This window comes from Haliotis asinina, chromosome 3 (genome assembly GCF_037392515.1).
Source record: "Haliotis asinina isolate JCU_RB_2024 chromosome 3, JCU_Hal_asi_v2, whole genome shotgun sequence".
Classification (NCBI taxonomy): Eukaryota; Metazoa; Mollusca; class Gastropoda; order Lepetellida; family Haliotidae; genus Haliotis; species Haliotis asinina.
Window position 1 is genome coordinate 2,874,429 of NC_090282.1, and position 72,089 is coordinate 2,946,517.

The following is a 72,089-nucleotide window of genomic DNA, read 5'->3' on the forward strand; positions in this document are numbered from 1 at the left end:
TGTGTCATCACATCAACTATCCGAATACACTCTTTTACCACATGCACTGTCTGCATGCATCGTGACATACACTATCATAATGCATTGTGTCATCACATCAACTATCCGAATACACTCTTTTACCACACGCACTGTCTGCATGCATCGTGACATACACTATCATAATGCATTGTGTCATCACATCAACTATCCGAATACACTCTTTTACCACACGCACTGTCTGCATGCATCGTGACATACACTATCATAATGCATTGTGTCATCACATCAACTATCCGAATACACTCTTTTACCACATGCACTGTCTGCATGCATCGTGACATACACTATCATAATGCATTGTGTCATCACATCAACTATCCGAATACACTCTTTTACCACATGCACTGTCTGCATGCATCGTGACATACACTATCATAATGCATTGTGTCATCACATCAACTATCCGAATACACTCCTTTACCACATGCACTGTCTGCATGCATCGTGACATACACTATCATAATGCATTGTGTCATCACATCAACTATCATCATGCATTGTATCGTCACGGCCTTTACTCATCCCTCATCATTTAATACACTCTGAGACATTACAGTGACAAGCCCAGGTGCCACCTTCACTTGAATATTGTTTTATCTCAGGTATTAGTATATTCTGGGATATTGGTTTCAAGTGCCATTTTCCACTTGTTGCGCCTGGCACTGCCCTCCCCTTACCTAAGCGCTTCGTGGTTTTCAAACAAACTGTAGATCAATTCAATAATTTTACGCCTCCGAACAGTTTGCATTAAAGCGATAAAATCAGCAAGTAAAGAATACACGAAGGACCTTGAGGTTTTGTTATATTAGCAATATTTGTATCTTACTTTTGACACTGTGTGTTGAAGGGGGCGTACACGTGCTCAGTTGGCATTTCTTTAGACAGCGGAGAGTTTACATCTATCACGATGTGTTGGCGATGCAGTTAATTGGGCTTTTGCAGTTCTAAACAAAAGTCATGCTGTAATTCACATGTCTAATTTAGTAGTTTGACAGAGCACGCTGAGATATGGCATCCAGATACGGAGATGCCCTGGCCACGGCAAGAGGGAATCGTATGCACATACACGATATGATGAATTCATCATCTAGACTGGCAGCAAGGGCAGCTCCTTGTTGTAGAGGAATGGAACCACTTTGTAGACGTTGATGGTTGAACCGTGCAAATGAATTATCGGTGAAACATGTAGGAGCATTATGTCTTTCGTAAACGGTGACAGAATTGCAGAGGTCAATAGTAACAACTGTTGACAAAACTGTATAACCAAAATTATAATCTTAAAATGGTAAAGTATGAAGACGATGAGGTAACACGATAATATAACAGTCCTCTCTTCGGTTTTAACATGCTACATAATTTAACATGCATCAGACTAGCTCTCCCATGAGGTGGAGAAAATGGGAGTCACGTCTTAAATTTCATTGTCCTTAAAGAGCAACAGTCTTCAGCTTCACAGTTTAATTTTGTGTTGGTATCTAAAATCAACTGTTACTTAAAGGAATAGATGCTGGAGACATATAGTTATTGTTACTATTCCCTGTGCGCGGTTTGCTGGTGTGATTGATCTGTCTGAAGGGTGTAATCTTCACACCAGCCCTAGTTCCCTGTGTCCGCCCCCGGTAACCGAGGCCAGCAGCAGACTACTGCAGTAAATATGCAGCACGGTTACTGTAAGTGTTCACGTCAACTCTGTCTGATATGTGTTAACACCCCCGGAACTAAATGCGCTGTAGACATGCACCAAGCGCTTGTGGACGTATTCAGGTGCTTTGAAAACACAATAAAACAGAGATACCACAACTCCTATATACTTGCTCTGTGCTGCTGTTTGATTGTGTTTGTGTTTGATTTAGAAACATGCATGGTGGCGATGTACAAACCGGTGATTGACATCACAGTCATCGATCTGCGTCACTGTGAAATAGAGGCATTCAATAACCGGATCACAGAGCCAGACCACCTGAGTCGCCTCGTACGGAATATTTTCTGAGTTTTTAAGGAATTCTAACAGATCTCCACTGAGTCGTCACCTTCAAGGCCCCTCTCTGAACTTGCCTCCCAAAGCTCTTCCCCGACTCCTGGGTCAGCCCCTTCCAGACACCAATTTCAACCGTCCTCCCCCAACCCTGCTCTGCAGTGCCTGGGTCAGTCCCTTCCAGACACGGACAGACCCTCCTCCTCAACCCCTTCCCCGACTCATTGGTCAGCTGGCATTCTGGAAGTTGGGGGTATAGTGAAGTCAAGACTTCATCGATGATTAACTTTATTTTGACAATGGCGAAGTTTCGGTATATATTCTCATCTCCATGGTCAGCCGTTCCAGACACCACCCTCAACCCTCGTCTCCCATCCCCTTCCCCGACTCCTGGATCAACCGTTCCAGACACCACCCTCAGCCCTCCTTCCCCAACCGTGACCCAACTCCTGGATCAACCCCTACAAGATGCCATTCTTCGCATGCACGTAATACCACCTACACAACTGGTTGCTGGTAATTGTTTTAAGTCTTTGTTCCTAAATCCAAATCTCTGGAACTCTTATTACATGACATGTTCGACATATGATGACTAGTATACCCCTAAACATTCCAACATTGATGTGACTGTACATTGTTTTACTCAGGACACGCAAGTGAGAGACTCTCAGCGACCAAGACATTCCTCTTGTTCTCTGTCAAGAACTTAATGGTTGGAAAGTTCTCCGCCTGCGGATATTAAGCTAGCCTGGATGGCCCTTGTACAGGCTAAACGCAAACCCGCATGTTCACACTCAACAGCTACCTATTTAATCTGAGAATATGCCCGGTTTCTCCCCAACAGATAAGGTATCACAAGACAATTGATAGATCTATTTTTCTAGACATTCCAATTTCCGGGGCCCCCCATCAAGAAGTATGAATGTCAAAAAGGCTCTATGAATAAGCAAATAGAACGGGGGCTTTTTTTATTTGACCAGGAGTTTCTACTCAATACCACTGACCGCCCTCTGCGTTAAGTCGAATCGATCTTTGGTTTCGGGGTCAATTCAACTGGTTTATTCCGTCATTTGAATATATGTGACTTGTCCCAAGTAGGATCGACAACAATATACATTAGGCAGGCAGGTTCCTGCAACCATTATCAATTACCATTGTGATAAACGGCTTTTGACAACCCTCTTCCATATTTGAAGACGACATATTGATAAATGTACTGAAATGACCCAAATGACTTTGAAATAGTCTAGTGTGGAGCTTGGATACAGACCCATGTACATACTGAGATCCTGGACCTCTATGCCTCCTCATCCATCAACAAGGGGAATGCCGTCTCCGCTGAGAGTCACATCTAGGGAGTCGGTTGTAGGCCTCACCTCGTTAACTTATATTGCTTATTATCCAAGTGAGATTCCCTTTACAGATACCACATCACCTGCAACTCGGCTTCAATTCATGTCATTCTGGAAATCAACGTCATTCAGTGTCCTGAAACATTCTGCATGCTCCACGTTTTCATGACCCAGGACAGTGTTCAACGGGTGTGACAGGAGAATATTCATAAAATGATTCTTATGAAACAATAATGTATCTGACAAAATCATAAGCGGTTCATGTCAAAACAGATAACAGCATACATGGACTTTATTTGTTACCGATGCGTTAGGTTCGATGGGGTAGCCTAGTGGTTACAGCGTTCGCTCATCTCGCTGAAGACCCGGGTTCGATTTCCCACATGGGTACTATGTGTGAAACCCATTTCCTGTTTCTCCGGCGGTGATGTTGCTGGAATATTTCTAAATGCGGCGTCAAACCTAAATTCACTACTCACCCACTCACTGATGCGTCAACTCAGGAAATGTCTTCCGTGTGTACTGTTACACTTCCTGTCTGAGCGCCCCCATCTTTATAAAACTGCCCTTTCATAGTGTCCCCACCGTTATAGAACTGCCCTTTCATAGTGTCCCCACCGTTATAGAACTGCCCTTTCATAGTGTCCCCACCGTTATAGAACTGCCCTTTCATAGTGTCCCCACCGTTATAGAACTGCACATATACAAAACATTGCTAGCAGCGGCTTACTCCCTCACTTACTGAGAGCGTATTGCAGTAGACCTTTCTCCTGATGATAGTCCTAGTGTGAAAATACTGTTTGTGTAAAAACATTTCTCCCCTTGCCAGGACCTCAATTCTTCTTCCCTCACATTAAGCACACTGCTTCGTATTCAGCAGCGAGACAGTCGAGGAACCAGCACGTGGAAACGCTACGTCAAATGCATCGGGACTATATTTAAATGGATTTTTTCTATAAATCTCCGTGGCATTACGTTTTTTAAGTATTCAAGAGTCTCGACTGTGTGTGTTTATTTTTGGAGAATGATACTCCCGGCGAAAGCCCATTTTCCCCCTTGCGTTGTGGTATTTGGAGCGAGAAGAATGCGATAGTGCATTCGAGACTTGGCGTATATTCCTTGCTCGTTCCACGCGATACGTTAATTGCGTAAAGAGTCTTCACAAACAGTGGGTAGCAGATTGAGAGAGGATCCATTCCTCATTGCCGGAGATCTAGATAAGTACACCCAAGGTTCCTAGACGATCTGTGATAAAGTTCGGTAAACCGCAGTGAAAGGATGCGCCGGAGATCGATATGGGACGTGAAGCACCGTGATCCCGTAGGTTTGCGAATGGGCGGGGCATTTGGGAACTTCTAACCACCAAACTTGTTTCATCATTTAACACTTGTTTTCCAAGGTTTTTACACAGCTTTCAGGGTAGGGCTGAAATATAGTGTTTGTTAAACCCCAATGAAAGACGAACACGTGGCAATTTCCACAGCGTCATCTGTACAACAACATAGTCATAGATAGGCATGCGATGTTCCACAGACACTAGCCTCACGGGCAGATTCACCCGTGCTTCAAGGACTCAGAAGAATATTTTCAATTGATTTTCTCAAAAAGTTGATCTTCCCGTCATCGACATTTTCTGGAATGTTGCACATAGACAAGTAAATGTCTTGTAGCTAGACGGTGTTCACAAAATGGGCTTCAGTGACATCAGCTATTTTGTCTTATACCGAAAGACGCCGACAGAGGTCCGAAATACAGTCTTGATAGCAGACAGACAAATCTCAGAGGGCAGATGCTTACGTTGGGCCAAACGTTCACTTACATTCCAAAATGCTCTGCTTTTCAATATAAAATGGACATAACTTAGAACACGTCCTGTACATGTAGGTAATATGTGGAAGTAAGCGTAACAGTGGGAACATCTTGACGTGCATCTTTGCGTCCCCTGGCACAAGAGGAACCCATGATGGCAGCATCCAATCAGCGATTCGTCTTGTTTCTAGGTTTGTCTGCCCCCAAATCGTCCTGGGTTTCCCAAAGGTTTGGGTACATCCGTTAAAAAGGCTTAATGACTGCATTTAACACTCGCGATCGAAGACGTTGAGGTAAGACTGCACTGCATCCATGCTTAAACAACATTACGGTGACCTGTAGAATGGAAGTGGCACGTAGTATCAGGATCTGCCATGACACTGGAGACGACTACTCCCAGCCAGCCACGTTACATAGCCAGCCGTGCTGTGTATACATTCACTCTCCTGTCGCTGTCGTACTGCACTATTCTTCCTTTCTATACATTCACTCTCATGTCGCTGTTGTACTGTACTATTCTTCCTGTCTGTACATTCACTCTCCTGTCGCTGTTGTACTGAACTATTCTTCCTGTCTATACATTCACTCTACTCTCGCTGTCGTACTGTACTATTCTTCCTGTCTGTACATTCACTCTCATGTCGTTGTTGTACTGTACTATTCTTCCTGTCTATACATTCACTCTCCTCTCGCTGTCGTACTGCACTATTCTTCCTGTCTATACATTCACTCTCCTGTCGTTGTTGTACTGAACTATTCTTCCTGTCTATACATTCACTCTCCTGTCGTTGTTGTACTGCACTATTCTTCCTGTCTATACATTCACTCTCCTGTCGTTGTTGTACTGCACTATTCTTCCTGTCTATACATTCACTCTCATGTCGCTGTTGTACTGTACTATTCTTCCTGTCTACACATTCACTCTCCTCTCGCTGTCGTACTGAACTATTCTTCCTGTCTATACATTCACTCTCCTGTCGTTGTTGTACTGCACTATTCTTCCTGTCTATACATTCACTCTCCTCTCGCTGTCGTACTGCACTATTCTTCCTGTCTATACATTCACTCTCCTGTCGTTGTTGTACTGAACTATTCTTCCTGTCTATACATTCACTCTCCTCTCGCTGTCGTACTGCACTATTCTTCCTGTCGGTACATTCACTCTCCTGTCGTTGTTGTACTGTACTATTCTTCCTGTCTATACATTCACTCTCATGTCGTTGTTGTACTGTACTATTCTTCCTGTCTATACATTCACTCTCCTGTCGTTGTTGTACTGTACTATTCTTCCTGTCTATACATTCACTCTCCTGTCGCTGTTGTACTGAACTATTCTTCCTGTCTATACATTCACTCCCATGTCGCTGTTGTACTGTACTATTCTTCCTGTCTGTGCATTCACCTTGCTGTCGCTGTCGTACTGTACTATTCTTCCTGTCTATGCATTTCCTCAACTGTAGTCGTTATACTGTACTATTCTTCATGTCTATACATTCACTCTCCTGTCGCTGTTGTACTGTACTATTCTTCCTGTCTATACATTCACTCTCCTGTCGCTGTTGTACTGAACTATTCTTCATGTCTATACATTCACCTTGCTGTCGCTGTCGTACTGTACTATTCTTCCTGACTATGTATTCACTCTACTGTAGCTGTTATACTGAACTATTCTTCCTGACCATGTATTCACTCTATTGTAGCTGTTATACTGAACTATTCTTCCTGACTATGTATTCACTCTACTGTAGCTGTTATACTGAACTATTTTTCCTGACTAAGTATTCACTCTACTGTAGCTGTTATACTGAACTATTCTTCCTGACTATGTATTCACTCTATTGTAGCTGTTATACTGAACTATTCTTCCTGACTATGTATTCACTCTACTGTAGCTGTTATACTGAACTATTCTTCCTGACTATGTATTCACTCTACTGTAGCTGTTATACTGAACTATTCTTCCTGACTATGTATTCACTCTACTGTAGCTGTTATACTGAACTATTCTTCCTGACTATGTATTCACTCTATTGTAGCTGTTATACTGAACTATTTTTCCTGACTATGTATTCACTCTACTGTAGCTGTTATACTGAACTATTCTTCCTGACTATGTATTCACTCTACTGTAGCTGTTATACTGAACTATTCTTCCTGACTATGTATTCACTCTATTGTAGCTGTTATACTGAACTATTCTTCCTGACTATGTATTCACTCTACTGTAGCTGTTATACTGAACTATTCTTCCATTCAGTATATTAGACGTACTGAAGTTGTCTATGATGTATTACTGCCAACACAAAGTGTATCTGTGGACCGTTCACCACACAGTCTGCAGCATTCCAGAAAGTTGCTCAAACATCACAGTTGGATTTGAACCCAGGAGCTTCTGATCTCCACCGTGTCTACGTACCAATAACGGTACCCACGTCATCAACTAGACAGGGAATCAGATCCATGATGCAAACGGTCTCAGAGACGGACCTCAGGGTTTTAGCCAAGTAGTTTGACTTTCACACAAAAAAACACAGATAAGAAAAATTACTTCAACAAGTGATTTGAACACTTTCTTCTCGTTTATCGCCCTTACACAAGGCGCAGGAGCAGACATCATCAATTCAAAGGAACCGACTCTTAAATCTTGTGTTTCTTAATGGGAACAGGGAGGCGAGAATCACCACTAGTTTTTCAGAATTTGAGATTAAGGCGGCTGGGGGAAAATCGCTTTGGCAATAAAATACAGGCGAGCGGTCGCAGAAAACACAAACTAATGGCACATGCTTTGATTGTCACGGAGACCTATGTTTGTAAAGGCATTTTGCAATGACTGCTTTATGTGACTATCGGCAATTAGTTAACTTCTGGTCTGAATGGAAATGTTATGCTGAAGAACTAGTGTGGTTCCATGCTTCATATTTACACCACCGCTTCCAAACATAGCCAGAACACCGCCATTGACGGCAGACATGGACCAGTTGCTGAAGAATGTTAGTTATGAAGTTTTCTGAAATCTAGTCTGGGTTTGTGTATCCATGGCGCTTTCTGTACTCATACCTTTTCCTGGCACCGACGGTTCACTGACTCCTCCCTCGACTGAAACAAAGCGACTGTTATTTCACTTGTACCCCCGCATAACAGTGTTTATTACAGGCCACGACAAGAGCGGCTGTCGGCGAGTGTGTAGGTTTGAGAGACAGCCACAAAGCTGCTCTACAATAACAACATTTCATGAAAAAAATTAAATGAGAAGAGCATTCTTTACTACCGCGTTGACAAACAAGTTGGCACGTGAGCATCGTTAGCATTGCCTCAGCTTTCAGTCCGATCACTGAAAACGGACGCTCAGTGCACGAGAAGTGATTACTCAACACCGCGGCGGCATTACTTGCAAACAGAATAAACATTTGTTTATCTACTATCCTTGCACCTCCATAACATGACAGTTCTCAAATATTTCCTTTGGTTAATTAACGATGTCGGTTTCGTCTTTTGACGACGTCATGCTAAGTGAAACAGTATTACTTTTGGCATCTCGTTAAATCCTACAATTGTTTCAAACCGTCTAATTCTGATAATGAACACAACAAATGACTATCAAAAATCCTGATTCATTTCCAATTATCCAATATCGGCAGGTAAATCAGCATCATTCTCTCCTATAACAATCGTCCTTGCATTCTGAAATCAATCGCGTTAGGAACTAAGTAGAAAATAAATATTATTCCAGCGCGTATGACCGCCTAATATCTGTGTAAATGTTGATGACACACTGGTCTAGCAGCAGGGAGTCCAAAGATTCATGTGTGACTCACCTGTGCTTAGCAATGCTGATTAGAGTGTGATCATACAGGTAGGACTCCACAGGTGAGTCACAAAAACGGTACAGGTGAATCAAGGAAGTGAACAATGACATTGGCATGTGATCGATACTGCTTTTACCGCAAAGAACAATTACAATATTGAAGCGATCGATCTGCAAAACACATTATCAGGAGCGAGGAAAGTGTCGCGATACCAGCTTTTTGATGAATCATACGATGGACAGAAAATATTTGCAGTAATATCTGTAAAGCGATATGACGCTTTTGTCTATCGATTATTAACAACGAGTCTATTTAACTCCTCGCGCCATGTCTCTTTAAACGAGAACAAAGTGTTGATTCATGTCAACAGCACGCATACATCTGTGACAGTAATTTACAGTAATACCTTGGACATATAATACAAACTAGCCCCCCCCCCCCCCCCCCCCCCCCCCCTCCATATTATTGGCGAAATATTGTTTGTAGTGTTAAATCCAACAGTCAAATTAACTTTATGTCAAAACATCGTATTGAAGGTCCACGACTTATATCGAAAAATCAAAAATATGCCACATGGTATTCAGATTGTCCACCTTATCAGAGGCTCATAGATCAGCCTGAAGTTTCTGCTATGGTTAAGAGTCTACGGTTTATGAGGTAATGAAGCATGAAAAAGACGTATCCAAGTTATGTGTATGGAGTTAGCCTGAACATACCTACACCTCTACAGGAACAGCAGCCATCAGAAGGTGTCATTCACGATAAATAAGATGTATATAGCATCTGTATCACACCAGACACCCAGGTTGCACTCCCAGGAGAGCCTATCTGCATAAATATAACGCTATTTCAAGACAGCTTTATCATTCCACCAAGTTGTTTACTGCACACAGATAGTGTGTTGTGGAAATGCCAGTTTAAGACACGTCGTTTTTCTCAACGTCTTTATTTTAAACAACGTCGCAGATAATATGACACTGTTTCCAGTGGTAGAATAATATGATATAACGATGTACTGATTATCGAACAGATCACGACAGAACTAGCCGGCTCATGAACCACATACTCTCCTCATACACTGCTATACATCTCTTCATATAGACAAACCTATCCCCACAAATACAGCTCGTACCGCCACACATCTATTCATGTTCACAAACCTATTCCCACAAACATACGTCGTACACCATCATACACCTGTTCATGTTGACTAACCTACTCTCTTAAACTTTCATCGTACACCGCTACACATATACTAGTATTCACGTTGTCAAACCTGTAACCACAAACACCCCGCGTTCACGGTCATACATCTATTCATGTTGACAAACCTATCCCCACAATCAACCCTTGTACCCCTCCAAGCGACTAGTACTGGGCGTGTCTTATAGGAGTGCTGTTTGCCATGGCGACATCACTTCCAGCTCAATGCAAGTAATGGTGCTAGGAACAAGCCGGCCACTTATTTATGAGTTGAAGATGTCGTGATCAGAACGTCAAACAAATTTCGATACGCGGTGATGAGGTCCATGTCATCGATGCTGGCCTTTTAGATTGATAGACTTGCCGACCTGCCCAAGAATGTTGAGTCATCACTCCGACACACTTCATATGTAGAACTATTTCAACAAATTCTTTACCTGATTTTTCAGAGGAAATATTTATAGTTGAACGGATTCCTTCCTCCTCTTATTTGATCAGCGCAATGGAATTAATTGGTTTGTTGATATGTCACAGTATTATAAAGCTAGTATTTGATGAAAAAATATGCGAGATATTTCCAAAGTGTGACTGTTTGATGTGTGTGTGTATATATATTTGAGTTTGTGAGTGAGTGTGTTCTAAAATGTTCCACAAGTATCAGAGTAGGGAACACCAGGAACTGGCTTCAGACATTGTAGGCATGTGGGGAATCGAACCTGGGCCTTCGACGTGACGAGCAGGCGTTTTACCCATTGAGCTACCCCACTTCCACGTCTATCTGTGATGAACTATGAGATGTAACAAATTGTTGTCACAGTGCATATTAGTGGAGTTTAATGGGGTTTAGTATATCTTAGTCAATGTGTATATTAGTGTCGATTTTGAGGTGTAACAAATTCTTGGCAATGTGTATTAGTGAAGGTCTTGAGATAGAATATATTGCAGCCATTGCGTAAATCAGTGACGATCTTGAAGTATACCATATTGTTAGCATTGTTTATATCAGTGAGAAACTAGAGGTGTAATGCATTGTTTGTATTGGGTACATCAGTGATGATTTGGGGGTTCAGGACATCGTAATCAATGTGTATATCAATGGAGATTTTGAGGTAAAATATGTTGTTGGCATTTTTAAACAGGAAGATCTAAAGGTGCAAATACATCGTTGGAATTGTGTATATCAGTGATGGTCTTGGGGTTTAATACATCGTGATCAGTGCGTATATATATATGTGTGTGTGTGTGTATATGTATATATATTGTTGGAACTGTGTGTATTATTGAAGATCTACAGGTGTAGTATATTGTTGACATCATGCATATTATTGAAGATCTTGAGGTCTAACATATTGTTCTAACTGGGAAGATCTTGAGGTGTAATATATTGTTGGCACTGTGCATATCAGTGAAGATCTTGAGGTGTAATATATTGTTGGCACTGTGTATATCAGTGAAGATCTTGCGGTGTAATATATTGTTGGCACTGTGTATATCAGTAAGGATCTAGAGGTGTAAAATATAGTTGGCACTGTATACATCAGTGAAGATCTGCGGGTTGAAATATGCAGCTGGCACGTGTCTATTGCAAAAATATGACGACGAAACAGTAGGTGGTTTTCTCTCTTGAATGCAAAAAACAAGCCAATATCATGTTATGAGATCTTCAGTGAAATACAACGTTCACAGTAAGGTCATTTGAAGGCTTTAGACGCAACAAATGCTCAGCCGGGTTGAAATATTTCCTATTTGTCTTAGGGGCTGTACCTCGGAATGCCAGCTATACAGATAGTTGAGAGGAACATTTATTTTCGAAAGCTTAAAAAGCAAAACTCCCATGAGAAAGTAACACCGTGTTTTCATGTTCTACCTGACGTGAAGAAAGACATTTCACTCTAGCTGAAAGCTGGAAAAAACCTGACTGTAGAAATTAAAATAAGATTACTTCCGTGAAACATCGGAAATGAAAAAAATCGAAGGAAGCGAAAAAGTATAACTGAAAGTGACATGTACATTCTTCTTCTGAGAAGACTATTTTTTAGAAAATGATGTTACAATTACAAGCAGGTGTGTTCCTGTTGGACACCAGTTTAACCAAGTCATTGTTAGTGGTTACATGATAGAGAACAATGCCTTCAAACAGCCTCCTCTCCGTAACAATGTACATTAACAATATCAATTGTATTGCACAGATTTTAATCAGATTTTGCTGCATTTCCAATCACCACTTTTCAAATTCAAAGTAAAAACCTCAGAGAAAACCTTATTGATCTTACGAATAAAATCCCGATTTCAAGATCTCATTTTGCCAATCTTGTCAGTTTGATTTTCTTTCGACGTACAAAACAGCCGAGGGGCATGATGTCGAATTGTTCAGAGGAATTAAAATTTACCGAGATTTCTCGTTTCTCTATGCGGGAAAACATCCACAGGCGAACTAACGGGCTTCTAAACGCTGAAAGCAAAGTTTAAATGTTCTCCTTTCTCATGGAGTATGGTGATGGTGGCGACGTTCTATGCCGTCCCGGTAAGAGTGATGTGAGACCTCGGCAACCTTGAACCATTCAGTTGACCCCAGAGTCATATACTGGTCCCGGTGGTATTAAACGTCAGCTGATGAGGCTGTTTAGAGCGATGGAACATCCAATAACTGTTTAAAGTTGCAAATAATAGTAACCTGGTTCCTGATGTACATAGCCACTTTATATTCATTCATCAAACTGTGAGTGTCATGCATTATATATTAAACCCACTGTAGATGTAGAGCTCCTTCATTGCTAGATTGAAGAAATGCGTATGTCATGGATGATAGGGATTCACAAGTGGTTCCAGAATCTTGCTGAGATAGATTGTCGTGCATTGTGGGCTCGGGTGTTGGTCGAACTCTCCTCAACATCATAGAGAAGATGCTGCTTGTGGTTTTCACTGTACCATAATTACGATGTTGCTGATATGTTCATTACACAATACATTGTGTGTTGCTGCTGGTTTCACTCCACCATGCTGAAGACTGATGTAATGTTATTTACATAGAGATTGAGATACCTTATATTTTCACATCAAACTGAAGACGATGTGTTTTTTCACCATTTTTCGCCATAGTTGGCCATAGTGGTTCATGATGTTGTTTCCACACTACATATTGCTATTGGTTTTGCTGGTACGTTTAGCATAATTATGGGTTTGATACGTCTAAGACTGGATGCTATATTTATTTTCACAATACTTGTGTATGTGTCAAAACAATACTAACAGAATACCAACGCGTTTCATATTCGTTGCAGGTGTTAACAAAAACGATTGCTTCAGTATTTATATTTATTTTAAGATCTCATGTAACATAACAGTTTCTAATACTTTAATATCATTTTATTGTCCTTGACATCACAGGTGGTACTTTTGGATCATCCCTTTGATGCACTGAAATTACGTGTCATTATAAATGTATATGTCCCAATCTCTGTTTGTTGAAATCCTGCTCCATACATTTGCTGTGTGATACTGGAGAAAGCAATGGCTGTGTTGCAGTGCATTAGATCTCTGATCATGATACCACTGGGAATAGGTTTTCACGAGTCAGCGGGCAGATGTTCTGCGACATTGATTCATTGGCCACGAATATGTGATCGATTTTCAAAACGATCTCTTTAAGCTATTTGAAACGATTGAGTGAATATGCTGGTGAAGAGAGAGTGGTTTCCACGAAGCACACTGCCATGTGCAACAGATGTCAGGACGGTACGCTGGGCGTGCCTGGAGTTTCACACCATGGGTATCACAAGGAGGTTGTGATTAATAAAAAGATGTGGTTTCCTATCATGATATATGCTGTGTGGTGTTTGTATGCTATCATGATATATGCTGTGTGGTGTTTGTATGCTATCATGATATCTGATGTGTGTTTGTTATCGTGATAACTCCTGTGTGATGAGTGTTTGCTATCGTATCTGTTGTGTGTTTTTTTGGTTGTCACCATGAAATCCGCTGTATGGTGTTTGTTATTATGAAATCCCTTGAGTGTTTGTTATCATGTGATCTGTTGTGTGGTGTTTGTTTTGTTGTCACGAGGTGTGTTGTGTGGTGTTTGTTTCTTATCATCAGATCTTCTATGTGTTGCTTGTTTGTTATCATGGTATATGCAGCGTGTTATTTCTTCAACTGATGTGACACTAGTGCCGTGATATAATAATGATATTTTGTGAGTGTTGTGTGCCATCTAGATACTCCATGGAATGTTCAGTGTCCATATCAAAGACTGTTACTCCGTGGACTGTTCAGCCTGCACACTGAAAAATACTACTCCATGGAATGTTCAGCGTGCACACTGAAAGTTACTACTCCATGGAATGTTCAGCGTGTACACTGAAAACTGCTACTCCATGGAATGTTCAGTGTGCACACTGAAAACTACTACTCCATGGAATGTTCAGTGTACACACTGAAAACTGCTACTCCATGGAATGTTCAGTGTACACACTGAAAACTGCTACTCCATGGAATGTTCAGTGTACACACTGAAAACTGCTACTCCATGGAATAAACGGAGTAAACTACTTCTGTATGGATTGTTCAGCATTCTAACACCAGGTGTCAGTATTCCTACTGTGAAGGTAATCGAGAAGATATCTGATGTATGCACTGTGGTCATATCGCCAGAAGACTGTGTAGCTCTTATGTAACAATCAGACGTGATCTGTGTGCACGACAGATGGAGTATTGAAGAAGACTGCACTATATCAAAGTGCATGACTGTAGAGAACCAGGACAATGAAGGACCAGCTGCTTGTCCATATACTAACAGTGTTCTAGTGTTTCAGTCGCAAACATGGCTGTCTAAACAATTGGCTTACCATGCTAATAACATCATGGGCACAGGTTGACATGCCTGAGAGGAGGAAAATAATACTTTATTCTATTGTGATTATTAATCAGAAGGTAGTGCTCTTATAGCAAGTGAGGCGTGTTATTTAAGGGACTGCTTCTATTTACAGGTAATACTCCTACTTACAACAGACAGTTCTCTTACAGCATTTGCTGTACCTCCTTACACGACACAGGCAGTGTTCCTACTTGCAGGAGGAAATGTTCCTACTCACAGCAGGCAGTGTTCTTACTTACAGAAGGTAATGTTACTACTTACAGCAGACAGTGTTGTTACTTCCAGCCGCGAGCACTCCTCCTTACAGCAGGTTGTGTTACTACTTTCGGCACGTAGTGCTCCTACGTACAGCAGACAGTCCTATTTAACAGCCCTTACATACAGAAACTCCTGAGCATAAATCTAGAAGAGAACACACTCAAGTATCGAATGACTTGGTAAACGTAGATTGTTTGGATTGCTAAAATTTAACATTGTCATTATATTCATCTTCGTATTGTATTTTATTTGTTTTGAGATACATATGTATACATGTTTACAAGATTAATGTTTCTGACATTAAATGTAACAAGTCAGTCTGAGTAGTACTGTAATCCGTTGATTTTGATTGCTGCATGTTGCTGGTTCGACTGCATGAATCTTTTCAAGGTTTTGGCCACTGTGATGTAACATACGCTAACCGTTGTCAGGTAGATACAGTGTCTGTCCACACAGCGGGGAGCCGATTGCTCAATGTTCCACCGTGTCAAAGAGACCTGTCGCTCTGCCAGTCCAACCAACCATGGATATGAAAACCTCCTCCCTTTCTTCTAATATTTGTTTTTAAAACCACGTGACCATAACATGCAGTTGGATTTCACATGATATAGATATTATCATCAATGCCTGGGGTGACTTCCAATATGTAATGTAAAGGTTAACACCGAAACTAAATAATTATGTAAATTATGAATTCCGTTAATGACCACATAGGTCATCAGTTGGTCACAATGGGTGACAATCACTAGCATTACTGTCAGTGTACTCGCGAATGTTCAGAATTTTGTCACGGTCGAATGTTTTGAAACAGGCCTGTCTCCTTTGTTGAATCCACAATAGTGCTGTCAGGAATCCAATATCTTCAGATAGGTATGAAGTCCTCACATGGCAGATAGGCAAGACACACGTCATGTTGTAAAGGGCACAGAATCCTTCTTTTACAATACAGCACGCTGTATATTGCATGTCGGAAACTTCTCCAACGATAAAGACTGTCATATTCAGATGGGACAACCATGGGAGGATATCTCGAAATGTGTCTAAATCTGTCTACGACAGCATCAGGTATTTCTTATGGGAGTTCAGCATATATTTCTGACAGCCACGTACATTACATACATATGACACTTTTCAGCTGGTCATAAACGTGTATATACGGAACCAAAAGACTGTTGTATCCATTATAAACGTAGTTGACTACATCATCAAATGTGTCCCAGTGTACATCCAACTAAACAAAACAACCTCTTAAACAGACTAGATACATTCGAATTTTTCAAAACTCTGAATTTGCTTATGTTGAGCAATATTTAATCAGTTCTAGGCGTGTTGTTGTCTGCATTTACAGTATTGAGAACACGAAACGTATTGTAAAATACATCTCAGAAGTCTAGTGCTTATTACCGTAGTAACACCTAGGCGTTCAAGCCGTTAGCAAATTAAATGTTTGTATGGTGAGCAATTAAACATATCCATTCTCAGCTGCCAGTTGTCATTTTATTGATAATTGTAAGAAATGGTGTAGACCTTCTCGGTGTTCAGTAATATAACTTCAGGGAGGAATGACATCTCTGTGATTTCATTGGCTATTGTCACAAATGGTACAGACCTTCTCGGTGTTCAGTAGTTTGACTTCCGGGAGGAATGACATCTCTGTCATTTCATTGGCTATCGTCACAAATGGTACAGACCTTCTCGGTGTTCAGTAGTGTGAATTCAGGGAGGAATGACATCTCTGTCATTTCACTGACAACTGTCACAAATGGTATATACCTTATAGGTGTTCAGTATGATAATATATGTTGTCCTTACTTGTTGATTTAACAAGTTACGTGGCTCAGATGTTGCGTTTGCGCGCGAGAGTGTGTGTGTATGTGTGTGTGTGTATGTGTGTGTGTGTGTGTGTGTGTTTGAGAGTGAGCGTGCTTGCGTGTACGTGTGCGTGTGTATTCGTGTGCAAGTGAATCTCAGATGTCAGCTATTCAATCCGTCTTAACGATATTTCACTGTCCTAATTTCTATACTTAAGACCTAACCCCACAAGTCCGTGAATACACAAGCAAAGCACGACTTGAGCACCACCATTAAAGCAACATGTTTAGAAAAGCATTTTATCGCTTTATACAAAGATCGACTGGAACCATCATTCTCATAACTCAAGTTTCCACAGGCCACAGAAACACGCTCTCTGAGGCGTAACAGTGCAACATTGCCTTAGGAAAACATGACATCACGAGTCCGCAGGCTGTTTCAATGTTAATTCCCTCTGTGCAAACCCCGGAAGGTCTCAGTCAACCCGGGGTTGATTTCTTGGCAATACATAAAGTTATTAGCAGCAAGGTTTCGCCTGGAGTCACAAAGTAGACTAATTACAAAATGCAGTTTTGTTTCCATGCTTCCAAATGAACACCTTTTTCTTCGGTCTTAACCCAAAAAATCCTTGTTGCCGATTATTCTGCATTTGCAGGGTAAATAACACATAGATGAATATGTGTTTACTTTAAAAGATTTACAAAATAGGTTCCCATACTCTTTGGGGTTTAAAGTAAACGGTAACTCATTGAATTACTGACATCTGTTTCATGTTGGTTTTTTCAAATTTAGATATCAGGACCGGATAAAACATCGGATAAATAAAATCATCGGACTTAAAAAATGCAGAATAGCTCCTGTTCGTTCAGAGGTATATTTTAGAATGAAGTCCCCTACTTTCGTTTTGGCTTTGGCAAGCGGAACATCGGAACCATTTGAAGGGACAATTATCATTTGCATATTATTTCACTTCAAATGGAAATCGTGTGGTGACCTTTATCTAATTGATTTTAAATTTAACATCTGAACACTGTCTTTACATTGTCGCATGTATGTTATTGTGTGAGGGTACTCTTGACATATCTCATCATAAGGCAAAACGTATACATGTGAGGTATATGTAGGAGTTTGCAGAAGGTCACTCAACCAGATTAGTGTTCAACAATATGTCCACGCAGTCACATATGACAATGCAGTCACTGTTGGTTCTACACTTTGGGTCAGCGGCTGTGACATCTTCGTGACATCAATGGAAGGTGACTAGCGTTATAACGTATTACGGTGTCACTCAGAAGATTTTCTAGGATAAAGTGCAGGCATATCTTTGGCATTACTGTTTTGGTGAAGTATCACAGATGCATCATCTAAGTCGGCTCTTATACTACTTGCCAGCTTTCTGCTGCTTGTAACTGCTACTGTAACAGTGACACCTATTTGTCATATAACAATAAGATTGAACAGTTGTAGAGAGTGGAGTTCACCTTGTGTTCTTGTGTCTCGGAGTCTGACAGAAGTTATAGATGTTGTACAGACACGAAACGTGTGAAAGCTGTCTCTAGGTCTGACTCTTGTCCAACACACAGAATACTGTCAAGTCAAGTACGGCCAAGTACACCCCAGTCATCCATATTCCAGGCGACAATCCATTGTTTCAATCTAGTCATAGGGTGCTTCCATATGTTTATAGTCTGCCAGATTCCCATGCGCAACACTAAGAGTATTTCTCACTTGTGTTATATCATAATGGAAATAGCAAGGAATCATATGCATGTTCTATGTTTTCCGAGTGTATCCTAACTGTGGAAGAAAAACAGAAACGTTCATGACATAGTATGATAGGTACGGTGTTGATTATCTGTGGCCAGTGAGAAATGCACTTTTACACACATGTAGACATGAACCTACTGACAGCACAGGGACATTCAGAAACTGAATTTTAGGGATCAAAAAGGAAAAGGGTACAGCAGGAGGACGTTTGACGTTTCACAATCAGAGCTTATTATAATCAAACTCATATATAATGACGTTCACAAACTTTGCTAAAATTGTCTTATATAGTGTTACGGTTAATGCACTGCCGTGAGAAAAGGTATTAGAAATTCTCTTCGAACCAGCAAAATATAACACTGACAAGTCTAAAATATTCAATGATATACTGAGCAAACAATGAGCAAGTTACAAGTGAGCGGGTGAGTGAGTTTAGTTTTACGTCGCACTTAGCAATATTCCAGCTATATGGCGACGGTCTGTAAATAATCGGGTCTGGACCAGATAATCCAGTGATCAACAACATGAGCATCGATCTGCGCAATGGGGAACCGATGACATGTGTCAACCAAGTCAGCTAGTCTGACCACCCGATCCCGTTAGTCGCCTCTTACGACAAGCATAGTCACCTTTTATGGCAAGCATGGGTTGCTGAAGGCCTATTCTACCCCGGGACCTTCACGGGTCCGAGCAAGTTACAATACACCGAATTCTAGTACAATAGAATAGCGTCACAAGACTAAGATAATGAGTCACAAATATCAAATATTAACTCAACAGAATCTTGGCAGTTACAGCAGTTTACTGTGAGAGCGGTCAATCTTGAATGCAAGTCTGTTGATGTTGACAGACGAGGCAGACAGATGTATCCACTGAAAGTCCGTGTGTGTCCATTAACACAACAAGCAGCCTATCTATCTATCTATCTATCTATCTATATCTATCTATCTATCTATATATATATATATATATATATATATTTGTGTGTGTGTGTGTGTGTGTGTGTGTGTGTAATGAGACATATATACTCTATCAGTACTCTCTCAGAATATTCCATATCGTGTTGACCACCAGTCAAAACAGTTAAGATCACCTCAAGAAATACAACCCCGAGGCGCTAACTGAAATGGCGTGCCGTTAATATTTTGTTGCTATTGAACTTATATGATGCGACATGTGACCCATAATAGTTATCACCTAGCCCTCATAACAGTAGCAAAAACACACCATAATGTAGTTCCTTCGTTGAAATGGCAATGAATTAGTGAAATGAATGTATAGATGTGTGTGTGTCTGTGCATGTGTCTGTGGTCGTTTATGCCTATTTTTATACATTTCTTGGTTGCGTTTGATTGTTTCATTAAGACGCAGATAGAATACCTCTGAGATGTATGTATTGTAAAGTTGCCACATGTTCATGTCGATGCACGATCCTACAAGTCAGCACAAGCCACTCAGTGTTGTAAACGTAGCCAAGATGCATGCACACAGACCACAGCTACTCTCGTTGATCTTGATGACCACTCACACCTTCGTCCTCAAATTCTGAAGAAGCTTTTCGTCCAGCATATACTGCTGGAGGACAAAACATGCACATTCTACTCTGTTTGGAACAATATTTGTGGCGGACCTCAGGAACCACATAACACAATGTAGGTACATATATTATGTAATTGTTCAGTTTACAGCCATGTCATGTAGCTTGTAGATTCTTGGTTCTGAAACAATAGAGGGGCACAGCACGGAGAGATATCGGCAAAGTCAACTGCAGGGGAATAATGACATTTCTCTCCACCAGGTCACACAGTGAAACAACCTAAACGTTCCATTCCGCACAGTCAGACGCTTCCCCATTTATAAAGTGATATCCATACTGCCTATTTCGTGAAATTTGAAAACAACGATTATGCTGTTATTCACCTTCAGTATTACATGGCATGCATTATTAGATTCCATATTGTGTCTAAAACACGAAATAGATACACTTTACATATAAATTGAATTCATATTTTTCAAGTTATGAATGGCTACAACTTCTGATGGGCGTATTCAGCTAGATATATTCTGAGGTACAAAGATTACCTCCATGGAAACGGGAGAGCACTCACGTATGAATACAGTTTCAATTGCACGCATGTTATGGAGCACCTATGTGAGATCAGAATAAACTGTTAAATGTACATTCACCAATTAGGGGAAATTTAAAATATATCATTCCTAAATTCAATGCATATGTGTAACATTGTATTAAAAAAAATGAAAGGAGGGTTATGTGTATCCTCCACCAGAACAGCATGAAGAACGTGGGCGAACTGTGACAACATTTCACTGCTTGGCGGTCAGTACGTGAACGACCCTTTTCCTTTTTGATCCCTCAAATTCAGTTCACGTGATCATGATGTGGAACTGGAACATGTTAAGTGAGATCATTGATGTTGCTCCTGGCTAACACGGTCAGTCGTTACTTCGAAACGTGCTGAGAGGTCAAGTAAGTAACTTAGATTCTTAATTGATTGGCCAGATGGGGGTAAATACGATGTCATCTCAAACCTTTCAAACATTACGAAGAGCCAGTTGGCGTCATTGACTCACATGATCCAACTCAAACCATCTCAAAGGATCAAACTCAAACACATTCATATCACCACTTGCTACTATATCGCAGCTGGAGTATTAACCCTTGTGTCCCCCTTGTAGTCAGGATTTCCATTAGATCAAAAATAAGTCCAACGTTCTAGGTTCCTTGACAGTCAAATATGACTTACTTCCTGAAAGGGATTGTGATCAGATAGCTCTGGCAGTTGTGTCCCTCAACAATCCACTATTTCCAAATGGCTTACAACTAAGTGACTTTGTATTTAGTAAGAGCATGGCTGTTGTTCTATTCGTATACAAAAGGAAAGAGCTATTGGATGTCTTTACAATTTTGCATTTCTACTGAAAGTAGACAGTACTGGAGTAGTATTGAAAGTACTGGGGTAGACAATTGTTTCAGGGTGTAAAATGTCAGCTTGTCTCTTCTGACACTGAAATATATTTACCTGCTTATGCTTCTGGTGAGTGTTAATCATGCTGTGAACACTGGTTTAATATAGTACTCTCTATTTGTGATCGAATAAAAGGGCGGACAAAAGTTCTACACAGAAGCTTAAATGAAGGATTTATTACATATGTGTTGACTTAATGAACCAGTTCCACAGATAATTTGAAACAAATTCGATGTGTCGCGTTGGGCCCTTAAACACTACAGAAGCATAGAAGACAGAGGGTTCGAATCCAGTTTGGCCTTGAAGTGTTTGTTTGCCAACATCACATTGAGACCTGTCTCACTGCAGTCTTCTCAGGTCAATGATCAGACGTCTCACGTCAATGTTCAGGCTTCTCACTTCAATGGTCAGGCTTAGCAAGTCAAGGTTCAGGCTTCCCACGTCAAGATTCAGGCTTCTGACATCAGTGTTTAGGCTTCTCACGTCAATGTTCGGCTTCTCAAGACATGTTCTGATATACCTGAATACTGTTCAAAGAATCACATTTCCACATCTTTCTTTGCTTTGCATTTCTCTCGTCATCATATCGTACATCCAATCAAAATATTGCGCGCTGTTCCGCGATTCACAAAGGTAATGTGTCATTGTCTTGAGTTGCACAGTCCATAAGTATAAATTGACAACAACAGATATTTTGTCGATAGCTGAACCGCATGAACAAAACATCAAAAAGATGCAGAAACCTGACGTACACAAAGCCACTCTGGAAAATGTCATGAAATGATGTGCATAGATTAACTTTATGCGCACAATGTAATAAGTATGGTATACCATATCCTTTCAGGGATATGCGTTGAATCCCTTGTGAATGGAGGCAATATTGCTGATTCCAAGAGAATATTTCTTGTGCCGAGAAATGCTTAGACATAACTTCACTAAAGTTGGAACATACTGCACCCATATTTTCTCCGATTAACTCAGGTGATCTAACGGAAGCACATCACGCCACTTTGATATCTTTCATGCATAAACAAGGCTTAATACAGTTATACATTTGCCACAAGTGATACACTCTTCAAGTATAATACATGGCATTCAACATTTACATAAACATGGGAGTGCCATTTTAGGGGGATCAGTATAAACTGTTTGACGAGGAAATGGGAATATAATTCAATATTAGTTAATAATTTCCAATGAGGCAAGCTATAACACACTGTGGCATTGTCTCTCCTCATGCAACTAGCCAATCACAAGATGAGTAGAGCATGATTTTTCTCTCCGTTTTCCAATGACATTCTCACATTGCATAAAACCAACGTTACATCAACGAGTAATGTAATTAATGTAACATCCCCGATGTGATGTGAATCCATGACCTTCCTGGGTAAATGACAACGTATAACTTGAACAACTTGGTTGGCAGCACATAAAACTGAGCATCTTAAACGGAGGTAAGTTCGTTTTTGTTTGTCACGGAAATTTGAGCTATTGAAATAGACATATTACAGATATGAACAGGCTCATGAATACTTGATTGCCTATTTTGTTACATAATGAAATAGATTAGTGTCAGTCAGCGCCGCAGCCGAGTGGTACTACCACAAGCAGCTTAAATCAACCGTAATTTGAATAGAATATTTTAAACTAACGCTATAAATTCTGTGCGTGATTTGAAATTTGAAAGCCCTGCGTAACGAGTTTAATCTAATTCAATGAATGTTACTCAGATGCCTTTCCCATTTCAGGTTCTGTTTGAAACGTTTAATTATTAGATTATTGCTTTTGGCCTATAAATACCCTGGATCCACCTTAGCTAGTTAAGCCGCTGTGTCCCTGTGACCCGACTCTGCGGATTGTGTACTCCACCATTGAGCGGGATTGGGCGTGCGTAATACCGGAGGACGCTCCGTGTGAAGAACGGGTCCCTTTTTGAAATATTTGTTGAAAATCGATCAAGTTTAGTTCCATTTCATACGGTTAAGTACAGAAATCTTGCAACTATCCCTTCAGTTTCCAGATAACCTTGAAAGAACAAATTACGCCACAGGCTCATTCAAATTCTCTAATGTCGCGACTCGAAGAAAACATTGTTATTTTTCTACGTTTATGAAATAGATGATTGTAGCACCCGATGCAGAGAACTCGATTGAGTGAGAATGTTTTTGCCAGTGGCTGATATTAACTTTATTACTCTTTCTGCAAACAGTATTATGTTACTGGTGGTCGGAGGACCTCGGCGATACGCGGAATAGTTATTTACGTTTCCCGAAGGATGTCCACGAACAAATTAGTTTCATATCATCAAATTATAAATCAGTATCACTTGATGTTTTACCATGTTTGATGTTTATGTAAAGCCAATGTCATTAAGAGTCTGTCCTCTGTCAGTGTCACCCGGGTCGCACCAAGTTTAATGTTGAATCAATATCACAATGGTGTGTTCGATATGTGGAGTGTGTCAAGGAGTTTATGTCATATGTAGTATGTGTTAAGGCAGTATACATGTCACGAGGGATTTGTGCCATGTGTGGTGTTGTGACGGTATCAGTACATCTCCGCCAAACGTGTGGGGATGTATCTCAAGAGAAAACGGGATGACGATCTATCTCTTGAGTATGTTCGCAAAAAAACATTGTATCGTCTTAAGAAAAGGTTTTGGCAGTACTGAGCAGACGAACGCTGTGTGGTGTGGTAGACAAGGTCTGTTGCATCAACACTGCCCAAACATTAAGGCACCACAAAGCCGCCAGACAGCACAAAACCAACTGCACTTAAAGCTTCAGGACAAAGGTTTCAAAAATGAAACGTTTGCCAATGGAGGTTTACTAACACAAAGCTGTGGATGGACAATATGACCAACACAGAACGTAGCATCCCGCGGGGTGCCAGATATGATCCATCTCTAGGAGATCTGTATGGTTATGCCCACCTGTCACAAATACTTCAGGACTAGGTAAAATGGAGATGAGGGAACTCGGCCCACACATGAATGTTCGCCTCAGGTATACCTGGAATCTTATTCGGGACAATAATGATCAAATTACAATTACACACCAGATGCCACCCGGACCTGAGAGTCTGTTTCACATTTACATCCAAGCAGCTGGATTCAGAGGCGGATACCTTAAACTTTTATGTAGGGAATTTTCAGAACAGACATTATTATCCACAGCGATGGCTAAACAAGTATGTAATATATTAAACGACTATGGACATGTTTCTTCCTCACATTGTCAACTGACATCCGACATCTGCCCCGGCATCTCAAACACGCACATTTGGATTGGACATAAGATCAGGGCAATTGGACACATTAGCCCTGGGTTGGATTCTGTCTAGACGTCACAGATAGCCTTGCCCATGTGTGTAGACAAATGTAGAGATTTCAGGTTTCCTAAATGGCCGAACGTGACGTCTAACTAGGCTGCTGAATCATCAACTATGGGACAAGTGGATCTGGAGGAACCGACCATCATGTCCATCAGCGGGCACCAAGAAACATGTGCACAACAGATATGACATTCTGGATGCGTTGGGACGCACGTTGTTGGCGCAGTCGGGCTAGGCTTCGTTCCCATGGAGCACAACGCACCACCTCATTGGTGAAAGGTCGTTGATGGCCACTTACAGCAAGGGACCATTCTCCACTCGGGGTGGCCAACATGGCCACCCGACGTCTACCCTATCGAACTCATCGGAAACGAGCTGCAGATTGCCACTCATTCTCTCAACACTAACTTGGCAATATTATTTTTGAATTTTTATTATGTTTGGAGGTATTGAGCCCGCTAGGTCACAAATACGCTTCATTTCTCTTATGTACTGGAGCAAATACAACTCGTCTGCATAGTGTTGCCTAATGCTCAGGTGTTTCGTTTACCGAAACATGTCTTCACTAAATATTCTCGCTCGTTATTTCCAGAAATCGACTCTCTGTGAGCTCGACGCACACGTCTCTATATCGTGCGCAGGTTTCTGGGAATGTGCTCCCTTTGGTGACGATTCGTGCCCGGTGAGTTAGGGCGTGGTCGTATTGAGACAATAAAGGGTGTCAGTATGTTGTCCCTATAGTACTCTCAGCAGACCCTTCATTGCTCACCAAGACTTGAGGTGCTATTTGACGAATGTAGGAATCACGAATCATGAACTACACACTATAATGCACGGATGCGAAACATGTCTCAAACTGTCAGATTATCGTCACTTACCCCCCAGTGAACTAGGAAGAGAGTAATAACAGAACAATCAGCAAACTCCAATGCGAATGGCAACATTTAAACCTTTAACATCTTTTCATTTGAAAAAAACATGAGAAAATATAAAAATGTTTCCCCACCTAGGGGAATATTCATATACTGACATACATTGAAATTGTTGTTAGGAATGTCTAACAAAGCTTTATGAAGTAATGGTATGTATCACACGAAAATATAGTGATGTGAGTGATGTGAGGGTTCCGAATAAAACCATATGCAGACCTGGGTTCCAAACCGTTTCGTGCTTCTGGCATAGGTAAAGTGGGTACAGTTCATGAAAACACAACCCTGGCAGATTCCTTCGACCAGTTTGGGTGCATGGTTTTTATGACATGCTCATGCATAGCCAGATTTTGGATGTATAGAAGGCACTATGGTTCAACCGTTTCACTAGTCACGGCAGTGAACAAGCTATCGTGATGTTGTTGGTGGGAACATCACAAAGGGAAGTTGTCCGCCACTTTGGAGTGAATCCATCCACCATCCACCATCCACCATCCACCATCCAAAATCCAAAATCGTCATTAACAAAATGGAAGCGTCCGTGACAGCCCCGACCAAGCCAAAGTGACGGTGTACAATAAGTCAAAGTAACAATTCACACTGTAAACGCAACAAAAAGTACACACCACATTAACATACTGGTTATGTTACCTACAAACCTTCCATTGCGATGTCATATTGTTATTCATCAACTTTAAGGCTTTGCAGCATGTCAGTGCAGATGGAAGATGAAGTGACATTAACAAAATAGTTTTAAGATGAGCAGATACTAGTATGTGATATTACTGTCTACAGTTGTAGACTATCTTGATTAAATTTGGTAAATGCAATCCAGTCCTGTTATCGGTTAAAACATCACCATAACTGAATGACATATTGCATCCTAAAACCCCCGAGGTAGCACTAAACATTTCCCACTTAAGGCTCATTCTAACGGTAATGATGCATAAAAAACAGGTCGCGTTCAATGTTCCATGTGTACGTGTACGTGTACTGTCGGAACATTCGGTCTGCTCATATGCAGATACATTTCCGCTGCTATTATAATACCTTGAAAATACAACACGAACCAGACCATACCGGACAATACGCAAGAGGTGGATTCAAGCAAAGCTAAATCGTGCCTGATTGTGGGAAATCACATCCCATTCAGCCACCAGACCTGCTCTACATTTCACCATCTTTTTGGGTCTAGGTTCTACACCATGTCGCCTACACTTACGTTTGTTCTAATACGTTTTCAATATCAGTGAGATTAGTCTTTCATCAATGCAGTGGTTTATCGGTATTTGGTGATTTCTAAAATAGAAGGTACATTAGGTATTATATCGTAGACGGTAGTTTGTCTCTTTCCAGAAAATAGGTCACGACGTTTGAAATGAATATTTCAGTCATGTATATATAAAAGAATTTTTAATGCTGTGATAAAATGAAATAAATGTGATGCTGTGCTAAATGTTGAATTATTGAAACTAATCAAAATATAAATCCCATACTGAATCAAAACAGTTTTATTTGTGGCAGATTTTGGCTGTGTTTCACCGAACAACATGGCAGCAACAGAGCGTCTATTAATATCTTCAGGAAAGGTGGATCAGACGAAAACCTTGAGTTGTCCCAGGCAAATGTTTAGCAAATTTTTACCATCCCCCAAACAGTTCTCATTTTGGCATAAAGGGTTAAATAGCTTTGAAAGTAAATGAAACCCTGAAAACTAGTGATAACAGCCACGAAGTGTGCAGTAGCGACTGACTGATGAAGTCTTTTGAATAGAATACGTAGCATAAACAATCAGCTCAAATAGTTATGTATTCATGAACGGGTGTGTCTGTGAAACGGTATTCATGAACGGGTGTGTCTGTGAAACGGTATTCATGAACGGGTGTGTCTGTGAAACGGTATTCATGAACGGGTGTGTCTGTGAAACGGTATTCATGAACGGGTGTGTCTGTGAAATGGTATTCATGAACGGGTGTGTCTGTGAAATGGTATTCATGAACGGGTGTGTCTGTGAAATGGTATTCATGAACGGGTGTGTCTGTGAAATGGTATTCATGAACGGGTGTGTCTGTGAAATGGTTTTCATGAACGGGTGTGTCTGTGAAATGGTATTCATGAACGGGTGTGTCTGTGAAATGGTTTTCATGAACGGGTGTGTCTGTGAAATGGTATTCATGACATACACATAAGTGTGGCTTGGTAATTTTTGTCCATGTAACTGCTCTTTTTGTATCATGGATATGATTGTTTTTGACAGGTCCACCTATATGGGGGAAAGTACGTATAAGATTGATATGAATGAACCTCATTCGGGTGTACTTCAAAACCCAGGAAGCCAAAATCGACAAAGAGGTGCCAAAGGCACTCTCAGTACATTTTATCTGCATCCCGTTGGAGACGTCTCACACTCACACAGTGGGGTCACAGTTGAACACACTACTCGGATTTATTGAATGGCTTTTAAGAGTGGCTATAAATGTAAATGTAGCAATGGGTACTGAACTATATTTTTAATGACCGAACTACTTTTGTCCTTTTGTTTTGAACACGAGACATTTTTCACTGATACCTACTGTCATCATTGCATATCTGTGGAGAGTAATGTCCACCGGTATAGCGGTGCCTGTTCCTGTGGATGCTAGTGTCCACCAATATAGTGGTTCCTATTCCTGTTTATTGCAGTGTCCACCAATAAAGTGGTGCCTATTCCTGAGGAGAGTAATATCCACCAGCATAGCGGTGCCTATTCCTGTGGAGGTTTTTGTCCACCAGCATAGCGGTGCCTGGTCCTGTGAATGCTCATGTCCACCAATGCAGTGATGTCCAGCGGCACTTCCTTTCTGTTTATCATACAGTCTCAAAATATATTCAGCATCATTTATCGATACTTTGTATTACCCTAACAGCTTGAATGTTCAGATTTAAGTATTAAATTCAATTAGCATACCACGCCATGACAAGTACATCAGTACTCGGTAGGATGAGAAACTAGGGAAGGAAGAGAAAATGGGCAATATTTTAAGCGTAAGTTATTTTCAACAGGACATAGTGTGAGGGGAAATAAGAAGAGAATTGCGTTCCTAATGAGCCCTGTCCCCAGGCCATGTGACACGGCCCAGACACCCCACGCCGTACAGAGACGCAATTAGACCCTATACACGGCTTTCCTTTTTACCTCCAACGGATTTAAATTAAAAACCGCTTTAAAATAAACTCGTTTTGTGGTGATCGCCGTTTTAGAAACTGATTAACTGAAATTGAAAACGTTTCCATATCTGAAGTAAATCGTTTGAATATCCGGATTTTGGCTACGGTCTATATACCTGGACCGCAATGGTAGGGCCAGGATATCAGGTTAAGCTGCAGTTTGTCGTCTCTAGTGATAGGAAGCCGTGGAGCTTTGCATCTTCTAGAAATAAATCTGAGAGATTGCAGAGATGTTTTAATCAAATGTGATGATTTGAAAACTTTAACTATGATACGCTCGATGCCTTTAACATACATAGTTGTCTGCCAATTAAACCTCAACGATGCAATACGAATGTTAAAAGGAGCCATGTGTAAAAGCAATGTTTTTAAGTGCATCTAATACGAACGACCAGATTGTATGTTTAAAGGCCTTTGATCGCATGGATATACCAGTATGGGTGTGATGTTTTGACGCGTGATGAACATGAAATGTTACTATTATTGTCCGTCAATTAACGAACAAGATTATCAGGATGTATATTATATTTGACGAAACAGCTGTTGTGTTTAAGGGGACGGGGGAAAATAATCTCAACTCCGGTACATAAATCTACTGAGAACATAACGAATAAACACTTCTTATTACATTATTTTTTTCTAAATAAGACCTGGCCTGGGATTTTGGCATCACTTGAGCCAATGTACTGCGGGAGGAGCTGTGAAATTAGTGGACTATATGTAGTGCAAGAGTTGTGAAATTAATGGAGTGAATTTACTGCGGGGGCTGTGAAATTAGTGGACTAAATGTATTGCGGGGGGCTGTGATATCAGTGGAGAAAAAGTACTGCCGGGGGGCTGTGAAATCAGTGGAACAAATGTACTGCGGGGGCTGTGAAATTAGTGGACTAGATATAGTGCAAGAGCTGTGAAATTAGTGGACTAAATATTGTGCAAGAGCTGTGAAATTAGTGGACTAAATATAGTGCAAGAGCTGTGGAATTAGTGGACTAAATATAGTGCAAGAGCTGTGAAATCAGTGGACTAAAAGTAATTCGGGGGATGTGAAATCAGTTTGCACCAGCATACACTTAGTATTACGATATGTAGGGACGGTTAGGTAGTCATGTGGTGAAAGCCGTACCTCATCTCGCCGAGGACCCGGGTTCAACTTCCCACAAAGGCACAATATGTGAAGCCCATAAGGGCAGTATGGGGTCCCCCGCCGTGATATTGCTGGAATATTGCTGAAAGCGGCATAAAACCATACTGACTTACTCACTACAAAATATTCACTAGTAATCGTCACTAAGTGTTATAAACTATGATGAACTGAATATCCAAAAGCACTGAGTGTTTGTACGCGCGGAGGAATCACTGTGCTAGATTGTGATGCTGCTGGTAGAACTGTATTTTAAGGAATATTGATTTACATAGACAACCAGCACTGACGTCATGTTGACCATTCTTCTTACCTGTCCTTATCAGTAATGATAAACGCCAAGGATTTAAGCACAAGGGGCAATTCTTTAGCAAACATGCTTTAAAAGAAGGACATTGTGTATATTATATTGAGATATTGATATTCCTTGTGACATCCACGAGGACGTATGAAACAAGCATCTTCTGACGATGGAGCCTGCTTCTGTCGGTTCGCATCCACGAGGACGTATGAAACAAGCATCTTTGACGATGGAGCCTGCTTCTGTCGGTTCGCATTGCACTTTCCTACAGTCAACATGCCCTTTCTGTCGAGCAATGTTCCAATAACTCTTACCTTTGGTCAGTCTATTTCATAATGTCGAGATGTACTTGAGCATGCTCTTTCTTCAAAGATTTCAAAGACTCTCACTCCACTCTTGCTCCGAAACTGTTTGATCAGGATTACACCATCCATGGGATTAGTCAAAGTTTAATAATGTGTTATAGGATGGAAATGTCTCACACCAGTCAGAAGCCTGTCGGCAGATACAATTCCATGTTAAGGCTTGTACTGTTTTTTCAGGTGTAAATTCCTAGAATTCGGTAGGGAGGGGATGTCACCTCGATATGGAATGAAGAATACTTTGAAAGCTTTCGCGGTTAGTAATATTTTCTTTTACTCTTCCATTGCCATTTTATTTCTTTTGTTGGGGAAGGGAGAACGCTACACGGACAGTCATTAGATACTGACACATAGAGACAGGTTAGTGGGCAGTTACTCGTACGTACATCATATACATGTACTTCCGTCACCGGCTGACTCCCTGGCACCGTCAACAACGTCGTCAATGGTACCAGGTTTTGATCATAGATGAGTCGAAGTTGACAAGGTTGAACTCACTGCTGCGTCTTGCAAGAAGGACGATGGGGAGAGGAAAGTGTTGGGAGGCATCAGTTACCATCAACGGACAAGGCGTGAAGTCGCTCCCCTGTTTGTCGCCCCGTCCTACCTACAGCTCCTTCCGCAGAACAACGACTGCCCAGACACCCCTCGGGTTCCCGGACTTCTCGGAAAACAAGAATTTCAGTAATCTCTCTTGGGTGTCTCTTTCACCCGACGTGTCTGGGACGAAATCGGACGAGGAATTACGGAAAACGACAAGGGACAGCACGCGGACTGGAGGCATCAGTGGTATGATAATAGAACAAGATCATTCAACCCTTCCACCTGAGACTTGACCACTCAATAAGGCGTCCATATCACACGTGGCAGTGTTGCAGCTCGGACCATTACAGGGGCCATTACAGGGACATGACAGGGGGTGGCAGGGGTCATGACAGGGGTGATTACAGGGACATGGCATGGGCATGAAAGGTGACATGACAGGGGTCATCACAGGGGTCATGACAGGGGTGATTACAGGGACATGGCATGGGCATGAAAGGTGACATGACAGGGGTCATCACAGGGGACATGACAGGGGTCATTACAAGGGGCATTACAGGGGCATTATTTTAACGTTTATGTTCATATACGTAGTGGACCATGCTTGAGTTTCCTCTCATACAATGTAATTATGAATTACACAAGTTAATATATTTTATTTAATAAACACGCGAAACCCAAGTTTGTAATTTATTAATACAATATTCAAGCCATAACGTTTGTTAAGCAACATCCACATCCACATGGATGAGTTCTAATTAAGTAAAGCTAACTTAAAGTTAAAAGGTACCATCTGATATTATCCCGTTTGCAATTGCTTCATAAGAGCATAGACTGGTTTAAATAGTGCGTTGAACTCGTTCCGGTCATGTGACTGGCACTTTGATCAGAAGTGATGATTCAGCACGATGTTTGTTGTCGCATGTGTGAAAGACATTCAACATTCTTGAACACTGACGTCCCCATCTAGCTGTCTACATTCCTGCTGTAACCTAGAAATCAACATTCTTGAGCACTGACGTCCCCATCTAACTGTCTACATTCCTGCTATAACCTAGGAATCAACATTCTTGAACACTGACATCCCCATCTAGCTGTCTACATTCCTGCTGTAACCTAGAAATCAACATTCTTGAACACTGACGTCCCCATCTAGCTGTCTACATTCCTGCTATAACCTAGAAATCAACATTCTTGAACACTGACGTCCCCATCTAGCTGTCTACATTCCTGCTGTAACCTAGGAATCAACATTCTTGAACACTGACGTCCCCATCTAGCTGTCTACATTCCTGCTGTAACCTAGGAATCAACATTCTTGAACACTGACGTCCCCATCTAGCTGTCTACATTCCTGCTGTAACATAGGAATCAACATTCTTGAACACTGACGTCCCCATCTAGCTGTCTACATTCCTGCTGTAACCTAGAAATCAACATTCTTGAACACTGACGTCCCCATCTAGCTGTCTACATTCCTGCTGTAACATAGGAATCAACATTCTTGAACACTGACATCCCCATCTAACTGTCTACATTCCTGCTGTAACCTAGGAATCAACATTCTTGAACACTGACATCCCCATCTAGCTGTCTACATTCCTGCTGTAACCTAGGAATCAACATTCTTGAAAACTGACATCCCAATCTAGCTGTCTACATTCCTGTCGCAACATGGGAATCAACATGGAATCCTGTAACAACAGCTTTTCCTGACGTACAGAACGTTTATATCATGTCTCCATGTAAAGACAAAAGACAAGATATAACATTTAGATAATACATCTTAACACAGACAGCACCCAATAGCTAGACTTTCTAAGTGTGGAGATGTTTCTTCTTTGCATAGGGAAAACATTCAGCAGCAAGGATCACACATTTGGGATTTGATGACGTGAATGGGACATGAAATTCATGAATGCTGGTAATATTATAGTCTGCACGATAAAGACAAATGTTTCAGTGTTGACGTGTGCGCGATGTATAATTCTCGATCATGTTCTTTTTCCTGAAACTGAGAACTGCGTAATTGTTCATTGCTTGAAAATTTCAATCAATAATTTACACAGATCACAGATATGTAACTGGCACTGAGTTTATCGAAAACAATAACATTGCTACAGGCCTTTTGTGGTCCACTACTGTTATACATTGAAAACACTTGGTTTAAAATACTCTGAAAATTGCAACAGTAAAACGGCTGGTTTATTCGCTTACCCTGAGATATGTACATACGTTACAATGTATCGTGTTGAGTTACAACTACAAGAATGTGCGTGGTCACAAGCCAATGAAAGGCAACCATCAACCTTGCATATTTTTCCGAAACACAAAGTAGCAATGACAACAGTAATGTTTTCATGGGCGATTTCATTGATATGTGAGGAGTATTGCTGCTTGTATATTTTGAATTTGAGATAAATACTTTATCGTGCATGATTATAAAGTTCAAGTAGATCATATACTCGACTGTCAATGACGTTCGGAACTGACCCTGATTTGTGTATGGGAGGAACATTCGCAACAGTAGGCAGCGAGAACTGATGTTTTCATAGTCACTACGGAGCAAGGTTATATTCTAATGCTACAACAGGAACCTAAATACGGTTAGGCAGCCCAGACTACACATTTGCACCCTTGCTTACTACAGTCGGACAAGCGACTATAGACTTCAATCCTAGATATTTTAAGAAGGCGGTAGGAACTTGGGGACATTAGGAGAATCTCCCCTCTCCCTTGACTTGACAGACTGTCCTAAAGCCGATCTTCCCTCTCCTTTGGGTTGACACACTGTCCTAAAGCTGATCTCACCTCTCCTTTGGGTTGACACGCTGTCCTAAAGCTGATCTCTTCCTCCCTTGGGTTGACATGCTGTCCTAAAGCCGATCTTCCCTCTCCTTTTGGTTGGTACGCTGTCATAGAGTTGATCTTCCCTCCCCTTGATAACATGTTTCATCATGCATACGAGCTCAGGTCAGCTCAACACGATCAAGCATTGCAAACTCACCACAGCGCAATGTTTGTTTTATCAAGTTTACGAGTTCCTCACATCTAACCACAAGTTTCAGGAAGCATGCTAGCTCGTTCTAGTGCAACAAACAAGTTTCAGAGCATACGAGCTTACAACAGTTCGACATGAATTCCATCAAACATGCGGATTTATAACAGAAGTGTTTTCCCACAACAATATACTCAGAAAAGCAAATTGTTGACGTGACTACTTATGTAGTGCTACTGTAGAAGCCTCGCCGACGTGTGGGCAATATGGAGCATGCCGCCCTTGTGATTAGCCCACTATAACTTTTTTAGATATCCAGCTTCTGTCGTTTTTTCGACATTTTTCTCCATACCTTAGTCAATGATTCTGTCTGTCATTCGGGACGTGTACAACCTGCAGAAAACGACATGATTGCTAGTTTGAGCAAGGAACGAGGTTTTAATTCAATTAAAGTCTGCACTTGTCACATCTCACACAACACGTACCGTTACGGGTTTTATCTTAATTCTTGCAGCGCCGAGGAAAGAAATTAAAACTTTTCTTATGGATGCTTCGAGTGAAAATTGAATTTGCTAAAGTGGCAAGAGCACACAGCACTTAGAACAGACTCTTTTAATTCCAATTTACATACTGTCCGTACGCGTGTTCCTTCTAACTGCTCAGGAACTCTCCCTAAAAGATTGTAGGTGACACCGGGTGTCTCCTGTACTCGGGGATGGGGGTGGGTGGGGCCTGGGGAGGAGGCAAAACGAGGATTGCCTCGTTGTTGGACACGAACTGAATGAACGGAAGCAGTCTGGGATGCGCCATTATGGCAGTAAGCGTGTGCCCATTGTGATCACGAGCCAGTGAGTTCTGAGTTATATCACTAGGTGGGAGGGGAGCCTGAAGTGAGGAAAGTTTTGTGTGTTCACAACTTTTACCCCATGATTTGTGTTTTATAACCCGGAAACAAACGCAGGACCGTTATCGTACCTAGTGAATCGCCTGTCTGTAGCCCCTCGTATTCGTCGGGGAGACTGTACAAGCCGTTTCATTCAGAAGCAGTAGCATTGTGTCAAATTGCTTCCATAGTACTTCGCAATTCCGATTTTCGACTGTGTCACTTCAAATAGCAACAACTGAAATCTTAAGTAACAAAGACAAAACAATTGTGAACGTTACGAAAAGACCGCAGGTCCTCATGCTCCTGGTTTCATTGCGTAACATTTGTTTTCCAGGGTGAATCATTCTTTCGCAGCAGGGTAGTGTTCAGTAAAACAATATTGTTAATATTACATCGCTTTGTTTCTGTTAAGATTACGTCATCCGCGGCGGTGTGCACGTCGCTGTGTGTAGACGGTTATCTGCAATCATCTTGAGTAATCAGAGTAATCAGGCATCCCTGGGAAATGTCTTCAAAAATTGTAAACGGTATAAGGTAACAAGCGTATGCTTCCATCATCTCACTTGACATTAAGATCAGCGCTTCTGTGAAGATCGAAGTTGGATCGTCGTCCTGCGGAGGATTCCTGCAGGGAGTTGAAGTACTGTAAGTCCCCAGGAACCCCATTAACTTCTTATACATACTTCGTCGCCGTCACTATATGGCTGAGATATGCCTGTGTGACGTTAAAGTTTAATTCACTACCTTGGGTATCCGCTGAAGCTGAAATATTTTATCACTGATGTATTGGCATTACCATTGCTGTTAGGGTTCATACTCACTCTAAGTAAACTAAGCCTCATTACTTTTCGTCATACACCTACTGAGTCTAACAAAACCTTATGGGCGGTCGCGTCAGGTCACCTTTGAGACTGACCAATCAGAACGGCTTACCAAATAGCGAAAGTGGACATTCGCACTTTTTATCTCAAGATGGTTCGTACCCGAACGATTCCGAATGCTATTTCGCGCACGTTCGCTTCCGGATGATGCACACGGCGTACGTTACAACCATGACAACGGTGAGTTAACAGTCGCTTAAAATAGTGTTTCTGGCAATATTCAAGGATGTCATCTTGTGGAAAGATGTCAACATGTAACCATGTCAACAGAAACCCCAAAGTGTATATACTGCAGGTCAAATAACTGTGTTATATGTGGATTTTTGTTTGTGGAGAGATCTGTGTCAGTGACCTGAATATTTTCTAAGTCCCTCCGACCCCTAAATTGTAGCCGTTGTCTAATTGGATAAATCTCTTTAACCGTCTCGCGTGCGACTGGACGGTCATAGGTTGCTCAAAGGTTACATGACGCGACCTTCTACTAGGGTGTGTTAGACTCAGTGGTTGAATGCAACGAATAACACTGAGACCAAGTTTACTTAAACTGGGTTCACACTGTCGTTGTCACTCATTGGTAACCTTAGGCTTGCTTAAAATCACTTCTATCCAGGATGTACTCGGAGTAGATACAGTTGGAACATGTACGTGTAGCCTATTGTCTAAAGAACACACAAGAACCAAATGTCTGGCGATAACATGCATTGCCACAAAACCATAGATTACGAGCAAATTATTCTGCTTTAGAATCTTTGTAGTTTAGTTTCTTGAAATAGATTTTAGAAGCATCATCACCTGATAAGATGTGTCTGTTAAGAATAATTTCTGTCAGTGACTGCTGTAGTGTGAGGGAATGCATTTACCTCAACGACAGGACTTCAAAATGTCCGATTAGATGAAAGTGATTAAGCGTTAGTCATCATTGATCAGCAGGCTCAACATTCCGATGTGATAATAAAGATGTGATTAACAGACACTGAAGCAAACTGATAGGCTGGTGTGGCCCACTATGCCCGGATCCTATCGACAACGTGTACCACGGCCACGGGCATGCTGGCAGCATCTGGGACACGTTCTAGCATATGGTAAACAGAAGGATATTTTGATCTATCTGAATGACCAGAAATAACGTTGTTGTACTTGCACTAAAAACACTTTATGTGCATCAATGCATACACCATTTAGAGTATCCGGACTCGTCCAAAAGATTCTGCAAGTCAAAATTTGTTGTTGGCAGACTTACAAGGGTGAGTTTAGAGGTCATGTGAACGACTTCACCATTAGTGATACTTATCACGCGGACGTCTGCACAGTATTGCTCACAGTATTGCTCACAGTATTACCAAAGTGCATCGACAGTATGACCTTCGATGATGCAGTTGATAAAACCTTTGAAAATCGCTGAAATGCACATAACTACGAACATTTAAATATATATATTTTCTTTGTTTTCCATATTTGCTACTGGGCTGTAGTGAAGACATCGAGTGATGTGATGACTGTTCAGCAGATACAACAGTGATTCAGAGGCAGCCATCAGCTTGTATACCGGTATGTCACGAGGCAGTTATTGCCTCTCTGATGACAACGAAGTCTGCGTTATGTCAAAAATAACAAAGGCACGTCAATTTTTATTATACAAGATGCTTGATCATATCTGATTAACACGGTTATCAAACCTCGTCATCATCCTGCCACTACACCTCACGCATTGAGTAATTGTGATATATGAATTGTAAAACGCCAATGCCAATGCCAGTGACTAACCTTTCCGTTGGTGGTAAATGGCATAACATATGACTGAATGAGGGATGATCAGTGATTCGCCAAGCGGGTATGCTTGTCGAGCCCTAGCACTCACACGTGTACCTAAAGGGTGTGTGTATAAGCCTTAAGACCTCACACAGCAGTATGTCTGCCAGGCGACGACAGGAGTCTTCATGGGTGGCTGGCGATGTCATACTGATAAAAGACGCCACATTGCAGCTGTTGTAGAAATGGCAGAACAATGTGATGAAGAATGTAAAGCTGGTGTCAAGTTTTTGTTTACGATGACCACTGACTTCTCTCCTGCTCACACATTCAATCACATAACAAATCACCCTTCATTAGGTCCGACCTCTTCAATGCAACATGTCGTCGTTCTTTCAAGCTTCGGAGGTCAACACACGCTGGCTTCCATCATCTCTGAACTCAGGCCGCCGCCGCCGCCGCCGCCGCCGCCGCCGCCGCCGCCGTAGTCGCCGCCACCGCCGCCTATGCACAGCCAATGTCAGTCATTCACTGTCCCAGGTAAATTATGAGGTCGCGTTCGCCTAACGCTAACTGGTCCTTACACAACTAAACACACTGTGGATGAAGATAACTTAGAGCAACATCTGTATTCCCAAACATAATACAGGAGCAGGGAAGTGTACACGTACTGGCTGGAATTATCTGCACAATTACCCCCGCCTGTTGCTGATTTAACGAAACAAACTAAATCATGATACTTAATTAGCTATTACCGTCGATCGTGTTTTTGTTGTTTTTTGGGGGTTTTTTTTGGTTTTTTTTTGGTTTTTTGTTGTTGTTTTTTGTTGTTGTTTTTGTTTTTGTTTATATATGTATAACGCGACAAAAGGGAATCCTAGCAGTATACATACGAGACGTAGATGTTTTTTTCGCAACTAACTGTAACAGTTTTTTTCTTTTAGAGTAGATTGATCCGGAATGAAACAATTAATGACTTTAATGGGTTTTTTTAACTTACTGTTATATAGCCGATGGGACATCCCCCGACTGCGTTAAAAAAGTTTATAGGGTTTATAACTTAAACTATAAATTAGTATAATTTTTCTTTTATGTAACATGTCGATGGGAATGCTGTTCTTCGTTGTTGCCCTTTTGAAATATAACACAGCTGTAACTGACCGGAACTGCGCACACGTGAAACTGATGTATTGCATTGGAGATAACTGTTACGCGGCGATAGCTGTTCGCTGGACACTATATATTATTATTTCAAACGTTTTCAGTGATATACATGACAGTGTCATTAAAAGTTTTAATTAAAAGATTGTATTCAGTTGTTATTTTTGCATACATTCTGACAGATAATCCACTCATCCTTCAGGACAAGTGAGGAGATTACGTACAAACATAATACAAACGAAATATTACCAGTGCCAACGTCAGCTCATTATGTTATTTTAATGATATCTTATTTTAGAACAGTTACGGTATTCACAATGCCGATTACCGTGTTTCCTTGACGATAGGACATACAACAGCTTTTTTGCAAACCATTCACAGTAGGAGTGTTTCATGCATGAACAGACATATATTCTCGTATTGTTAACAATACTGAAACGTTATTGCCGACTCTGAACATGAGAGTTCAAGGAACAGGTATTCACGGTATCAGTATTATTCAACATATATTAGACATGACGAGTCAAATGGTATTTGGGTAACTATCCAGGACACCTACATAAACTTGTAAGAATAATTCAGATGCAGATGACGTAGCGCATCATATGATTTCTTGAGTTCCCCGAGTCGCTGGCTACTTTCTGTCTTCTCACCAGACATCCAAGATCATTCGACTCTTGTGATGTCATTTTCAGAAATCGAAAAGAAACGTACGATATTCACTGGATGAAGTCACTCTTGGTCTCCCTGTTTTTTGACCTGTCTTTTGTCTGGGCGGCTTGTCAGCAACGTTATTTACGTCAGGATAGTTGCAGCCAAACGTTCCATCTAAGCTCGCAAGGGTGACTCCAAACTGTACCCGAGTTCGCGCTTTGCCAATCATGGCATTTCAGTGTGTGTTTTGTATGTGTCTACCATGTTATATACGTGTAATTCATATTTCTTCTTTCACTGTTAGATTCGGCCTTCCAAGTTGTTTCATCAGTTTTACACACAATAACACGAGGACGTGAATCACTTTCTGCATAGAACATTTATGTGTTTTTGCAGTGATTTAGTTCAAATTGTGTTTTTGCAGTGATTTAGTTCACATTGATTTCTTTTGAAGTTTCACTTTTATTGTGGTACAAGATCCATTTGCCGTTGGTGTATTAGGTTATCTTTTGGACCTCACACATTTATCTGTTCGGTTCACAGTCTAATAAATTTCGCATTCAGGTCTTCCTGGTCTCTAAAACGTGTAGTTAAGATTCTGTTCACTACTCAAGATGTGACGGAATTAGGCCACTTGAATTCAACATGGACTGATGTATTTGATGACAAGTATGTGTGCACTCTGAAAAAATCTATCAACCTCCTGATATGAATTCTCGGTGCAGATCTCATCAAAATTCTAAAATTGCGAAAGGCACAAACACATTTCTTGTCAAATCAAAATTATTATAAAAATGTTGTGTTATTTCCAATGTGTTTTGTTAACATGGAAAGTATTACTGGTGAAAACAGGGCGATAATTGCCTTGAGTGGTTAGCACGCTGATCAGTGGATGAAACTCCTGCGGATATTCCTGAACTCTTTGAACTACTAAAAACTAATTAAATCGATATCTCACAGGTAAAAACATTTCAAAGGGATAGAGAAGATCTTGTGTCCAAAGATGCATGAAAACAAACCTTTCCATCGTTCATATTCTTAGCTTAGTCCAATATATTCGAATGTGTTTTGATAAGCCACTTGTAGTATTTGTCCTTTTGATAGCTACAATTTCAGACGAATGCGAATTAAGTAAGACTGTTCTCACTTTTATTTTAAGATTCATTGAAATATGGTTGACGATAACACCGCGGCGTCATGTCTTTTTCGCAAAAACACTTATTACTTGTTAGTTTATGTTTGTTGAATAGTTGGAACAAAACTAGCTTGTAATTTGAACCTGTCTGGGTACCACTACACGAGTGGTATGTGAGAAGAATGGTGTGTGAGAAGAGTGGTATGTGAGAAGAGTGGTATGCAATAAGAATGGTATGTGAGAAAAGTGGTATGTGAGAAGAGTGGTATGTGAGAACAATGGTATGTGAGAAGTGTGGTATGTGAGAAAAGTGGTATGTGAGAAGAGTGGTATGTGAGAACAATGGTATGTGAGAAGAGTGGTATGTGAGCAGAATGGTATGTGAGAAGTGTGGTATGTGAGCAGAATGGTATGTGAGAAGAGTGGTATGTGAGAACAGTGGCATGTGAGAAGAGTGGTATGTGAGAAGAATGGTATGTGAGAAGAATTTTATATGAGAAGAATTTTATATGAGAAGAGCGGTATGTCAGAAGAGCAGTATGTGAGAAGAGTGGTACGTGAGAAGAATTTTATATGAGAAGAGTGGTATGTGAGAAGACTAGTATGTGAGAAGAATAGTATGTGCGAAAAGTGGTATGTGAGAAGAATGATATGTGAGAAAAGTGGTATGTGAGAAGAGTGGTATGTGAGAAGAATGGTATGTGAGAAAAGTGGTGTGTGAGAAGAAAGGTATGTGAGAAGAGTGATATGTAAGAAGAATGGTATGTGAGAAGAGTGGTATGTGAGAAGAATGATATGTGACGCAGCATGTGTGGAAGACCGGTGTAAACCCAACCATTGTGACTGGGACATCAAAGCTTGACCAACAGGTATAATGAATCTAAGCACTGACTTATCCTCATCTTATACATTGGGTCCAAAGCTCTCTTAAGTTGACTTCCAAGCCCATCACATTTCTAGACTGTTCTTAATGTACTTGTATACTGTGAACATTTTCTTTACCCTTAATGACACATTTAACACTGAACCTCTGTAAATGAACACTTGTGAAATCTGTTCTATGGCAATACCTCCCTCATTTGTGCACACAGATGCTGCAGACTGTAGACTACAGCTTGCTCATACGGCATGTTTTCATATTTATGTACATGCTAGCATCATGTATTTGCTAGGGGTAGCATCACACATGTTGCTATTCCTGCTCGGATGTACATTTTGGAGGAAACTGATTTTAGCAATTTTCCCCTAATTACAAACGGGGGACAACATAGACAGGCTTCACACATCGTGCCTATGAAGGGAATCCAACCCTGGTATTCGCAGCGAACGCGCTAAGTGTTAGGTTACTCTGCGGGGCAGGATACACACACATTTTAGATTGAAACACGCCTGATGTGTTTTGAAAATTGATGTAGTCAAAAGACTAGCTAGATACATTTAAGTTTATATTGGAACATGACTTTGGAAACAACGCTCTCCTAGTACACGTAGCCATAGGAACTAAGGTCAGTTATCTTCAGGGGTTACAGTTTGTTATGAATTTGACCAGTGTAATGATATTATACTCAAGAGCTAAAAAGTACCGTTCAAAATATAAGGCAATAAAAGTCCGTATCATTTTCAGAATTTGGCCTTCGGTTTGAAGGAGTGTCAAGGTCAAATCACCACGTCAAGTCTTGACTCTGCGACCAGGAACATAGCTATCGAAAGAATGCATGCTGGAGATGACCTATCTTCTGTTGCCATGCGTCTGAATGCTAGTCTGAGCTATCATGGCTTGCAGCTCGTTGCAACCAAAGGGGTATAACGAATGACCATACCCGTAAGGCAGAGTTCGTGTTACCATCGCCACCCAAGATCGATACATCCGGGTACTACAGTTGCGCGATTGTACTGTCACGGGTGAGAGCACAGCAGCCAGGGTGCTTGGACCTCAGAGGATATCCGGTCAAACTGTGCGGAACAGGTTGAAAGAGACTGGTCTGAGAGCCAGGAAACCGACGTCGGGGTCGTGTTACGTCGTCATGGTCGCCCTCAACGGTTCCATTATCTAAAAGTATCCACTTGGTTGTATAGACATTACCTTCTTGTAAATATCATGCACTAAAGTCTATTTGAGGACGAGTTATATGTTTCAAAATACAATATTTTTGCAACAGATTTCTCGTCTGTGTGCTGCTCGTTTTGGCTAGTATAGTATGCGGCAGAGACAGTTTGGGTGATCCTGGCACAGTCAGGCTGGTGAGGAGGCCCATCATCAGCTCAGGGCCCTAGTCCCCTCTACACGCATCCAAAGACAGCGAATGGGACTTCTCCCAGGAAACGCTGCCTAGTCTGACCCAACCCAGGACCTAGGGAATATATAGACTCCCCAACACTGCACCTTTCTGCATTACCCCGCAGGGCTGTGTTCCCGGTGGAGAACCCGGGCAATCTCCTGATCTGTCCCAAGAGATCAGGAGTTACCAAACCAACGGCACCAAGAACAGTGTGGAGTCTGACGACAGTGTACTTGGGATGTAAGCAAGACATTTCAAAGGCGAGGTCGGCGAATTTAGCATGCTTTTCCTGAATCTTGCCATTCGCATTGCTGTCAAAAGGACAGAAAATAAATTCGTTGCCTTTGTCAAAAAGGACATCAGGTTTGTTGGCTGGAATTCTTCTCAGGTTGTATATTGGCCATTTCATAGAAATTTGAAAGCATCATTTTCCCTGACGCCATGATGGATCTCGGACTCAAATCCACAGGCATGGCGGAGACGGTAGTAAAAGCAGCGAGTCATACCATCATGTCGCTTAAGATATGCTGTTTGAGCCCTGGAAGAGCGCCCACTGACAATGCGTTGGACTGTCTCTGTAAATTTACTACAAAGTCGGCATTTCTTGTTAATATTTTGTTTTATGATCACATTCTGGCGATTTCGAGTGGGAAGTAACTGTTCCTGAGCAGCGAAAATGACTTAATCCAGGCAAGGAGTCAGGTGGATTGTTATGTTGTTCCACACAGTGCATGTACACACGATACAATTTATTGCATTATCAATCTCAACTCCCTGGGAAACATACAACTCTTGCAGTCACTACGAGCACAGAGTTGATGTGGCTTTTCCACCCCTGCAAAGTACCCATTCACAGCTGTGTTGGCTGGGACACATCGTCACATTAATTTGTCCAAGGTGTACTGCAGGTTTTACTGCAGATGTATGCGCGTATTCACGTGGCCACCAACTGGTGATATACAAACGGATTCATGGGTTCTTTTAAGTGCACAGGGTTGTGTACTGTGCATAAGGGGTTTAGACAACACGATTTGCACACAAAGACGACTCCGTGGTTTTACAGACGGTCACAGGTGGGCTCGATCCCGACACCTCAAGACCACTGGATTACTAGCCTGGCGCTTAGACAGTTCGCCCACCAAGTCCCGAATCGCCATATTATACAGACGAAATGAAACCATAAGCACATTCAGAGTTTCCCAAAGCGTACCCGAACATATTTGTGCCTCAGCATGATCTGATGGCTTCCGGTCAAAGTGAAAAAACTCATCACCAGCTCAAATTCTTTAACAGACTGATCACTATACCTCCATCAGCTCTATCACGCCGTTTTCTTCACTTTCAGACTTCTTCTATACCTCCAGAAAGCTGACTCCGACATTGGATTCTGTCCCATAGTTGTCTCCCTTCTTCAGCTCTACAATCTCGGACACTACCTTATTGGTTTCACTAAAGGCCCAGCTATACCAAGCAAACAATCGTGGAAAAAACTCATCACAGAACGAGTAATCCACAATTACTCAACAATGGAAATAGCGTATAAGCGCGGACGATGATTTCAAACGATTCAGGTCTCTTCACATTAAGCCATCGTCATGCCTCCCATGGGAAGAGACAGCACGTCAAGGCCTTCACCATGCCTCCCATGGGAAGAGACAGCACGTCAAGGCCTTCACCATGCCTCCCATGGGAAGAGACAGCACGTCAAGGCCTTCACCATGCCTCCCATGGGAAGAGACAGCACGTCAAGGCCTTCACCATGCCTCCCATGGGTCCTGGCCAGGAAGAGACCGCATGTCAAGGCCACTTTCTAGCTCAGATGTGGATCGCAATCCCACAGTCCAGTAAAACGATCTGTATCCTGTGCAAGCTCCTGTACACGGACCTACTCCATCATGTCTCCAGCGAATGCTCAGCACTATACGCCATCTATGGCCAATTCTGGAACAACACGCTGGATGTTCTCCCCCTCAAGCTACATGTACATCTCCACGAGTGTGACGACGAGACGTTCCTGCAGTTGCTCATGGGTCGTCCACAAAGCGTATGCACTGATGCAGAGGTGTTCCTTCACTTCCACAAACTGTCAGCTAGTTTCCTCATGTCTGCAATATCCGCGTACCAGCGACTTATCACCATACAAAGGGTAACCAGCATCTGACACTCAAGCCACTCCAATTCAGCATACATGCTAGCTTACCACTATCAAAATTTCAGTAAATTAACACCTCTTGCCTTCCTTGTACATACTCGCACCTGATGTAATCAATATCTAATCTTCTATCGAAGGAGGAAATAAATATGATAATAATGACACTGGTGTTAGAGCGGTGTTGGAAATGCCCACACTTACATATCAACTCGGGGAGGGCCTCGTCAGTGCATCCAGGTGCATCGACTGCTCTCCCCGCTGAGAATCACGTACATTGTATCCTCCAACACGAACGTGGGTGACCATTAAAACACGATGCTGTACGTTTTAATTGATTATGTGTTAAAGGGGCTGGAGGTCTTTGATCTTCACATCTTAACAAGACATGTTTAATTGGTATAGACAAAAAAGCAACTTTATGTTCATTTACATTTTGGTCCGATCGTCTGACTCCATCGATCGATGGCATGCAACAAAAACGATGCTGTAACCGTTAATTACGTGTTTTATCAGCTATGACAGGCAGCCCTTGTACTCTGTTTATCAATGTCGTGGATGTCAGATGTACTACACACGATACATGGATGCTCCACACACGTCTAGCGTTGCATCAACTGCAAATTCTATATTTAACATCACATTCTAGAAACGCTCCTACCTCATTTTTATCGTTATGAAAAAAGCTCCCTCTGCAATCAAAAGATGAAATTGTTACGATGGCGTTCCTAATTCGACGTCATTTTAAATACATTCATTTTGTGGCGTCTGCTTCCAACGAAACAAAGCGTAAGTGCAGGTAATTAGGCTGTCAAACCCAATCACCGTTCTGATCAATCCGCGGATCTGTCGGTAGCAAAGTTCCTAAAAACCCGCGCTATACCGTCAACATTACTGGTACAGAAGAATTTGTGGGATATTAGTTATACACCGACTGCTAGGAGGATGTGGATCTGAGACAGAAAGGACTTTTTTACATGGATTGACTTGTCAAGGAACCAGACCAATAATGGACTCAATTTTTCAGGAACTGATTTGTTTTCATTCAAACAGTTACTGTCGTCCTGTGGATACTCTCAGAGTTTGATGCCCACAACCACATCTGCGACCTGGACCTCGTTTGGTGCAATATACAGTCCGCTTGATAAAGGAAAACCTGAATAATAAGCATCTGATAAAAATCCGAGAAATTGGTTTGATCATTTTTGAAAAGCATTTATGTTCAAACGCGGGTTATTCTACGAGAAGCTGGAGGGAAATTATGTGTCAATAGGCATCTTTTGATCGTTAATATAAACCAACGCACGTGACTCAGCCCACATTGATTAATGAATAGCTGTAAACTGATCACTATAGGCATGTGATTCAGCCTGTGTTCACGGAGATGGACAACACGGCATTGGCCGACTGGACTGTTTCCAAACTCTTCACAAGACTCATCGGAGGACGCCAACGTGACTCAAGCGTGGATCTATGTAACCAGCAACTCATCGTTAATCCAACTGAATATATACTCCCCATCAAACATTTAGACCCACTTAATGTACTCACTATACGTTATGTGTGTAGATATATATCGTTACATTAAAGATGAATTTGTCCACTAACTTGTGGAAACCGACTGCAAACCTTATGCAGATGAACTGCACGAGGATCATGCATCAAATTGCTGAAAAACGTGGAAATATCGTGCATGTGATTTGCCAGTTTTAACTGAATTTCATTGATCATTTATTGAATTCATGACAGTAATCATTTCAACGTTATGAAATTGTTTTACAATACATGGGTTCATGTGTAAACAATATCTTTAACCAGTATAGAATATTTCAGGCCCCCCTAAGTAATTGAAGGAATTACAGCAAATTTGAAGGAATTGCATCTCAAATGTAAACAAACGCAGCCCACTCGCGAAACAATTGCAGCGATATCGGTCGTTTAGCGGTAATCCATCTTTGACCACCAGTGTTGAATGCGTTTAGGTATGAGGTGTTGTCGGGGCAATAGCTTATGTTTTTAGGAAAAGATAGTCACTCTAGAAGAGTGTCACAAATCATGCCCCTGGAGATTGTTTACATCTGAACATCGAAGTCGTGCCGATGATTACGAACGTGCGCTAGATATAACATCATTTTTTTTGTAAAATGTGTTTAAATTTGTCAATTGCACTTCATAGAGAGAAACAATATGGCTCATAAACTTCTTCATGGCGCACGTTCATGATGTTCGTAATCATCGGCACGACTTCGATGTTCAGGTGTAAACAATCTCCAGGGGCATGACTTGTGACACTGTTCTGCAGTGACAATCTTTTCCTAAAGACATAAGCTATTGTCCCGACAAAACCTCATACCTAAACGACCGATATCGCTGCAATTGTTTCGCGAGTGGGCTGCGTTTGTTTATATTTGAGATGCAATTCCTTCAAATTTGCTGTAATTCCTTCAATTACTTAGGGGGGCCTGTATTTGGCGCAATCTAGTTTAGAACACATAAGTGGCTACATTTACACATGTGAGTCTCAGTTTTTGATGGGTACTAGTTAAGTAAAGTTCAATGGGAACATTATGGTCACGTCTTAAGGAATGTCCAATGCTTCACTGTCGTGGAGGAGAATGTTCCAGTTATCCTACTAAACTCTGTCCAAGCAGTCGTCTTTGAACGGCATTTAGATAGCATGGGTGTCTGCACTGTGAGGAGAACGACGTTTCTGTAAAATCACAAATCATGTATAAAAGGTGACCAACCATCTTTGTTGTGTGTCGATACCATCACCGAGTACATACATATCATCTGTTGTCTTAAATAAAGGTCCCTGCTTTAATCCTGTGAGTAGATTAACAAGAATGCATGCACAAATTCACACATATAAATAGGCGGAATAAATGAATGAAAACAATATCCAGTCGCAATCAATACAAATGCCATACATTTTCTCTTACCTCGGATAATGTCGAAATGACATCAGGGCGTATCGGAGGCCAAGAGTAAGCTGGATTAGCGAGTACATTTAGCGATGATAAAGGCGTTTTACTAACCATATGTGTGGGTTTGTGTCTAGTGACCAGTCAGATTCACACTCACTTGCTTAACATGGATAATGTTCGTGGTATTCTGGTTCGTGGTTCGAATTTAAGACATTTACATATACGTGTTTACTGTTAAACTTGTTCGTCTTACATACTGCGTTAACTACTCTGTTACAAAAGGTATAAGTAATCCCCTCAGAACCCTCAAAATATAACACTGAGAAGTCTGATGTTTTCAATAATTTGTATTCTGCAAAAACAAAGGCAAGATACAAAAGATTCACAAGAGAGGTTTCATGTACAATACCATTGCATCAATTCTAAAGTAATGGGTCAAAAATATAATGTCAACTCACCGAGGTCTTGGAGTGGAGTGAGAAAGTTTTAACTTTTACTGACTGTAACACAACGAGCAGTGAGACAGCGGTTATGTAGGTCAAGCGTTGACGGAGGCAGGTTGTGACCCAAATAGTAATTATTGCTTAATTACTAATACAATTTATAGTAAATACACTCTTGTAACTCATACAGGCAGATTATTCCACATATCAAGTAAAGAGAATGGATGTTTATCTGTTTATTTGGTAAGCACATCTCACATTACCTTTAAAGCTGTCTATTTTTTTTCATTACAACCCGTGTAAACACGTTGATTATATTTAAACGACTTAGAGTTTATTTTCTCCAATTTACAATATAAGGAGTATTAGATCTCTTAGACACAGACTCTCCATAAAACCTACAGTCGTCTACTTATCACTACTTAATGTGTTCTACAGTCAGGCAGATGAATAAATCGATGTGTCTCTCTGGCCTTGAGCCACTCAACCTCAGTAGCTATATCTATTAAGCAATTACGACATAACTATGTTCTCAGTTCACAGTCCCATCATAGCATCGATGTTTTCCAGCTCCTTAAAGAGCCAAAGTAAGGAAACTGTTCACTCCACAAATTATCTCGGCAGGCATTGGTCCACTTGAATTCAACATGGATTGCTGAAATGGATTTCAAGTATATGTACAATCTGAAAAATTATCCACCTCCTGGTACAAATTCTCGGAGCATCTCGGATGATTACTAAAACTGTCAAAGGCACAAGCACATTTCTTATCAAATCATAACTTCCATGAAATTGGGATTTTTTTCCAATGTGTTTTATTAACACGGAAAGTAATAGTGGTGACGACGGAGCAATTACTGCCTTCAGTTGTTAGCACGCTGATCAGTGGATGGAAATTCCTGCAGATATTCCTGGACTCTTTGAACTTCTAAAAACTAACGAAATCATTGTCTCACAGGTAAAAGCATTTCCAAGCGTTGCAAAAGATAGTGTGCCCAAAGTTGCACGAAGACAAAACTTTCTATTATTCACATTGTAGAATTAGTCGAAAATGTACACAAGCCACTTCTGGACTTTGCCTGAATGGGATGGGAATACAATGGCAGATACAATGGCAGTTTGAGTAAATGGGCCAAAGGGCTAGGAGATGTCCTTCAGAGTGGGTTAAGCTAGAGCGTGATGCGGACATCCGAAGAATGCACAAACTGAAAAAAAGGAAATGGAAATGAAAGAAATCCGTTCCAGCAGCCTGTCATTTAAAGTCTGGCTGCCCCACATGGAAAGATTCTACTTTGTCAAATGATATATTAATATAATCCATATAACTACATTTGTACATTAGTAGTCAAATATACAGGTCAGTATGATAAATGGAGAGGGCATCTGCCCAAACTATTCATCACTGCTGTCTACATTTAGTTTGACTCTAAAACACGAAACCTTGTTCAATAAATTCTATTCAAAGGGTTCAGCGGATATTCCATCAAGTCCCTGTCTCAAAGGTTAGCAATGAAACGTGTTGTATTTCGTTATGTTCACAGACAGTAACTGATATTAGATAAATTGATATCGTGATGTCTTTCAAAATTTAATAAACTTACTTTTTTCAACTTTGCACAACACTGAAGTTTTTGACACCACAATCTCATATGACAAACATGATGGCAAAAGTCCGTGCTTGATCTAAAGGGCTTCTATTATTATCACGGAGGGGGTATTAGTATAAAACTGAGATATCATGACAATATTCTAAAAGCTGGACTTCTTAGTGGATAACATCTACATACAATTTGAGGGTACAACGTTTTGACAAGAAGTAGACATCTCCCTTGGCTTTCTTTGTGAGTCAAAGCTGCTACCCTCTTGGCAAATGAAAACCAAAACATTTGACTTAAGCTTCAGATATATTGATACTCTGGTACGGGGAAATTGCCAATCCACTAAAACTGATTAACCCACCTGAAATTGACCAGTAAGAACGATTTTCATGGTTAGACGTATGCACGAAGATACGTAGTGACAAGAAGCATGCCTACCACATTTCAGTAGTTAACGTTCGCATTGTGTCAAGAAGTACAACTCAACATGCTCTTTTCATCCAGATTTCAAATACTTGCTCAGAGGTTGTTCGATCAAGGTTAAAACTTCTGAGGCCTCAGTAAATGCTTCCACACCTTTATGGTGGACATGGGAAGGAAACTTCCAAACTTCCCCCATCGGTGTGTGATGTAATTTCTATTTGGAGTTTTACCGTACATTGCCTAGGCTGCATGTGTTTGTGCCAAAGCCGTGGCAAGATGCTCTTGTCTTTTCTCATCTCATGTTGTCATCATGTAGCCGGGCATGATGAACACAGGGTGTAAGTTTACTTTTTTCGCTTGTGGAGTGAGATTTTCAGGAATACATGATAAACCCCGGAAATAATAATGGCAACAATATCTAAGCAATATAATAACATAGTTGACCCGTGAAGGTCCGGGGTAGAATATGCTTTCACCAGCCCATGCTTGCCGTAAAAGGTGACAATGCTTGCCGTAAAGGGTGATTATGCTTGTCGTAAGAGGTGACTGAGGAGATCAGGTGGTCAGACTAGCTGACTTGGTTGACACATGTCATCGGTTCCCAGTTCCGCAGATCGATGCTAACACTGTGGATCACCTGATTGTATAGTCCAGACTATATTTACAGACCGCCGCCACATAGCTAGAATAAACTCCCTAACTAAACTCATTCACTCTCTAATAACTGAGTTTCAGCATGTGTGCAGAACATGCATTTTGCATGTATTTATAAATATTCCGTACATTAACATTACGAATGGTAATACAGGTTAAGCGTATGTGCGCCCGCGACATTATGTGTGCATTAAACACTACCGATACATAATGATAACAGAGACTGAACTTGGTCAATATCAGGGGCGATATCTCATGACATGGCAACGCCATAGATAATAACAGCGGAAATAGCCGCATTGCATACAATATTTACCTTAGAGAATTAACGTAAGGAGATGATGATTCTATGTTAGAAAGATGTATATATACATATAGACACACACATACATACACATGATCTAAACAGTACATTACGGCACATTACATACCCTATATATGACACAGAGGCCCGTGTTCATGACTGCCTGCCATAGAAGACGAATAACGTGTACTGGAAATAAGATGGACTGTGATCAAAAGCATACTGCTGAGTGCAAATCGCCCATACAGACATAATGATAACCATGGAAAGATATATTTCATACACAATGAAACCATTATTTGTGCTAAATAAGATAATGATACTTGAACAACATTCCTACTCAAAGCATACTCACAAAGCTCCGTGTAGTAGTTGTTTAATGTTATCTAAGGGAAACTATGGTACACATTAAGGTAAGGACTTTGCGTTTACCGGCGTGCCAGTTACCATACACGCTTGCTACCATGACGGCGTTGATTACTAGTCCTATAGTTACGTGTTTAAGATTATGAACTGTTTCAACGCTCATATGATCTGAAATCAAGGACTTGTTTAAAATACATGCATTGTTAACTATTGCAGGTCAGCCATTGTAGTAAGCTGACAAATTACGAATAGATTAAGACATATTTGCACTGCATGCTTCAGCGCCTATTGGATGCTGAAATAAACATAGAGAATTAATTTTTATTTAAAGTACTTATAAACTTATTAGAGCAAACTAATTATATGTACCGACATACAAATGCAGTGTTGTTAGTGATGACACGCTGAAATGCGGCTGGAGAGTTCTGTCCCCTACATGTTTGTTTTGATAATGTCGTCTGGAGTCACAGAACTTGAGATCTATTTCACATCTCAGGTCGTTGAATGTGCCTTCCTATGGGTCAAACTTACTTGACTGGAAGAATTGTGCAGAGAAGGTCAGCTATTGGGTAAGAGAAAGTTTTCACATAACATGTGGGCCGTGTTCGGTATATTTACTAGCCTTCAGGATTCTGCAATATAATGGGTTATGACCTTCAATCACTTGCTATCACGTCAACCTTGTCTGGATTAACCTGATATTATTTCACAGGCAGTGCACCACCTGCATCATGGTATGAGAATCCCTGATCTCTGCTGAATGAATGTTTGTGTTAGTGGATTTGACCAGCTACTGCCAGTTATATTTAGGTGAGATCATTCAGATTTTTTCATATTTCTGCATTGTCTCATTTGATGTGATTACAACAGTTGATGGCGATGGCTGAATTCTGTCTGATTTTGGTGTTTGATTTAAGCGTTCTTTAATCTATTTGAAGATTCCAGAGAAATCCCGAAATACACCTCATGGCTAACTCCCTCCTGAAAGACCATTAATGACCAGTAATGTTTTGTTCTACTAAGGAAACTGGAAAGGAAAGGTGTGCTGGACAATAAGTCATGTTCACATATCTGTTGTTGCTATGGTAACATGTATTGACAGCGGACTCATATTTACCATATTTACCGTCAAATTTTTAAATGCTATTCGGTCTAAACGAGCCAGCATAATTAAACGTTCTGTTATAGTGTCTACTTCAAGGCAGCCATGTCCAAATATTTCTACAGACCAAAAACTATGTAGCCAGGCTATATGATATTTAGTTATTATTATCATTCTGCAATCTTGATCTTTATCACTACCGCAGAGTACATTGTTTCGCCAGCTGCCTTGTTCCTCTTTGTCACTTCCATTAATTACTGTATATGACATTTATAGCCTTTATTGGTCATCCCCCTTGGCTGTGTCTGTCATCACATCAGCTGTAGAAGGAAGTGCTATTAGCTTCTCTATCTGTCCATTGTTGAATCTTAATCTTAAATATTAAGGCATTAATAGCAAAGCAATATTCAGCATTTTAGAATTTTTAAGTCAGAGTAGGGTTGTTAATAATACTTCTTTATTGAGCATAGCACCCACAATATATGGGCAAGCTCTGTCAACGACACAGGAATAGCCCCAATTGTAGGAGTATTATTTTTTTTTATTGGGCGTAGCACCCACACTATATGGGCAAGCTCCGTCACAGACACGGGAAGAGCACCCATCATACTTAAAAGGGCAACAGTACCCACAAGTACCGTCTGAGTCGCGCGGTAAAGCTAGACTCCTGGTTTCAAATTTCTTAATGTGAAATATTTGCTGAGATGTTTAATTTATACTTTTATGACGTTAATTATTGTCATTATTTAGTACTGAGCCTCACCACAAAGCCAGACTCCAGATTTGAATATCCTGCTCAGACTTTGAAATATTTCTTGAAACTGTCCGAAGTAGCCAATACCTGAATGTGAATTGTACATTGCAATGATCCAGGGATTATTTTTCTGGTGTCAGATTGACAAGATGATCACTCTCTTACCGTCGATGCATAGATATACTTGCTGCACGGGATGTCAACGACGTCAAGAATCACTTTACAGTGATTATGTACTGATTCGCACTGTTGGTATTTACATAGCTTCTATCCTATCAGTTTGGACTCAATATATTTAAGCTTGGGGTCCAAGCTTTACGGAACAGGGAGAAGTTGTTATAGTGTCTACTTCAGGACAGCCATGTCCAAATATTTCTACAGACCAAAAACTATGTAGCCAGGCTATATGATATTTAGTTATTATTATCATTCTGCAATCTTGATCTTTATCACTACCGCAGGGTACATTGTTTCGCCAGCTACCTTGTTCCTCTTTGTCACTTCCATTAATTACTGTATATGACATTTATAGCCTTTATTGGTCATCCCCCTTGGCTGTGTCTGTCATCACATCAGCTGTAGAAGGAAGTGCTATTAGCTTCTCTATCTGTCCATTGTTGAATCTTTGCCTGTCTATTGTTGTTAAAAACTATATATATGTATGCTCACATCTATACTGTACGTGAGAGATGAGACGTGAGATGTGAGTGTGGAGGCCGGCATTCCGATTGTCTTTGTAGGGACGACCGTGAGCAGGATTATGCCGCTCGCAGGAAAGGCCCTGGGGTTGAGCTGGAAGTCCGCTCACCTCATTCATGTATACTTGTTTGTCATGTCCTGTGAAACCAACTAAAGAAGTCTGAACAACTAAACTATGCCTTCGTCTCACCAACGTATTATTCATTCATCATTTCGTCAACACAGTGTTCATCGAAATCATCAGCTAATTCACCCCGAGTCGATAACTACATCCACCCGTTGACAGTTCTACTGAATTTGTGGCATGTGAATAAGGAAAAAGCAAGACATATCCCGTACATTAAACATAAAGCGACAGTTTAAATGAATACCCAGTCCTACTATCCTGAGAAACAAAACCATCAAGAACTGTGTTATCCAGGCCACGATGACGTCATTTCTGATGTAGGATGCAGGTCCATAAGGAAGATGCTTCCAACTCCAATGCAGTCGCGACATAATTTCTAGCGGACATACAATACATATAAATGATGCCATACAAGTGCAGGTGGACGTTATGTTTCGACCAGATGTTATGATTGGAGTTCAGTAGATAAGGTCGGATTTCACCTGTCTGACAGTCTATAGTTGTAAAATCCCCTTTTCAACCTGTGGAATGTCTTTAGTCATGTTCTAATGGTCACCATTGCATCTTCCAAACCTTTCACTGAAATGATGGGTAATCAAAACTTGGAGTGTCTAAAAGACGGTGTCTACCAGTCTTTCTTAATGAAACAATTCATATTAAAAATATTAAATTCAATCTATGACATTCCAGCTGCCAGGTTGAATCATGGAATCCTCACAACATGGTTAGGCTAGAGCAGTGAAATGTTGAAATGGAACTTACAATACAAACTTATATTAATCTCTTTTTGCAAACTTCCCTGTCATTTTTGCGGGATATGTTGTTATAATGTACTATTTCCAGATAGTATACAGAAAACCTGTCACTTCAGACTACACATGTCATGCAACTGTATTAACATTAACAAAGAAACGGTTCCTTTATTATCAGCGGATGTCTCAAAGAGATGGGGGCGGGGGAGGGGGTGTGCAAGTTGAAGGTGGATGTAGGTGCAGTTTAAGTTTAAACATGACTCGGATCAGAAAACAGAGGACGCACGGACACCTTTTATTTTATGAGAAGATTTATCCAAATCAAAAGTCTACAAGGTATAAGTTGCGAAAAATACTGCAGAAATTAAAGAACCGAAGTTTGAGAACAAAATTGGCTGAATATAAGAATTAGTGTCTACCACATACTTGTTTCTTCAGACAAATTCCCTCTTATGATATGATCCAGCCACTAACAAGATTAAGGGTAGTACCAGACAGTTGGTGTCACTGTTTCCGGAATCTATCATCTATTAACATTCATTAAATATTTCCCCGACCCACTTCTGGTTTTCCACGTAGCTGAAACGTCATGTGTGTAATGACACACATGTCTATGGGTCACGTGGTAACTTTCAGCAGTGAACTACGAACGCTATGTCTTTGACAAGCGTTATATTAAAGTATGGTCTGAAAATGGAGCCCGTTCAGTACCGAGCAGTGATCAAATTTTTGTACTTGAAAGGTGGTACACCGAAAGAGACCTTTGAGGAAATGAAAACAACTTATTGGAGAATGTCCCATCATATGACGCAAACACTGGCTTCGACAGTTTAAATGTGTTTGGATGTCCTTGGAAACTGCTTCCATTCCCGGTCGACCTCATTCGGCCATTGATGAACACACTGTCCATCAAGTGGAGACTGCCGTTGTGGAAGATCGCCGTTGTGGAAGATCGCCGTTGTGGAAGATCGCCGTTTGTCAGTTAGCCCATGATGATAGTAACTCTTGCTGGTTGCTCTGTAGAGAAGTACTAATACGGACAACGTCCACTGCAGGTGGGTCAGAGGAATCTTTAGTAAACGCCCCTCGTAGATGGCTGAGCAAGTCATTCTATCAGCTGGGGTATGATCTGGTTCAGGTGGATCTCCGTGGCTGAGAAGTATCTCCTTGCAGCAAATCGTCTTGTTGCCTTCTGCCATCCCAGCTACCTGAGATTTGTCTTCATCCTGTTCTTCTCTTTTCCTTTTCAGTGGACCTTTCCAGTGGGATTTCAAATGGTATCTGACAGTTCTGAAGAATTGGTGTATCCATATTGGCTCCTAAAGTCATGTTTATCCTTGGTTTAAGCACATTTATTAATACCTGATAATCACTGAAGGTACTGTGTCAGGTATGAAGCTAACTGACAGCAGGACATTATAGTGCACCAATCACCTTGCTCCATCTTCCTTACCAAACTCAAACATTATTTTGGATGCACTGGGATGGGGCAGCAACCTTGCATACATAAATCAGCATACCATCCATCTCCCAACCAACATATGTCTTCCATCAAAGGCAACAAACATCACAAACACTCACTTGCCTGCTTCATCATTGTTTTGCCATGAGACTTCTGTGATTGAAAATATGTGAAGTATGTCAATTTCTTTCAATAAGTGTCAGTTATACAGAACTCTACTTCCTGTTGCGTGCACACTTCTTCAACATTTCACTTGACTGATGTCACGCCAGCTTGGTAACGATTGCTATGAATGTAATAACCCAGAGGCGATTGTCCACAACTTCTTCCAGAGTGTGTTTAGCTTTTCGTCAAGCATCATGCTGCTTCTTGACATGCTGGTATATGATGATACACTGTGTCAGTTCTGTTATTATCATGTCTTTTTCATAGATCACATGCAAATATTAAGTAGAAACATATTTCTCATGACAAGTTTCTACTCATCACTCAATTCGTCCGAAAGGGAAGAAATTACCGCTGCCTGAAACATCACTTCTATCACTATTGCTTACTCAATCTCCTCAGAGCACCTTACAAGGAACATCTCATCAACTGCAAACATTCTCACCACACAGCAATAGTTCCACTCCCTCGTATTATACGTTACCATTAACTGTACAGTCTTTGTTTTTCTTTTACAGCATTTCACTTCATTAATACATGAGTCATTTTTAGATATCTTTTTTTTTATTTCTAAATAACAACCAGGTAAAACTGTATACAATTCAATATTACATTGCTCTATGTATGTGTAAGATGATCCAGCGGGGAACATTTGATTTTTGTATCAATGTATACTTCCCACGTTTGTAATTTAGGCATGGGTGTATATCTCCAGAAATACAGACCATAACACGTGTAGTAAGTGTATGAGAACGAGAGTCAGTATGTGTCTGACTGTCCTGGGTGGGAGTATTGTTCGGCAAAACAATCTTCATCAAATATAGAAAGGTATCCTCATCGTATTTACCGTTTTAGTTGAGTTGAGTTGGGCTTTACGTTACATCGACGTTATTGTGCAGCTTGGGATCGCAATATCACACAGTTGAGGGAACCAGCCGCCTTATTTCATATATTCGTGTTAGATGAATGGTAGCAATGTGCTTTTCTGAAGGGTGCAGTAGTACACGTCAACTCATGACCTGCCGGACGAAAACACAGGGTAGAGTAGAACCCAATGCCGTTTTTATCAAATGTAGCATTGATTGTGCCCTTTGGAATTGTGATCTTTCTTTCGTGGTTGGTGGCTTCAGGTAGTTAACTGCTAGGTTACGGTAGAGCACCATCAACACCCCCATCAGACTGGGATTGCCTGCTGAGACCAAGAACATTGTGACCTTCGACTCCAACGTGGATGACCACTCATCCGTCTATTTTAATTGACTATAATTTAAAAGGACTAGAGACTCTATCGCTTCGATCTGTACATGTTAAAACGGCATGTTTAATTGCTATGGCCGATCGTCTGAATCTACTGATCGATGGCAGGCGACGAAAAAAGATGCTCTAACCGTTAATTACGTGTTTTATCAGCTATGACAGGCAGTCCTTGTACTCTGTTTATCAATGTCGTAGATGTCAGATGTACTACACACGATACATGGATGCTCCACACACGTCTAGCGCTACATCAGGTGCAATTTCTATATTTAACATCACATTCTAGAAACGCTCCCACTTCATTTTTATCGTTATGGAAAAAGCTCCCTCTGCAATCAAAAGATGAAATTGTTACGATGGCGTTCCTAATTCGACGTCATTTTAAATACATTCATTTTGTGGCGTCTGCTTCCAACGAAACAAAGCGTAAGTGCAGGTAATTAGGCTGTCAAACCCAATCACCGTTCTGATCAATCCGCGGATCTGTCGGTAGCAAAGTTCCTAAAAAAACGCGCTATACCGTCAACATTACTGGTACAGAAGAATTTGTGGGATATTAGTTATACACCGACTGCTAGGAGGATGTGGATCTGAGACAGAAAGGACTTTTTTACATGGATTGACTTGTCAAGGAACCAGACCAATAATGGACTCAATGTTTCAGGAACTGATTTGTTTTCATTCAAACAGTTACTGTCGTCCTGTTTGAGTTTGATGCCCACAACCACATCTGCGACCTGGACCTCGGCATCCACAGATAAAGTTGGTCGTTTGGTGCAATATACAGTCCGCTTGATAAAGGAAAACCTGAATAATAAGCATCTGATAAAATGTGTGAAATTGGTTTGATCATATTTGAAAAGCATTTATGCGAACGAAAACTCCGTCTAAGTTCAAACGCAGGTTATTTTACGAGAAGCTGGAGGGAAATTATGTGTCAATAGGCATCTTTTGATCGTTAATATAAACCAACGCACGTGACTCAGCCCACATTGATTAATGAATAGCTGTAAACTGATCACTATAGGCATGTGATTCAGCCTGTGTTCACGGAGATAGGCAACACGGCACTGACCGACTGGACTGTTTCCAAACTCTCCACAAGACTCATCAGAGGACGCAGCATGACGCAAGCGTGGACCTACGTGGTCAGCGACACGCGGATGGAACTTGAAACACAACTGTTAATACTACTGAATATGGTTGAGTAGGCCTCGATAGGAACACTGTGGGCCGTGACTTGTCGAATGCCCAGGGCTCTTAGTTGACCGTCCACGTTCTGAAAGGGGTGTCTCAACGTGCATTCGATGACGTGTCTCCAGTTGCATGCAGGGTTGCCTTAACGAGATTTCATGCTGCGTTTATTGAAAAAGATCTGGATAGGAAAATCTCCACAGAATGCTTGCGACCTCGGAAGGTAAAATGATCAATCATATTTAACGATGCAAGGTTAAACGCGGAAGTGATTATACCACATTGATTGTTGTAGTGTTAACTGTACATTGATTTTTTGCAGCACGTGACTGAGAAGAACCTGCATCGACACCGAGTTCAACAGCATCGGAAACAGGCCCATAGCTGCGGCAGTGGAGTGACACAGGCTGTGGTAGAGGGCGAGGTTTATGGAGGGTGGAAATATACGGGTGGTATAATGATATCGGAAACAAGAGACAGTGATAAAATAGTCCATGTATAGATATAGGGTAGAAATAAACCATGACATAATGGCATTGTAGGAACATTAGATAAACATTAGACCGTGATGTGTACTGATGTGATATAACAGTATATAGACATTGTGCAGCCATAGCCAGCTGATATGATGGGTATAACCAGACCTTGATCTAGACTGGACCTTAGTAGGTTAAGGCTGAAATACAAGGGGATATTAAAGAACATCGCTTTAATTTACACAACGTGTGTCATAGGTCGTGAAAAACGTCTCTTCGCCGGTCAGTCTTGTAGTTCCTTTAGGTATTTGACCCACAGCTAGCTACCCCAGTTTGCTTCCTCTGAAGTACGAGGGCCGTGTGTATGACCTTTGGTACTTCCATGCGTAACCATCGCCAGGAATGGTTTGATCGTTCAGGTCGTTGTATTACTGGGCGTTCAGTTCGACTTTCGCCAGTAAGAGACACGTTTGATCGTGCACATTTGGTATTACTGAGCGAAACGCATTGGCAGTGGTGTATTATTTTATACTCCTTATTTCTGATAGTCGGTTGATAACCGATTTCCTGTGATTGCCTTGTCACCAAAGGTGACAGCTGGTCATCTGCGGGAGCCATATGATGGCATATGTTAATATACAAAACATTAACTACAATACTTTCAAACATCGATACATGTCAATGAACACCTCCCTAAGTCGTCGAATCTTACGTATGTACATGTGCATGGGCCAGTGACCTTGTATTTCTTGCGGCAATCGCTTTGATATAAAATGTAACATATTCATAGAAGTTCTGTTATTTGTACATATCATTTGATTTACTTACTTGTAAAAATCGGCAAATTGCTATGTTTCGAAAAGATTATTCTAATATTGAATGGAATTACAGACTGGAAAATACAACCAGCAAGCCAAGAGACCGTTGTTTATTACTACATGTGTCAGTATATTCCATGCTGCATGCAGGTATACTTCTAGCTAACGCGTGAAGCTGCAGTACATATTTTCTTCGTAACAGGTGATACACGTTAATTCTTTTGCATCTTCCAATGCATCTTGATCTTAAAGGCATTTGAGATATTGTGTTACGAATCTGTTCCACTGAGCCTATACCGAAAACAGATGTGCTTGCATAATGTGTCGTTAATCAGCACTTCACATGTTTAAACAGAGGTCTTACAGAGCCCACGGTGAGTGACATCGCTCCACATAACCAACCAGTCCAATGGAAATCTACTTATATGAACTTAAATGTGTGTAATTATCACTCCTTAATGTGTTTTTCAACACGGCAGATGAATGAGTCGGTGTGAATGTGTTGCTGAGTATCGCCATGTGTTCAATGTTAGGAGTCCACCACAACATAGCTCACCGCATCATGGCTAACCTGGTGCTTGGCATTTCTTGTCGAGTATGATGACTCAACGAATGCTTTCTTCAAGGACTACCCTTTCCAATTTCCACCTCTGTTTTCTCTGTAAAATTCAGTTTGACATTTACTCGTAGAAAGGTCTTGATTTAGAAGAAGAATTTAGTGAAGAATTATCCCTAGACTTAGGGTTCATCTTTCACACTTCACGATATAGCTGAGAAACAGGTTTCTTCTCTAACATGTGAAATGTTGAAACGGTTGGTTGATCTGAAAACAAACTGGCTGAAACAATAGACACATTTACATAAAGATAGAATATGACGAACGATCGCGCACAGAACTAATCTCACACATACGGACATGGTGGTTAACTTGATCATGGAGTGATGCATCTTGGAACAATTGGAATGTGACAGACATATATACCTAACCAGTTGGAACGAATACTGACATTGGAGATAATCAGCACACGGACAGTACTTTGCATGAACTGTGTACAAATGTTGGATATGATACTTTGCACTCGACACCGGCATGGCAATGTATTTGTAGTCTAGAACCAGCGCCTGTCCGGTGGGCAGGTGGGCAATACAGCGCCAAGCACAATGTGTTATACACAAAAAGGTGAGAAAACTAATTCAAATAACCTCTTTCCATAAGCAATTAACCGTCGGAGTGCTTTACGAAGCTACAAACGTGACTAGGAATACTGACAGATCAGCAACTCCTACGTTTCCCTGTAATTACAACGGTGTCAACTGGTGAGGTGGCCATCCGACCCAGTAGACTCCAGTGCTTGTTCAACAGAGTACAGCTAACTGTCCCCCTGTGATGATGAAGTTGCCTATGTAAGTTTAAGATCACCACTCAAGGGTGAAGGCCATCGAAGACAAGATGCAAATTACATTTGCATGACTATATTTCCATCTGAAGAATCTTGCCTAAGCCTTGACCTGCCAGTGCAGCTGCCTGGAGAGTAATGTTATCAACCGTAACTGGCACAATCTCTGATATAGCACAGCTGATTGAGGTTAGAAGGAGAAGGAAATATGAGTCCTCACGATTGAAAGAAAGACGAAATTGAGATGATGATTGTGTCACATGCCACGGAGAAAACATTTGATATGATAATAGGATCGCCTAAGTTGGATAGTCAAAGTAATGGGTTTTCGCAACGATGTGTGGTTACAGTGATTTGTATTGATTACTGCGTCAGCGGAAACACAGCGTGATTATCTGTAAAACTGCATTCATTTCCGTGTGTGTGTGTGTGTGTGTGTGTGTGTGTGCGAGAATGCGTGCGTGCGTGTGAGTGTGTACAGCAGCAATTCAAAGAAAGAGTGCCTGAGGTAATGGCGACGACACTGTTATGGAAACACGCCAGTGTGAACCACGACAGATATGTGCACGAGAAGATTGTCTTGATCTGTGTATTTTTTATTTAGATGAGTATGCCATTTTCCATTACCTAGAAAGTTTATTCCTGCTATCCCAGCTCAATTCGGACACCTGTCATACCAATGCTGGTTGTTGTATGACATTCGAAATGATGATTTCTTTTGATTTTAACTGTCTAATTCATTTTACTTCATGCCTCCGTCACTGGATTGCTTTGAAACTGTGGTGACGTTTCGTTTGATCGTCAGTATGGCGACCACATTGAGTGAGAAATTACCCTTGGTTCTCGGAATTGAACAACAGTTATGAGTACAGCTGGACAGCTGGATGGTAGATTAGGGGTCCTGACCAGTTGTGGTTTTATGATAAGAACTGAGTTGCCAAATGTTTCTTGAATACATTACACAGCTGGATGGTAGATTAGGGGTCCTGACCAGTTGTGGTTTTATGATAAGAACTGAGTTGCCAAATGTTTCTTGAATACATTACACAGCTGGATGGTAGATTAGGGGTCCTGACCAGTTGTGGTTTTATGATAAGAACTGAGTTGCCAAATGTTTCTTGAATACATTACACAGACAAAATAGTATAAAGAATATAATGAAACAGCTGGGTGTGTGAAGTTTTATTTGTACATATTGAAATGATTTACAAAAGTAGAATGAAGTTTTCATGACGTATCTTACACTGAACAGGGTGTTTCGATTTAAAAGCAACCATTGTGACAGAACAGAACGTCTTAGTTCAAGGTAATCAACGTGGCACTATTCACAATGACTTGTAATGCTAAAACTGATATCAAGGTATATACTGTCTCTGATGGAGTATTCGTACTACAAGAAAGGTCCTTTATCATATTAGGAATGGTGGCTTACCTTTGAGTACATCAATATCCTTATATGGAGTTTTGCAGAACGTTGCCATGCATCGCACGAATTAAATGGACATTTTTTTACGTTTTAAGAAGTGGAAAGGCTCGTGCACTGTCTGTCATATTTCACATATATAACACACTGGCCTTATAGCTGGTTATGTAATGGGCCACTTGTACCTAGGTCCTTCATCATACAATTAACGTGATAATGGAATTCGTCACCAATTAAGTTGATGTTGCATAACTAACATATTCTTTCTTGTCTTGGTATTTTCTGCCATCTGCCAGTTTCAATCGGAAGGTTTAGATTTGAGGTTCTAAATTTCAAAATAGGGATGTGTATTGATTTTGGAAATAAAAGATATTTTTCAAAGGACAGTGTTTTTTTTAAAGTATTGATAATACAGGACTAGTAGAATTTACAAAAAATTCGGATAAACCAATTCTGTGTAATAAAAATGTTTTATGGAGTGGGGTGGATTTTCTAAGTCCGAGGCAATTTTTAGAAAAGAAAGAAATGGACACTTTCAATAAGCTCTAGTTTCTCATGTCCCCATTTTTCGGATCCGTATGTAAGGATTGGTGATATCATGACATCAAAAGCTGACATGAGACAATCTAGTGGTAGATTTGCATTTCGTGCTTTCGTTAAGAGACAGTACATCGCTTTTGTGGCATTTACTACAACTCTTTCAGTGCCGGTAACCATTCTTTTATGTCTATGGAATTCTATTCCTAAATTCACATAGCTATCAACGATATTTAATTTTCTATTTCCATATTTAAATTCTAATCTTGATGTTTTAGCCGGTCCTGCACCGAAAACGACTTTTGTTTTTGATAGATTAACGTTTAATTTCCAGTTTCCGAATTATCATAAAACGTGTCTAACGATTTTCGAAGATCTTCTTTAGTTTTTCCAAAAAGAACTGTATCATCAGCATATAACAGTACTAAAAGTTGTAAGAATACTTGTAGTTCATTTTCACTAAACATCTCTAATTTAACGCCATCACAGCCGAGTTCATACGAGTTTTCTAAATCGTTTTAAAGGATCGAAAATAAGAGTGGGGACAAATTTTCTCCCTGGCGAACACCTTTTTCACAAGGAAAATAGCAAGAGGAATCATTGTTGAATTTTACAATTGATTTAATGTTATCGTACATGTTTGTAATGAGAGTGATGAATTTGCCGTGAATTCCAATCATCTGTATAACGGAAATAAAACTAAATCTTTCGTAGCAAATTATACACCCAACACAAACAAATTGCATTTGCACAATTACTGATCACGCACAAAATGCAAGGCAGCTTCAAACAAGAGATGATATGTACCAGATGTCATGCCCGACAAGCTGTAAGCGCTGTGATCACGACTAATGTACAGGGTGACCCCGTCACGAGCTGCCACCATTCCTCTGCACACAATATCCTCACATCCAACCAATGTAGAAACGCATGCTTGACATCCTTTTAATTACGATACCATGCGAGTCAGTTTCATTAATCAGAGATGACCAAGAATCAATTGAATAATGAAATATGCATCGTCATAATTATGTCCAAATATACACCTAGGTGTCCATAGAGACCGCTATGAGTAGAGGAAGTCCATATATGATTCCGTGCAGCACTTTCTCAAGAGCATGGGTCTAATCTAATCAAACGGCACAGTGTTTTCCTGACAACAACACAGTATTACATACAATACCATACAGCACATTTAGTTAGCGTTGCACAATGCGGGTCTTGGTGAGACTGTACATTGTGGGTACGGTGGAGTCACCCGACCAGTGACTGATATTGTGAGCTAGGATTTACGAGTTGTCGGCTCGGTGACAAGCAATCGCCCTTGTCAGCGACCACTCAGGTAGCGCCAGTATTAGCTGATGACATGACATCTAACCTGGGATACAGTAGAGCGCTGTTACACGATGGCATCTCAATTGCAAGTCTCATCTCAAGTCTCAAGACGTCAGGTTTTCACCACGTTCGGAAAGTAACCCAGGGTGAAAGCCTTCTCTCATCACGTCGAGAAGAAGTTGTCGAGAAGCTAATTTCTGGTGACTCCAGCTGTGATGTTGCTGGTATAGCGGGTAATGCTGGTATTGCTGGTATTGCTGGTATAGTGGGTATTGCTTTTATTGCTGGTATTGCGGGTATTGCTGGTATTTTGCGAAAAATGGCGTAAAACCAATCTCACTCCCGAAAATATATTTGTATATGTGAAGCAACTGACTTCAAAGTGCATAAAAGCGACAACTTCAGGAACAGCCACTTGACATAACAGCCCCGAAACAATACATCTAACGAATCCCGTAAAAAATCAGGTTCTCACATATCAGCTTCGTCACTCATATGAGCGCCGTATCGCCGAACCATCTCAGTGCCGGGGAAATGTGGCAGTGTAACCGTCAAGTCAGTCTAGTGTGATAACATTAAACCTCCACACAGGACCCCGACGTCTAACGAGGGAGTCTAGCGGCATCCTTATGTGCACTCTGTCGAGACTTTTATGTCGTTTCTCCGCATAAAAACGCAAGACATGCTAACTAGATGTACACAGTGATTTATCAAGTCATCATGAGTAATACAGCACTTCAAACCATTATACAGCCGGCCCTAATTACATACAAAAAACACCTGAGAGTTTCGTATACATGATATAGTGATAAGCCGATAAGGTGCTCCTGGAGACAACGCCAACACGAGAGATCTGTATGCAGCTAACAGAGTTATCTGGGGCGGAAAAAAACTACATGCATTCCTTAGAAAGGATACGCATGTTTTCCTACATGAATACATAGATAGAAAAACCTTCAATTCATCGTTACTATACAAATAAAAACAAAAATGATAAACACCAACATGAAATGAGGGTTAAGAAACATTTCAAACCACCCACGTCAATGCTGAAAGAGCCAGAGGTAGAGAGAGCACACAACATATGCTTGGAGAGCCATGGAGATTGCTATTGGTTTGGTAGGAACAGGGCAGAGAGTTAGCATCTCACCTTCTATTTTGGGGTCTGTTACAAAGTGTCAAAACATATTAGGTTTACGGCTCCCCTTTGGTACCATGTTGCACCTGCACCTGTTGAAATCCGATCTAAACACCCCACTCAAACCGTGATGAGTGTTGTTTGTTGCGCTCCATTTTCTTGCTTCCTTATATCGTAGATAAGGGTTGTAAATACCGACAAAAACCCCGAGTCACATCGTTGGATGAGATCCCACAAGCTTCACTTTGGCTCTGGGTACTGCCTAAAAATACAGATCACTCTATGAATATGTTTAACCGCTGAAAGAAAGGGAAAGATGAAATGTTTGTAGCCTGACCATGGAAGTGTTTGTTTCTCAGTTGATGATTTGATAGACGGAAATAAAATGAAGATCTGAATAGGTTGTGAAAAAGGCGTGCTATCTGTCAAACGAGGAATTACTAGAGTTTCTTTTCCATGAAGTAGTCGCTGAGGGTATTAACATTCCAGCTCGCGTTCATGATTGATTAAACGATGTTGGCACTTCCAGAAGTATTTGCGTCTTCCAGAAAGGGTTTCATGTAAGGCAGGGATCTAGCTGTCATGTGAGATGGTAAATGGATACAGGCAGATGGAAAACAATTCATACTAAATCAAACTTATCGAAAATAGTCTCTAACCCCTAAACACAAATATAACGTTTCTGGCAAAGGCTCGTCTAGAGTAAATGGGTAAACCCCATCATATTAACGTGTTAGACTTGTTTGACGCTGACACATTTGAAAACTTTGAACATCGGTCAGCTGACGGAGAACGACTTCTGCAATACGGAAGCATTCGTTTGTCATTCAAACGTGGCAGCCAGTTGTGGCATTTCTGGTTTTGTAAATAATCCTCTTTGTTGTACACTTCACCTGACTTCATCCGGCCTGTGTCATGTGGAGACAGGGAAATAGTTGGAATACAAATAGTACATTCTTATCATCGCAAAGTTGCTGCTTCCAGCACATCATTTGTCAGCAGTGGACGTGTGCAACACCAAGATAAGAAGCAACCAAACCTGTTACCTTTTCCGCACTGACCACTGAGGGCTACTTTAAACCACGATTGTCCGTGACCCGACATGGGTAAGTGTCGCCCAGAGAGGCTGATGGCCACTAGGTAATGCGAGGATATTGTCGAGAAAATTAACAAAAGCCTCGTTGAAACCCCTGGGTCCCGAAAGGGACAGAGACCTTTATTCATTTCTTTGATTGCGCTTATGGTTGGCATTGGTCAAGTACCGTCCAGTAAGTGGCCACAAGAGACCCAGCTCCTTGTTTGTTTACAACCGGGTTAAGATGAGCAGATCAACTAGAGTGGTTTCAACATTATTGCAGTCTTGAAGTTGTTGGTTAGGTAACAAAACTGATTGACTAAGGTCATAAAGAATGTGATACAGATGTCCCCTCCCGGACCAGGGATTCATTAAAGCAACGCGTATTGGGTGAGGGTGGGAATACTACAGAGGAACTGCTCACGGGCTTCCTATAAAAGATAAACTTGTCCAATTGTACAGAGTGTTTAACCAGATAAGAGGCCCGGGTGCCAGCGGAATGCCCAATGTATTAACCCTTTTTTCCTTCTGCAACTGACGAGGGCAGGTGGTACTGACAATGGAAGTAAAGACCGAAGCACACCGACATGTAAAATGTCGTTGCCCAGGGGGGTGTGTGTGTGAGAGAAAAATATTGTCTTAAGTGAGCTTTGGATTTCCCATAATTGCTATATTAACCTTGCGTGACATGCATGATGTTAGGGCCTAACCTCAGTCAGTAAACGCAATTGCCGTAACAAATGTGGTGTTAACTCAAAGAACACTGGATCTTTCTTAACGCCTGACACGTTTTGTCACCTTCTTCCCGTTTGGGACCATTTGATTTACATCATATACCATTTGTCTTCCAACCGGCTTGCTACGTCATTATATGTTTCAAACGTCATTTGAAACCGCTCTACTTCACGTGGCACTGTATGTGAACTGACATTGCCTACATTCATTGGAATTGTCTGACATTTTCTAATTTAGTTTGGAATCGAAACTGCCTCACATAATTATTTGAATCGCCTTTCATCATATGAAATCAATCTGAAACATCATGCACCAGATATTTTGGAGACCGTGCCTAACAGAGTAACGTATACATAATCTGGCATCGCTTTACAATATGTGGTGTGGTCATAGATCACTGGAGATGAGATCGCCTTGCTATATCTACCATTATCTGACATCATTAAGCACAATCCGGTTTTATCTGGAAAGGTAATTTGATACTTCTAACCACCTAACACCTTCTTGAACAGTATCCTTCGATTGTCTGAAACTGACATGTTACAATGACATGATGTTGCTGGTCCAAGCCTGGACCGTATCAGTTTACACTTCTGTGCTGGGACTGCAACATTTCAACCTACTCTGTTACACATGTTATTATTTAATTGTGCTGGCACCGGTTAGGAAATGTCTTCGAGAAGCATATGATCGGAACATGTTCAATCACCTGATAAGGGAAACCAGACACGCTTTTTGTATTTTCGACAATATCAAATTACTTTCTTCACTCGGATAATGTGTGTGTTGTTTTCAATGATATTTATTCCTAAAAGTTGCGAGGATTTATATCTACGACAGACTGAACACAGCACAACTAAACAAAAGAGTTCGTTTTGACAAGAGCACTTTATCACTAGGAACTATGTTCATACAGCAAGCACGAGATAGCTATCTACCACTAAACACCACTATGTTGTACTATCTAGAATTGTGATAATCATGTAAAGGTCATGATCCTTCATTCCCTGACACTAGCTGGAACACTGTACTTGACACTTGAAGGTATTTTTTTTCTCTGCATGTCAACTTAAAATATGGATAGTCCTATGATTTACTAGACTGCTTTGAAATCATAAATCTGTTGAAATAATTCATCGGATGTTGCGGATAATGGTGAAATCATCATTTCTAGTTCGTGATAAACTTGTGGAATCGATAATCACTCTTTGCTGATAGGCCTGTGAAATCGTTACTCACTCTTTGCGGATAGGTTTCTGAATTCGTTATTCATTCTTTCCTGATGGGTTTGTGACATCGTTAATCACTCCTTGCTGATAGAATTGTGAAATCATTATTCACGCATTGCTGATAGGCTTGTCAAATCGTTATTCAATCTTTGGTAAGAGCATTGTGAAATCGTTCTTCATTCTTTGCTGGAAGGCATGTCAAATGGTTATTTAATGATTGCCAATAGGTTTAAAACCGATATTCAATTTTGGTTTGTGAAATCGTTACTCAGTGGTTGCCGACAGACTTGTGAAATCAGGTTGCTGCAAACCTAGTGAAATCGGTTTTGTCATGATTGCCTTTAGGATGGTGAAATCACTTTCCAGTGGGTGCGGCGGGGCTAGTAAATGATTACGTGCTACCCCTTTCTAGATTGCTGACCTTGCAACATGTGGAAAATTGGTACATGCCTTGGTTTCTCAACGGAACATGTTCCTCGCATATATACATTCCTGTACCTGCATGCTACCCCAAAATAGACGTTGATGGACAGATGTGACACCTCCGCCCATCGTATCAAACCGCCCATCTCTTTGAGAGCCGTGGAGAGAATGGCGAATTAAGCGAACGATCGCCCGCCATCATGGCCGCATCGAGAACCTACCTGTGTTTATCATTCAAATGTTTTACTTCTGATCTTATCAAGGCTAACCTGTCGCCCGACTTCACACCTCAATCTCAGTATACCCCGAGGCACTGTGCACCTGCCGCAGGGGGGCGGGGGGCCGCTAATTAGGTCTTCTGTATTCGTGTAGAGCCATTGCTGCCTACACGGTAGTGATAATATGCTTACTTCGGGCTCTTTGCGGTGTCATAAATCTTATTGATGGTGCTTTTAAATGATCTGAATCAAGGAAATGTGATAATTTACACTCTTCAATCGAGATTCCGAGAAACCCTTAGCACTGAATGAAGTCGAATGAAACTAATATTCACACAATCAGTTTGGACGTAATAAAAGCGGAACCACCGTCCTAGTCATGCGCCACAATCGATTGTAGGAGACATTGTAGCCAGATTGTAAGATCCGTGGTGTTTTCGATACGAAGATCTAACTAGACATGTGCAAACAATACAGCCAAAACTGGACCGACGACTGTAACAAGATCCAAACAGTTCATCCTCAAATATGTCCTCGAAAACGGCTAAAGATGGGATAGTGGTTTTGGAGACATATGTGGCAAATGGTATGATGGTAGTGAAAACTGTTCAGAGTCATATGATATTAAAGACGATCGTAAAATGTCGGAGACCGGTAAAGACGATGATTGTAAACGATAAGAAAATAATGAAGACGATTTCAAATGACCGCTTCATTGGTTGACAGACGTAACTGATAGGATATAGTAGGTGTCTTTGAACAAACGAACGAAATGTTTCGGATGAAACGGTACGTGTATTCCTGGGCTAAAAACTCTGTAGATGTTTCCACTGATTAAAGTATTTGCAGAATAAGCACGGAAGTAGGGTGGGTTCAGATTAATGTAACTAGATGTCCCCGAAGACGTTTGAAACAATGTCTGTGTTTCTCTATTCGAAAATGAAAATCACCCTATTCCCACTTGAGCGTCAGATTACCATACTGGCGCACAACTCCGTGTTTAGCTCAACAATGCAAATGCATAGTTAACCAAGACTACACGCGTCCAACCGAACACAGCAAGGGGTCCAATGTGTCAGTCAATCGTCTTCTCCTTCCTTTGTTTTAACACGATTACTTGACATGGAGCTCCAAGTCGATGATACATTATTATTACTCGTATCACGTTTCGTTTTTATTCCCCTACACACTTTCCAATGTATGACGAATGAGATATCTGCGCGATTTATTGAATTCAATAAAACTGTTTTCTTTATAGCATTGTAGACATTTGTAACGATGTGTGGTCTGGGATAGGATAGTTACATAGCCCTGTACGGATTATGATTAAACTGGTTAGTTTGGCCACAGTCCAGACTCACGAGACACTCAGCAGTCAAATGATTTGAGCAATTTTCCATTCTAGATATCATGTTGCTTCAGAGTAATTATATTGATATCTTTTACTGATCAACCGAATATGA

At 40.9% G+C, this 72,089-nt stretch overlaps 1 protein-coding gene across 1 annotated transcript; it reads right to left on the minus strand.

Annotated features, from left to right (window-relative positions):
- Positions 1–2,036: 2,036 nt before the first annotated feature.
- LOC137277263 (uncharacterized) lies at positions 2,037–35,511 on the minus strand. Its single transcript, XM_067808923.1, has 4 exons — positions 35,411–35,511; positions 34,515–34,641; positions 5,837–6,632; positions 2,037–2,257 (listed from the first exon to the last, which is right to left on the minus strand). Exons 1-4 carry the CDS (start codon positions 35,509–35,511, stop codon positions 2,037–2,039), a joined length of 1,245 nt encoding a protein of 414 aa, XP_067665024.1.
- Positions 35,512–72,089: the final 36,578 nt, after the last annotated feature.

Coding starts and splice junctions, on each gene's coding strand:
- LOC137277263 (XM_067808923.1), bottom strand. CDS start 35,511: ATGGCGCATCCCAGACTGCTTCCGTTCATTCAGTTCGTGTCCAACAAC. Junction 34,642..35,410: donor CCACCCACCCCCATCCCCGA/GTACAGGAGACA, acceptor CATGTTATCAAG/GGGAGGGAAGATCAACTCTA. Junction 2,258..5,836: donor ATGTATAGACAGGAAGAATA/GTACAGTACAAC, acceptor CCCAACTTCCAG/AATGCCAGCTGACCAATGAG.